The 71,171-nt window shown below is 37.3% G+C and overlaps 1 protein-coding gene across 2 annotated transcripts; it reads left to right on the forward strand.

The window, feature by feature from the left end:
• The first annotated feature begins 25,341 nt into the window (after nucleotides 1-25,341).
• On the forward strand, nucleotides 25,342-43,270 carry hnf4b (hepatic nuclear factor 4, beta). Of its 2 annotated transcripts, none has more exons than XM_081349832.1 (10): nucleotides 25,342-25,788; nucleotides 29,233-29,416; nucleotides 32,084-32,178; nucleotides 33,054-33,154; nucleotides 35,015-35,164; nucleotides 35,261-35,348; nucleotides 36,575-36,727; nucleotides 39,169-39,432; nucleotides 40,763-40,882; nucleotides 42,747-43,270. In XM_081349832.1, exons 1-10 carry the CDS (start codon nucleotides 25,674-25,676, stop codon nucleotides 42,845-42,847), a joined length of 1,371 nt encoding a protein of 456 aa, XP_081205958.1. In that variant the 5' UTR covers nucleotides 25,342-25,673; the 3' UTR covers nucleotides 42,848-43,270. The 2 variants fall into 2 exon arrangements, with proteins under 2 accessions (XP_081205958.1, XP_081205959.1); XM_081349833.1 differs by having other exon boundaries at nucleotides 25,353-25,788; nucleotides 42,750-43,270.
• The last annotated feature ends 27,901 nt before the right edge of the window (nucleotides 43,271-71,171 follow it).

The following is a 71,171-nucleotide window of genomic DNA, read 5'->3' on the forward strand; positions in this document are numbered from 1 at the left end:
AGCCTCCAACCAGGAGTAACGGGTGCAATAAAATTAGCAGATTGACTGAATTGCATCAATAAACTATTGTTTTAACAAACAGACTTTAATCCTTTAGACATGGTGTTGACATTTACACTTGTTTACATTTTAAGAGAGAGAACATTGTGAATAAATTATTTTCCCTGTTCACATGGATCCGAGAAAACGTATAAAAATGCTGTATTATGCATACTAGGCCAATTGTTGGCGATGTAACTATAAAGAAACACTACGTGCATTTAGACTGAACACGTATATGCATGTTTATACACAAGAGCTGATAACAGTTTGAAACCAGTTTTCAAAAGTTTGCATTTTCAGGCCCCCAAAACGCCATTGTCGTGTAAATGAACGGCCAAAATGCATGCATAGTTTTTCGTTTTAAGTTGAAAACGGTGTCATGCATTGCAAACCACCCATTAGTTAGAAACTAGCTAGTCATTAAGCTTCTAGTGTAACTTTACGTTAAACTCTACCTTGGAGACGAGCGATTTCTAACCATATTGTTATAAAATGTAAATTTATAAGACAAAAAAAAGTTAAAAGGCTACATTGTCTGTGGTTCTTGAAAAACAGTGATTAATCACATCAGATATTCAGAAAAGCTTCAAAATGCCTTTCACATTTGCTTGAATGATAATAATCCATAAATATTTCAAAGTATGAATCCAAGGAACTCAGGCAAGCATTAAGATAACATGTGTGGCACAGCACGCCAGAACCGCCTCTGAACTCGCTATAAAGACCGACGTATGCATATTAGTAAGATGTTGAAATATTGAGAGTGAAATGAACCGACAGTGAATGGTGTGCCATGCTTTTTTTAAATCTGATCAACGAGGTGTTTCGGTCTCTTGTGAAAGGCAGTATTTCGTTTCTTCAAGCAGTGGGGTTAAACAAAAAGCAAATGTTAAGCCCCGATCCTCTGAAGTTGTTCCTGGCTTTGAAAACCAATACCCAACTCCTCTCACCCAGACTAACCCACCATTTTACAAGTCAAATCAAATGCCTTCTCAAATCAGAACACATAATTTGTGACATTTATGCCAGTTTTTTCTTGTTGTAGCATCATGGATAAAGACAATCCATGAAGACAAAATAGTTCATCCACTGAAAATCTAATTCCACACCTGTGTCTTTTGAGTAAACGGGCAAAAAACACCAAATGTTTAGCTTTCCAAGTGCCAGTGCCTTAGGAACATGGTGAGAAACAGATAAAGCACGCCAGGAACTGCTTCTGACCGTTCAAACCCTCACTGTGAATTTTCCACATGTGTCATCCACATACCACTCTTCTTTGTGCAAGGCGATGTCAGGCATGAAAGAGCTTTGATAGATTTAAGACTTACTCACTGCTTAAACAGGGCATGAGCTACAGTTCTAACCAGGATTTAGACAGCAAACTTCTGCCTCTTAAAATCTTATTTTGAGCCAGCAATTCACATGAAAAATTGTCCTCAAAAATGTAGGGGGGAAAATTTCAAGACACATATTTAAAATAATAATAATAATAAAAAAATTGACTTTAAAATGAAATAATTCAGAGCATGTTATGCTTCAAAGCTACATTTGAAATTTATATTATTACTTAATATTAATTCATTTATACTATTATATATTAATACTGTCTCTCTCTCTATATTGACTTCTAAAACCACTTTTTGACTATTCAATGATATTCTCGCCTGGCACAATAATGTAATAATTTAATTATCTTTCTTGAATAATATATTCAAAACATATTTGGGGCTTTTCTCACCAAATGCAAATATGTGTGATTAATTGCAAGCAATTACTTGATTGCTAATTAGATAAAATATGTATCTTGTAAATAATAAACTGTTTTAAATATTCATTATTTATCTTATGTATATAAGTGCAAATTTGATATTTGTCAAAATATATAACAAATATAATTTATACACAAGTTCAAAATTCAGTGACACAAATGAAAGACAGATTTAAATTGAAAAATAATATCAATATAATGTTTTTTGCTATAATACGCTTTATGTACATGTCTACAGAGGCGAGCAGGATGCCCATTTAAGAGTTTTTTTTTTCTTCCCTGGCGGAATGTGAAGAGAACAGCGGAAAGGATGGATGTAAACCTGTGAGTGTTGACCCGGAACAGTCTTCTCTTGCCCTGAAAGCACGGCAAAGGTCCACCGTCAGAAGAATAAACTCTCAGTCCTGTTAGCCGCTCCGCTGCATGGATTTAATTTTCACCATCTGTTGCCTTCATGCCTCCATGCTTTCCATTTCTGCCGCACATTCTTCACAAATTCAGTAGCTTCCTTCTTCTACATTTGTAAATGTTGTTGACTGTGGAAAAGGTCCATGTTTACTTTGAATCCCTGGCCATTTCAAGGCCTCCTCTAATCACCCACAGCTGTTCACTTCTCCTTTGCTTTCCTTGGCCCATCTCTTCAAACACAGACTATATTTTCAATGTAAATTATAGATTTGTGACAGACTAAATAAAAAGTCAGATTGTTATTGGAAGCAACATGTCCTACAGTAATAATGATATTTCATGTTTTTCGGGACATTTTTTTCCCTGGCATCTGTCCAAAATACAATGGCAGCTTTATTTGAATGTTGTGCACCACTCTGAGAAGTATAGTGGTGAACACTCAGGGCAGATATATCTAGCAAAGATGTTATCTCTCTCTCTCTCTACTATAAAGCTATTGACCTCTGTTTGCCCCGCCCCTTTTCAGCACTGCGCTCGTTGTGTTCCATCTTCCAGTTTGTCTTTCCACAGCATGAAGATAAGATCTTATGGATTTATGAATGAACCGCTCATTTTAAAATTTGTTATGACATCCGCTTCAAACATTACAATGCGCGCACGTGATTAAATCCATTTTCATTAAATCCACTTCACGAGCTAATTACTCTTCGACAGCGATGACAGAAATATATAGAGCTAACGCAAAAACGGTGACTATAAAAGGAGATATTAAACAGTTACAGTGTCTTTTTCATAATTCAAAATGAGTTGATTATCTGTTCAACAATACACAGTAGGCCTATATGAAACGCTTTCCGGAGATTGTGGCAAAAGACTAAAAAAATGTATGGGTAAATGGTAACATAAATTTCTGACTTCACTTACAAAATGGCAAAGTTTTTTTCATAGTAAATTCCAAATAAAATTAGAGACCAGGCAATTGTATGATGAACTTTCCTGTGTTTCCACAAAAACAGTTTATCACCAAAACATCACTGACTTCCATTCTGTTAAATGCTCCAAAATGGCGACACTGTTGACATCCAAAACCAAATGTGGCAATAATCCAGACAGTTATGAGTCATCGAATCATTCAATTACGATTCAGATTTATTTTGGATATACATACATATACTCAGTATGTGTATATACTGTATGTATACTGTGTATATATATATATATATATATATATATATATATATATATATATATATATATATATATATATATATATATATATATACATACATACTCAGTACATATATACATACATATATACATACATACATACATACATACATACATACACACACACACACACACACACACACACACACACAGTACAGGCCAAAAGTTTGGAAACATGACTATTTTTAATATTTTTGAAAGAAGTTTCTTCTGCTCATCAAGCCTACATTTATTTGATCAAAAATATGATATATGAAAAATGTATATTGTTGTATATTATTACAATTTAAAATAATTGGTTTTCAATTTATTATACTTTAAATTATCATTTATTTCTGTGATGCAAAACTGAATTTTCAGGATCATTACTCCAGTCTATCACATGATCCTTTAGAAATCATTCTATTATGATGATTCATTATCAAAGTTGGAAACAGTTCTGCTGCTTAATATTGTTTCATAACCTGTGATACTTTTTTAGGATACTTTGATGAATAAAAAAAATAAAAAAATAAAAAAAGAAGCAAATGTTTTAAAAATAGAAATGTTTTGTAACAACAATATACACCACTGGTCAGTAATTTTTTTTCTTTCTTTTTTTGAAATAAATCAATACTTTTATTCAGCAAGGATGTGTTAAATTGATAAAAAAGTGATAGTAAAGAAGATTTATATTATTAGAAAATATTTATTTTATTTTGAATAAATGCAGTTCTTTTTATCCTTTTATTCATAAAAAAATATTAGGCAGCAGAACTGTTTCCAACACTCATAATAAATCAGAATATTAGAATGATTTCTAAAGGACCATGTGATAGACTGGATGTCACATGTGACACTGAAGACTGGAGTAATGATGCTGAAAATTCAGCTTTGCATGACAGAAATAAATGATAATTTAAAGTATAATAAATTGAAAACCAATTATTTTAAATTGTAATAATATATCACAATATTACATTTTTTTTCTGTATTTTTGATCAAATAAATGCAGGCTTGATGAGCAGAAGAAACTTCTTTCAAAAACATAAAAAATTGTAATTTTCCAAACTTTTGGCCTGTACTGTATATATATATACACAAAAAATTATTAGTGCTATCAAATGGATTAATTGTGATTAATCGGATCTACAGTAACACACACATATATATATATATATCTCCGATTAATCACGATTAATCGATTTGATACTGTAGCACTAATACTTTTTTTAATCAAATCTCCAGTATTCTGTTTTTGCTTGATTTGTATTTTAGACTTCTGCATAAGTTCAACCTTTCATATGTAGAAAGTTGTTAGAGAAGGACAGAGCAAACAGACCAAAGAAATGAGTAAGAGAGAGAGACAGAGATTGAAAAAACGAGAGTAAAACGTGTAAAGAATCGTCTGTTCTTCTTCCTGCCTGAGGACCTCATCTGCTCTCACCTGCTCTGTTTGGCAGCAAGTGGAAAAGCAAATTTTACACAGTCTGGGACACAAATTGGCATTCTGAACCACAGTGATTCCTTGAGTGTAATCTAATTAAAGCACACAGCCAGTGGGGTAGTGGCGAGAAAAAAATATCAGTGCATTAAAAAGTTCAATGGATAGAGAGACATAAAAGTGTCTGGCACTCTTCTCCAAAGCCATCGTCAAGTTCACTATCTGTAACTTTACAGCTCTTACCAGGAATGACAAGCAGTGGATAGTCAGGTACATCAAGGCAACAAGAAACCCAGACCAAAAATCATCAAGAATATAGAGGGTCAGTACAGTTATTGCATTGCGATTTCTGTAACCGTACACCCATTTACAGCACTGCTGGTTACAAATTCATCCAACATGAAACTTCCAGTGTTATTTAATTGCCTTTAAAAGTCACATAACACTTTAAACAAGCACAGGGTGCTTTGGTTTTCCATCATTCAAGAAAGGGGGATGCATACAATCCTTTCTCCAGCTTTGAGAGCCATTGAAACTCTATAACTTGATGCAACATCTTGAGTTGAGGGAGGATCAGTTGAGTTTCACGCTAATCCATGACATTATCCTCAGAGATCTGAAATATGAGCGCAACGTGTCTTTTTGAGAGAGGGGGAAGATGATCTCAGCTGCGCTAAGGTTTAATGTTATTAAACTTAAAATACTTTAGTTCATCCAGTGATAACGTTTACCACAGAAACAGATGAACAAAACACCCTCAGGTTGATTCATCCAAACCTGGGGACACTGAGCTGTGCAAAGAATACTTTAACATAATGTACTGAAGGTTAGTCAGTAAAAAGAGGTCATGAACAGATCAACGCTTTTCAACTGGTTTTGCTTCAGGACCCAGACTTTGCATTGAACATCAAGTGGCGTCACAAACACAATACAAACGCAATCTGAGATGTTGTGGTTTACGTTAGATTAGTTCAAGGATAAAGGCATGTCATGCAACCTGATTAAAGTTGATTTTTTTATTTTTTTATTTTCACAGTGCATGACATTATGGTTAGTTAAAAAAGAATAAAAGCCTAATTCATTATGTTCATCATATAAATCGATCGAGTCTCTTCAGAAAATTTGGACTAAACCACTCAATTCACATGGATTATTTTTACGATCTCTTTATGAATTTTTTGAAGCGTGAAAGTGGTAGTTGCTTGTGGAAAGTGGAAAACTCTCAGATTTCATCAAAAAGATCTTCATTTGTGTTCCGAAGATGAACGAAAGTCTCACAGATTTGGAACGACATGAGGTTGAGTATAATGACAGAATTTTCATTTTTGGGTGAACTATCCCTTTAAAGGAGTTCATAAAAACATAATTTAAAAAAAGGCCTTAAGTTCTGCAATGATCATCTAGTGCCTGTTTTTCCTCAATTGAATCTGTTTTAATTGCAGTTTATGTAGTCTAGGGCAAGACAGAACATGTATGAAACACACAGCCCAAGCAACACTAGTGGCCTATTATAGCCATTAGCCATGCTTAATTATTTATTGCTCTGGAAGGTTTAAATGTGCCTTTCAACCTGAGATAGCCTGAGAGGGCCTTCAGACCAGGTACTACACATCACAGCGGGGTGCTCTTAATTTTATACCGCCTGTAAACTAATTCAAAACAAAACCCCACTGCAGCCCGTATCCCAGTGAGAGAGAAATTGAGAACCAGTTGGCACACATCGTAAGCATACAGATGCCAGCCACATCCATTTGTGTATGTAACGTGTAACGCGTTGGCCTTCCAGCCCTAATCACCAGGGATGATGTGATCATGGGCAATAACACAAGATCCCCACAACATAATCAAAGCCCCTCTTGGGTTTTTCACTATTTCTCACCCATATAAGTTTCATCTAGGGGCATTAAATTTAACAACGCCCAGTTCTTGAAGCCCTATAGAATAGAATTCAACCAATGTCACATAGAGCTGCATGATTAATCGTTAAAAGATTGCGATCTCGATTCAAACACCCACGCAATCTCATTCTCACTCTCCTTCCGCAGAGCCAGAGAGAGCAGTTGTCATGTCACAGTAGGGTTTGAACGACTTCTATTTTAACTAGCAAGTCATCTAGAAAAATAATGGAATGTGGAATGTTTTCCTCAAAAACCTTCATTACTTTTTGACTGAAGAAAGAAAGACATGGGGGTGAGTAAATTAAGTGAACTAATCCTTTAAACGTGGTTGTTGGTATCTAATGGATGAACTTGTTTATTTTATTACGTGCTGTCAATCGTGGTAAAACTGCACAATTTTATGGATAACGCCATGCTCATAATTAAGCAGAGCTTTAATCCTCTGACTGACCAAAACATTTCAGGATTCACACTTGTAAGCAGTTGCTGCTGTAAACCCCAAAAATGTGACTGTGAACACTCAACGCAGCCAAAGTAAACACCTCTCCTAATTAGACCTACACTGCATAAACCTTATCTTTTGTGATAAATAACATAATTGGGTAAAAGTTCATCCATAGATTAGTTACGTTTATTATTAATTGGTAAATTCTTGGTTATTATTTATCGGTAAATGAACCAAAGGGTTAATTAACTATTCAGAAATAAAAGCACTAAATTAATGGGGAAGGGGAAAAAAAATCTTGAATTATTCGATTAATCGGAAAATAATCGATAGATTAATCGATTGAATCATTTGTTCCAGTCCTAGTTTGAACAGGACATTTCGAGACTCACACCTGCAATAAATGCAGTTGTCAATCCCAAAAACTGACAGTGTGAACATCGCTCTAGTTGTCCAGTCCAGGTCCGTTAATAGAGCGCGTGTTTTCCAAGAATGCGATTGTGAGTCCTGAAAATTTACGGGTGTGAGTTTGGTTATGGAATGCGGTGTCACTCCCGTAAATGACCGAACTGTGTGTGAACGTAACCATTTTAAGGACTCAAATACAGGACTTGCAACCGTATTATGTTGCTGTGGCCTATGTCAGAAAAGCCACACATATAGAGCTGGGGTCTCATTTATAAAGCGTGCGTACGCACAAAACGGGGCTGGAAACGTACGTACGCCAGTTCCCACGCAAAGGTTGTGATCTATAAAAAACAAACTTGACGGGAGAATGTGCGCACCTTTAAGCAAACTTTGAGCCGTGCGTACGCACATTCTGGAGACAAAGGGAATTGGCGACACCGATGGTGAGCTGGAGTTAAGTGTCTTTTTGGTCACTTTTAGACAGAAAATCTAAAGAAAATTTAACATATACAGAAAGATAATACAAATATAATTTCACTCACCAAGCCTGTCACTTGAAGCAAATATCCATCCCTTCTTAAATGTCCGCACCAGCGAGCGCATTGGGCCGTTTAGTGAAACTGACGCAAATAACAGTTTAAATAAATAAAATAATGATTTAAACTATGTTTTACTTCTGATATAAACACATTCAAATTAATGGAGTTAAGCACTTAAACATGAAATCATTACTGAGGAGTAACAACATTTTTATATTCAAATTCAGTCAATAGAAATATTTGTTGTGGATGCGATGTTTTTGAACACTTTTCCTCTGGCATGCTGTGTTTTAATGTTTTAACCACAGAGATAACTGCTTATCATGATAATACCAGATTGTCTGAGAAAATAGTTTCGTGCAAATAATGCCCAAGGCCTATCTGTTTCCATTAAAAATATCAATTAAAAATACAATTCGGCCAGTGGAAAAGATTGAGAAAAACTTTCTCTGAAATGTATTTTATACACTATTTGATTTATGTATTCAAAAACAAGGCAAGGATAGGCAACTACTTGATTTTTATTAATGTAATGTGTCTTGTACCGTTAAACTTTATCACGTGGATGAATAATCATATGCAAATGATATGCAGATGAGGATCTGCATAGTAAAACTAGGCGTTGTAAGCTCCATATATGGTTATTTCGGGGAGGAGACGCATGTGCGCACAATCTTCCGCTGACTGGGATTTATAAAGTGAATTCTGCGCAGGTTCTGGCGTACGAACGGTTTTATAAATCCGATTTTTTTTTGCGTACGCCATTTTTGGCTTTCGGGCGCACGTACACTTTTAGTAAGGTTCCTACGCACAGTTTTATAAATGAGACCCCTGGTTATGTGATGCAAACATCAAAATGTATTAGTATAGAAATCACACTTTATGGTATTAGCGTATTGAAGTCATAACACACTATTATGCAAAGAATTGTGCTGTAATAATACTTTCATAAATCATAACATTTATGTGAAAAGGAATAAAAGTTGTTGGTGTTTTGCTGCCACTAGTCTGTGTTTAAACCGTAACCTGCAGTGAACTGTATAGGAATGTTTTTGGTGTGGTAGAGGCACGTTTTTCCAATGAGCCTGTTTCCTAATTAAATGAAATTCAGGTTGACTATATGGTTTCAGGATTTATTTTATTTTTAGTTATGTTTCAGTTACTTAAATTTTCTTTTTTTATTATTATTAGTAGGCCTACATGAAGGACAGGATCTCACTAAAGTAAAAAAAAAATGCTTGCTTCATAAAGCGAGGCAAGGCCAATCTACTGCCATGCCAAAGAGGACAAAAAGAGGGCCTGTGGGACTTTTATAACAATAGCAATACATCACTGCTCCAATTAGCCCTATTACATGCTCAATTAAGCTGTTCACATGCATCATCTGTGCCAAATATCCATCAACACATGTACTTGGATAAAACAGCACATAATGACTTTTAAAACATTACATTAGCGCACATTATGGCAGCATTCAGTACGACAATATTTATGGTAGTGTCACAGTGCTTTTCAGTGACAATAAAAAGATCCAGAATTCTCTGCTTTGTTTTGCCTCAAGGCAACATTACAGGTCTTTGACATAAGTATACAATAATCAAGATTTCGAAAAATAAGATTGATAACCATTTAACATCTACCCAAGGATGTGATTCACGATGAAATCTTAGATATCAATACATCAGCCTTCCATTTGCATACTGTATAAAATCTAACCCTGATTTGCATAGGCGTACACATCGCTCACTCTTATGATGGAAAAAGTGACATATTCTTAATTCAAAAAGCATCCCCCACTCTGCTAATATGTCATGGTGCATTCCCAAGGACCCGAACGAGACAGAATGGATCTGAGCGTAGATATGGCCGCTGGGTTTCCCTCCTTCCCATTCTTTTTACTTCCCACTCGGCTTTGGGTTTTTATTAATTTTATTTAATTATCCTAAAAAAGCCCTTTTTACACCATAGCAGCGCCGCCACCACTCCACTCCCCAAGTATGAGCTATGTAATTTAATAAAGCTCCATTAAAGCGAGGATTTGATTAAAAAATTAAGCTGCCACGATCACCCCTTCCCCCCACCCCAACTTAGGATGAGATCCAATATTTCACATTATGAATATGTCGAGCAGAAATTATCACCGCAGGACAAATTAATAAATTTCACGGGACCTCTGCGATGACACGCGTCCCCATGCGGAGGAGACGAATGTATAGAAAGTTAAAGAAAAGGAAATCTAAGTGTGAACTACTTCCTTTATCTCAGGTGTTCCGCCTTTTTTCCGCTCTTGTCTTTCCCATCATGCTCCATGTTCAAATCTCCTCTCATAATTCCCCATTTTCCACTTCCTCCCTCACCATGGGACGACTGACTGAGTCCGAATCAAATTACTCAAATGGAAGTCAATTTTTACCTATTTGCCACGTATGACGACACTGCCCTGCAATTTCACGAGGACCTGAGTAAAGTCCGTGCTGCAACTTTTACGGCTCAGCTTTGGAAAAGCGTTCCTGTTGCCTATTGTTGATGCATAGTGTAGCGACCCTTTGAAATCTCATCTGCCCCGCTGTCCAGGCAGAACAAGCACGCTGTGTGTACGCACAAAGACTCGCTGATAAAGAAAACGTGCGAGCTGTCAATTGCCATCGGTCACGAGCGAGACAGTGGGATTTTGTAAGAGAGAGGGGAAAAAAAAGCATAAACACAGTGCAGTTTAAAGTTAAATGGCATTTTTGGCATTACAGTTTTGGAGGAGAAACATAATCTGTGCAATTAATGCCTGAAAATTATAGCCTGGATCTAGTAGTGGTTTGAAGCATAAGTTATTGATTTTGAAATGAAAACCTGTACTCTTCAAGGTTAAATTCAGTCTACCCTCATTACGGCTCTGTCCTTGAGAGGGCCCACATTAGGGGCCGCAGCGAGGAGGAGAGAGGGGCTGCTTTAATGAAGGTGAATTTAATGGGATTTAATGTAGCTGGGGGCAATGGAGCAGTAGAGATAGGGTTTTAACAAAGAGCCGGGGAGCAGGGGTACAACCCAGAGAGCAGCCATTTTCCATTCTTTTTATTTATTTCGCCATTCAGCCAGATGGGATGAAAGCACACCATGTCTTAGTTGTAAGTGGGTCCCGCGAGTCAGCACTTACTCTTTGCTCTGGAGTCAAGCCGGTAAAAAAGAAACCCGGCTTTTCCACCCCTGTCATCTACACAGCCTATTGTACAGACCAATATAACATAATACGATTTTTTTTTTTTTTTAAAGGATCCGAATCTGTTCCACACACCTAACCCCTTTACCCTGAGCCGAGTATCTAATGATACATTCCAAAATTCTTCTTGAAGAATGCATTTAAATAATTTACGAGTCACTGATGTGAATAGACACACTCATTTTGCAAACGCTCAGCATGCCTTGGCTCCATAAGAGCTGTGGAATAATTGTTTTTATTGTACGACCAAGTTTACTTTTCATTCCAGACGATCCATTGTCTGCTGCAGCATGGCGTAACCACTGCTTTCTTTCTTTCTTAATGTCAGACAGTGGTTATGTCGCTCATACAGAATCAACCAGTGTTGTTTTAGTATCATTGAAATATTATAGTTTCTTAATATTTTGAATTAGACATTATTTTAATATTTTCATATAAGTTAAAGTTTTTACAATTTTGTTGAGAGTTTTTTCTATTTTTTAAATTTTGTAATTATTATTATATTTCAGTTTATTTTTATATAAAAATAAATAAATAAAGTTTTTTTTTAAGTTTTTTTTGTAGCGATGCCATAGAAGAACCTTTCAGCCAACAATTCTTAAAAGAACCATTTTTTCTTATAAAGAACATCTTTATTGCTTTATAGTTGATTTATTAAATTAAGAACCTTTTGTGCATTAGAAAGATTCCATGAATGTTAAAAGTTTTTTTCTCATGCAACCATTGATGCCAATAAAGAACCTTTATTTTAAAGCTTTTTTTTTTTTATAGTTTCAGTTTTAGTTAACGATAATAACCCTGATTGTACTCGTGCCTCCTGCTGCCTTTCGCAAAAGAGACTCCAGACAAGCGGCGATTCAAGGAGTTGTCAACTTTCAAACCTGCTTCCATTATTAATTATGTGTAGCTTGCATAACAACTGTTGAGGCCCCATCGGATGAGTCAAGCTGCACACTATATCGCTGAGGTCACATCTCTCTCGGCCGTGCCCTCCGCTTCTCATGTGCTTGATGAAAACAATGTGTGCTCTCTGCAAATAACTTTAAACAGCCCGCTTCTACGGTAATGCCCCATAAATATGCCCAAATCTCGAAAAGCAAAAATAATTACTTTCATACCTTGTTCTGAGGCCGTTGCACAGATTCATTTCTCTTCCCAACAGCACACACTTTTCTTTTCTAGCCTCACAAATCAGCCTCCTCCGAATGCAGGGTTGGGGTGCTTTAAAGAGCACAAACAACACATTAATTAGAACTGTCAGCGCAATGAAATTGCTCATAGATTTCTCTGTAAGGTTTCTGTAAAGTTTCATAATAATAATAATAATAATAATACCAGGCTTACAAGTAACCCATTACACATCACTTGGATTTTTACTCATATGCCTGGCAGACAGTCTAGTCTAAAAATGAATTACAGCTCATCGCCAACTTATTTTACTCACTTTCCCTTTGAGGAAAAACTCCTGAGATGAGTTCATCCAACGTGCTTATGTTGAATAATACCTCTCCGCATTTTAATCAGCAAAACACACTGTTGATGCATCACTTCACGCGCGTTCTATGAATCTCAGAGGAGCCGCTCAAAAATTTTGAAGAAAACAAGTACTCTGTTGCTGAGAGGTCAAACTCCGGGTATATAATTAAAGACATACACCTAGCGCAGTGGTGGGTACGTGAAAGGCATAATTAATGTACAGGCATGCGCTTCCAACTCACTGATCCTCTGCCAAGTTCAGCATGTGTGGACATGATGCTCCAGCCAAGGGCACTGGCGTAATGATGGACGGAGCAAAGACATCCTCCAAGACTCACCTTGCCCTTTAAACATTTGCCGAGCAACAGGGATCTCCGCGCGACAGGGAAACCCCAAGTGTCAAAGGTCACCAAGCATCTCAAATGTGAATAGAGTAGGAATGGAATTCCAGCCTCTGCGCAATTCAAAACCATTTCCCTTCACTCTTAAAAATAAAGGTTCTTAATCGGCATCTACGGTTCCATAAAGAACCTTTAACATCCATGGAAGCTTTCCGATATTAGAGGTTCTTTATAGTGGGGGAAAAGTTATTTTGTTTATTAAAATGCTAGAGATTCTTCTATAGCATCACTGCAAAAAACTTTTGGAATCATTATTTTTAAGAGTATTGGACTGTGATTTATATTTATTAAATAATATTTCAATTTAATTAAAAACTGGAAAAAAAACTTACATAAAACAAGATAGAAGAGCTTTGTCTGACAAATAAAAACATCAAGAAATATTTTAATTTCAGTTAAAATCACAGCTATTAAGTTAAAGCAGGCCTATAAAATAACTGAATATATAAAATAAAAAGAAATAAGACATAACATGAAAGTACTTTTGACCCCGGGCCCCCTTCTCGCAAACCTGAGCAATCCCTTCAAAAAGCAAAGTCAACATTAATTGTAAGGAAATTAGGAAACCTTGTCAAACCCGGTTAATCTTTTATCCTTACTAAACGACGGTGATCACAATAAAACAAGCTGCATTGTTCGCACATCTGCATTTTCCATTTAATCCTTGACTTTCATTGGAGCTGTCTGTAATCCCTCAAACATGACTAATGGGAAACATTAAGTACAAGTTCAGGAACAAGTGGTTTTAATTAAAAGCTGCTTCATAGAGGCCTTGAATGGCTGGAGGTTTTTTTTTTTTTTTATAATTCTTCAGAGGGGCCAGCATGTGTTTTCCCTTTTATTAGCAGTTATGGACATACTCGGTCCACACAAGGTTTTGCACATTGTCTGCAGAAACTTAAAAGCCAAGCATTGCTATCTAAACCATATTTCCTTAGCGACTAAAAAGTGAAGAATGACTGAAGGGGAAAGCTGATGTAAATGCTGGTGCAAATGGAATGAAGATGGAGCCGAGTTCAAATAGCCATATTTAGAAAAGAGAACATCTTGTGGGTGAAGACTAAACAAATGGTTAAAACATGCTGAGTGGCACATCGGATGGATATGGGAGTAAAAAAGAAATAAAACAACAGCAAAAAAAAATATTTTACTGCTTCCGACAGAGGAAATAGTTAGATCTCTGCTGGAATCTTCATGGGAAACATTCATGACCTTGTGCTGACAGCAGTTTGTTCCACCCACATGTAGTGAACTCAAGTTTATAAGAGTTAATGAACACTACTGCCATAGCAGTCTTCAGTGTGAGTGTGTGACACTTTGACCCCACATTATAAAAGCATGGTAGTCTGCATATGGGTGTAATCACACAACCAGATCATGGCATATACTACGTGTCATGGCCTTAAAATCCCACAGACTGCATATGAAAGAGGATCGCCTTTAACTTTAATCACTGGGGATGCTGTTTGATTGGACTAGATTTGGCTATGAAACTATTTTAGTTGATAACAGCATTATATTTTGTGTTACAAATGTGATTCTACAAGCCATTTTTATTGTAAATACTTTATACATATACTTTAAGTAAGGAGATTTTGAATAGTAATACAAAACATAGGCTAAATAAAACAGGTAACATAATCAGATTACTTTTTTTTCAAGTAACTAGTAAAGTAATGCATTACTTTTAAAATGACGACAACATATCTGAGTTACTTTTTTAAATAAGTAATGCAAGCTTCTTTGTTTTCCCATTTATTGACTGACAGCTCTCTTGTCCCCATATTGAGAGAAATCGTGAGTAAGTTCAGAGGCGTTGTGTGCTGTGTGAACATGATGGTTATTGTAGTTCTAGACCATGGGCCAGATTTTGGGCCAGCGCAAACCCTCTTTTGGCGTTAAAAACTACTGTCAGGATTTATTAAAGACGCAGTGAAAAATTGGAGCTGAACAGGTGTGGACAGTTATTTTTGCGGCTGACCTTATTGCATATGCATTTGTAGGAGTTTCTCTTTCAGACCCAAAACTCACGGGAGGAGAGTATTTAAATGAATCACACGAGGTGATTTACTAAGGTATGCGACTTTGCGCCAATCAGTTTACCAGTATTTGCACCATTATTTAACGCCTATTTTATTATTCAAAATTATTAAAAAAAAAGCCTGTCTTAAACCACACGGTAATTTGCACTGCTCTTAGATTGCATTGGTCATTATGGAAATGATCCAGCTGCATCTGTGTAGGGTTTGTGCAATACACTGTGCGCGTCTTCAGTAGATAATGCACAGAATTTTCCACTCCCATTGGCGCTTTTTGGAATTGCGCTCTCGCGCTAATTTGCCGTTTAGTAAATCTGGCCCTAAATGTGAGCACAAAAACAGATTTAGTGCAGTATTCCTCAAAATGAAAGAAAAAAAAAAAAAAAAAAAAAACCTGTGAAATGCAAACTGTTGAATAAAACAAATGCATTTATGAACCAATGTTTTTTTCTGCTGACCAATGATCAAATTCAACCATACTAATGAGCAAAAATGAGTTTAGATAAACATCACATTTGTTCAATTATTATTTTTATTGCTGAAGTAAGAGTGTAGAACTTTTTTTCCACTGCTTCCTATTCCAGATTGGCAGCACAGCTGTAAGATTGGTTTGAGCTGCGCCCTCTACTGCACAGGCGTGAATTCACATTTCCTTCAGCCTGAGGCTTATTCATTTAACTTTTGGCGTCAAAATTTTCATTTTCCAAAAATTTTACTTTTTTTTTATTTGTCATAAATTTTCCAAACAAGAAAGCCAAGTCCAGGTGAGAAAAAGTAACAAAAAAGTAACGTAACGGATTACTTTCTAGTGGGGCTACATGATTAATCGAAATGAAACCGCATCCGATTTGGTCAAGGCTGTGATTATTTTATGTGCAGCTTCTCAGTGAAGAATGGCTCTGTTATCAGTAGTAAATGCTGCTCCATCTGAAACAAGAGGACACTCTCACGCAGAAACTCCAAATATGTCACACAAGTCATTCCAGGAAATCCCTATGGGCATCATACTATCTGTAGCTGAATAAACAGAATGCTTTGATTGATTAAACATGACTAATAAACAGACAACTGCGACAATATATGGTTTATCCAACCCAATCTCACGGCAATTCGTACATATTTTACGAGGTGGCTAATTCGTATGAATTCATACGACCTTATTTTTGATAAATCGTACATATTTTACGAGTTCCCCAATTTGTATGAATTCGCAAGAATAAACTACCCCTGACCCCGCCCCTAAACCTACCCATCACTAGGGTTTAGACAAATCATACAAATTTGTACGAATGAGGTCGTACTAATTAGCCACCTCGTACTCACCCGTACGAATTCGTACGAATTGGTTGTGATAGCGTTGGTTTATCTGAGTTGCTCAAGCCTTCTCGGGTATTTTCATGATATTGAAAGTATATTTAGACTTCAATGCTAATCGACATAGTATTCAATACTGTGATAAAGGCTATGAAAAAATGTTATTAAACGTTGTCTTTTGTTGGACAAGAGGTTTGTAAATGCTTCTCATGTTTGACGCATGTTGCTTTTTCAAATGCACGTTATAAGCGACTCAAGCTCGCAATGCTTTCAGATGGAGCACAGAGCCGTGCTTCACTGACAAGCTGCGCATTAAAAAAATAATAATAATTCGCAGCTTTTGTGATTTCATAATCGCACTAAGCCAAATTGGTTTAAGCGTGGTTTCATGTTAACTGCGATTTATCGTGCAGCCCTACTTTTTATAAAAAAGCAACTAAGTAATGCAATTAGTTATTTTTAGGGAGTAACGCAATACTGTACATTACTTTTAAAATTAACTTTCACTAACACTGAATAATATAATAACATTTTTGTTATATTAATTATATTATATACAATTAGTGTTTTAATACTTTTTTCTATTTACTTTTTATTACTACCTTTTGCAGTGAAAGTAGTGTAGTGAGAACAGAGTGGATATTTTCTGTCTCCATTTTCAGCAATTTAAAAACTAGATCCATGAACCTTCACTTTGCACTATACATCACATCATCTATGGCTGTACTTGTGGCTAATTCTACAAAATCACTTCTGAAAGTCTCACGTAATCAAATGTAATCACTTCGATCACATGTTATTTCTTCAAATTTCCAGTCATCACATCAATCCATTGATGTACACAGGGCCTTTTCTTCATGCAGGTCATGGCTTTGCACTGGAATACTGTCCATACTATGCTTTTGTCCATCTGCCCGGAATCTTCCCCTTGTGTCTGCTTAGAAATGGCGGACAGCGCTGAACGCTCAGCATGCTCGTCTGCATCTGAAGATGTCTGGAAAAGCCATTGGTCCGAGCCCATTTTTGGAGTGTGCGCTCTGAACTGCCTCCCGGACTTGGCGGTGTCCGTGACAGGTCCTCTCCTGGTGAGCTTGCTCCCATGATGAATGGCCACCTTTCTATTCTTTATTGCTCCACTAAATCATACAACTGCCATGTGTTTATAACCCATTTTTGCTGCTTTTTTTATCCCTCCTCCATTTTTTGGAATTAAACTACAGACGTCTCGGGTTTTTTTCTAACGAGGAACATGCATACTTTTTGCATGAAGTTTGCAGTCTTCTAATGCACTTATGCAGATTCTCTTCTACAAACATCCAGTAAGTATGTGCCCACATTCACTTTCATTGTAAGGTGCGGTCGGAATTGTCTGTGGATATTAGTGGGCCTCAAAACACGATCCGTATGAAAAATCTGCAACTTCATTACTGAAATGGTAGCAAATGGAACTCACAAAAACCATTAAGTCCCTTCAACTAAAAGTCTTGATGCTCTAACTAATAAAGTGAATATTTGGAGTGGTTCAATTTTGTTGATAATTCAATTGTCCAGAGCTTAATGACTAGATGGTGCAATGCATCATCGTCCTGTATACCACAAAGTAATTCACATTCTACACCTCCTGGTCATGTATTTTTATGCTCAGATTTTTTCCCATTAGCAAACTGCCTCAGTAATGATACAGTGCATTATTTCAGCTATTGCTTTTGCAGAATTAACTGAGGTCTGTATAAAATATGTAGCATGGATATGATGCATCTCCATAGAGGATGTAATCATACTCTCTACTGCCTTATTACCTAAAGTTCTGCTCATTCCAATTGTTTGCATGAACCTGAACTTTGTGAGTAATACATATACATAAATATAGAATTCTAAGCCTGTATTTACCTAAAAGCATAACTTCATTTGACTCCACCAAACAAACGATTTGAAAAAGTAAGAGTTTTTAGATGCTAGGCTGCTATATTAAGCACCAGAGATATAATTTATGTTTGGTTAATAGCCCTAGCCGCATTACAGGCAAGGTTGTGACAGCACTAAGCAACAGCCAAGTCCGATTTTGCTGCACTCTACACTTTACCTTTCCAAACTGCACAGGCACTGACTCTGAAATACAGCTGCTCTCGCACATCAATCATTCTTCAGTCCACACATGCAGACAGGTAGAGCTGCCTCGAGTGCACCTGTGAGGAGTAAATTCTGGTGCACTGACAGAGCCTTACACTGGCTGGACGCATTCAGATTTAAGACAGGTGAGCCACTTATTTTAGTCACTTAATGCATAGAAGAGAGCACTGCAATCTGAACCTTTTCTTGTAATAGTAAGACATGTTTTCATGCTGTTCCTTCATAAAAAGGTGCATGTGCTTTTAGGTCTGGCATTTGGTCTGTGAATGCTCTTCAAAAATCTAAGGTATTGATGTATACTCTGTACTTTGTCTCCACCTAGCGATGAAATGCAGAAACAATTTCTGGTCAGTGTTCATTACTTTTAAAAAATTTAAATTAAAATGAAATGCATGATTGTTCACAATTAAATAATTAAATAGCATAAATAAATAAAAATGTCAAGCCAATAACCTAGAATTCAAACTGTTCTGAAATCATTTTTAAGTGCGAAGCAGCGATAACTTGGGGACTATGGCACACTTCTCAGCTGTGCTGTGACTGACAGGTTTTTATGAGCTATCAATCATCTAAAGCGTGGTCTGTGTGTGTTGTTGTGTGCTGAGGGAGGTCTGACCCACGGCCTAGCGTGACATTTAGAGAAGGAGCGATGCTCACCATGGAAATCCTATTACAGCAAAGCATGATGGATCTTTCTATTTTTTTTTTTTTTTACTAAAAATGTAATGTGCAGCCTGACACATAATTTGTAATAATTTGTCAAAATAAAATGACTACTTTCTATCCTACTCCAATTTATTTTTATTTTATCATCTTTTCCGTTTTAAATAGCTCTTTTTGCTTATTGAGCTGAACAGTGTATTGTAGTGTAATACTGTACAAATTTCAGTAATAAATTATCTGTAAGCTATCATCAGTGGAGAATTATTATCATTTTGCGAAGGGATTTAATAGAAATATTGCTCTTAAAAAATATATTGTATAGAGCACAGTATTTAAAATACATAATTAAGGAAATTTAATAAGAATGTCTTGCAATTTTGGATAGCACAGACCACCACACCTTTCAGAAATCACTGCTTTATAACTCAAGAAAATTACCCATGGGACCTGCATTTTACTATGGTCATTAAGCCTTGACACGAATTTTTTTCAATTTGAACCAAGCTCGTTTATTTTTCAAAAATATTTTACACACACACACGCACATGCACACAAGTACCTTCCCTCTTTACTTAATATAGACATAAATTGTAAGATTATTACTAACACTGATGAATAAACAGAAGGCCTATAAGGTAAGGCAGTCCCAAACTAGTTTTTGTTAAGTTGGTATGAGCCACCAAAGTCATGAAAAATACAGAAAAAAAGCAAAGTGGTAATTTGGGTAAAGGTTACAGCAACTACAGTTACTTTTTTTTAAATGCACAATACTAACATGAACGGTTAAAACATATGGACTGATCCTGATGAACATAATGAACATCACCTGGATGCATGGTAATTCTTCCCAGCTAACACACAATGTACCAGTTACTTTTTGGTAATTTCGTAACTTACTAATTGACATGTAACTACAACGTTGCATGCTTGTCATTTCCTTTACTCTTTATATAAAGGCATGGGGCCTCATTTATAAAACTTTGCGTAGGATTTGCGTCAGAAGTGGCGTACGGATGAAACATAGGACGTGTGTACGTACAGAAATATTTGGATTTACAAAAATAATGTTAGAATAATGTCATTGGCATAGCCTGACAAAATCTAATTTGACAGCAGATACTGAATCAGGACTACACGTTATACTGCGTCTGACAGAAGAGTCAACAGCGTTCACGCATCAGCATCAGAAAAACATTTAGAATTACATTTGTTGTTGTTGTTTCTTTGACTGCACACTAATATAACTACTTTCCGGTTGTCAAATGTCTGTGGAACCTATTCATAATTAATGTGATGAACTACACCTCTGCTATGACACTTCACATATATGGGCAATGTGATCTACCAGCGTCAGCTGTGCCACTTCACTGCCTTTCACAAGAAGAAGAAAAGAACCAAACAATATAACAAGCAAACGTAATACTGCTGCAACATATCACAGAGCATGTACATTCGATGACCAATCATTCGACAGCTGCTTCATATTGATGAGATATTATCCAACATTACTATGGACGTGTGTAGCATTAGATGGGGAAAAAATAAAACAAAAGATTAACAAACCATTTCGATGTGAAGTGGCAGCAACCAGTGTTGCCAAGTCTGCTTATTATTAGTGATTTTGGGCTTGTTTCTTTTATTATTCTTTTTTCAAGAAGTCACAAAAAATTGCTGAAAATAAAGTGCCTAAATTTATGTCTTAAGAGTTTTGAGGACAATAAATTCACCATTTTTAATCCAGTGCATTTGTCATGATGAGATGGTCGCTTGGTTCTGAAATAACTTGCATTATGGTGTTGGAGGACTTTTTTGAAAGGAACAAAAACAATGTTTTTGGCAGAACATAGAAAACTGGAACACAATTCCTTTCAAAGGGGTGTGTATGGATTCCCTACACTCTTAAACATGTTTTTTATAAATATGGTTACACATAGAATATCCATGGAATCCACCACAAGAGGTTTTACACACCAGGAAAAAAGTTTTTTTTCTTTCAATAGTGTAGACCAGGGTTTCTCAAACTCAATCCTGGAGGGCCACTGTCCTGGGGTGCGTTTCCCGAACAACGACGTAACTCGCTGCTTAACTACCATAGTACGATGCATCGTTGGAGAAATCGACTAGCTAGTCACGACTGTTTCCCGAAACCGTATGTCGCAAAGTATCGTTCAACCACGTTGGTTTACGACGTCTCGCACATGGTGGACTAATAACTTATTTTAATTAATCTGTTTGAGATCGAATTAACGCTAGATTTTGTCATATAAGTTACAGACATGGCATCTGAAGATCATTTCTAATTTTTCTCAGTTATTTTGCTTTATTACCAGACTCAATATTTGGCTCGTTCTTACATAGTAGAGCACGTTCGCACATGCGCAGTCTTCAAAAACGGTGCTTTAAATCTCTCGACAAACTAAAAGACGTAAATTACATTTGTACGTATTCTAAATAAATAACACGGGTTGTACTGAATGTCAGCTTGCTTATTTTGCTAAAGATAAGGATTTATTCAGTCTAAATCTCATGTAAACTAGAAACTATGCTTCTAACCACAGCTCGAGAGCTGTCGTTCCAACCACACAAGTTTGCGATGCTGTTTGCGAACGTTTCTTGGAACAATGGTTTCGGGAAACACCAAATCGTATGCTGATAACGACGGAACTTGCAACCATAGTTGGCTAACGATGCTTTCGGGAAACGCACCCCTGCACAGTTTAGCTCCAACCGTGATCAAACACACATTGGGCCCTATCTTGCACCCAGCGCAATTGACTTTGTACACCGACGCATGTATCATTCCTATTTTGCACCCACGCAAAGCGGACTTTTCCCTCCAGAGACGCACGTCGGTAAGTTAGGAAATACACTTGCGCTCCCCAGGGCGGTTCAGCGCAAAGAGGAGGCAAACGTTCCTTCATGCTATTTTGCAGGTTTAGAAAACAATTGCGCCACTAACCAGGAAAAAATAGTTTAAAGTCAGTGGCGCATTGCCCATGTTATTCATATGCTATTTTAAGGGCGCATGCTTGGCCATAATCAATGTAGCGTGTGCACAACGCGCACTTTGATTCTCTCATCTACACAAAAGCAGCAGTAATCATTTTTGCAAATCATACATTATTACAATAGATAGATAGATAGATAGATAGATAGATAATTTATTATAAAAGCATACATCTAGCTTACACATTTACCCAAATTATCATACGCCTGTTTAACCAAAGTTAATTTGGGTGGGTTTCTCCATTTCAATGTAACTTCTCTCTCTTTTACGGCCGTGACGGGAGCGTTGCTCTCCTCGGCTGTGAACCGCTCCTGGCGCGCGCCTGGCAAATCCGCCGTTACAATAGCAATCCGCCATTGACAAGCGCGCCTGCTCTTAAAGGGAATGTGAGATGACTCTCTGATTGGTTTATTTCACGTTACGCCCAAACCACACCTATGAATAATGAAGCTACTTCAGACCAACCCCTTTTAGATTTGCGCCGGGCGCAAGAGTCATTTATCCCGCAGGGAAAATAGCAACAGCGCCCAAGACCCGCCCACAAAGTTACTTGCGCTTTGCGCTTGACACTTGCGTTTCAGATCGTTAAAATAGGGCCCATTGAGCATCAGCGTCAGTTCTGGCAGGCCAGGTAGTCAAGACGCTGCTAATGCAATTGCTAACAACACTGTCCCGTCAGCTGATCTGCTCCAGCTGAGCTGCATTAGCTGGTTAACTCCCCTCGCTGCTCAATGGCCAAGCTCAAACAAGGCGCCCTATTTAAAGCACATTCAGTTAGGCCTGTCACGATAACAAATTTTGCTGGACGATAAATTGTCCAAGAAATTATCGCGATAAACGATAATATTGTCGTACTGAGACCATTTTCATTTAATATAATTATAATGGCATAATAATGCAGGTACACCTTTTCAACGATCTATAAACTTTTATTTCTAAAGAATATTAAACATTGAAAACGGAAAACATTTTAAATATCCAAAAAAATGAACAAAACAACCAAAAACAATGAAAGCAATGGACTCTTAGTGTCTGTTAACAAAATAAATGTCTGTTAATAAAAAAAAAATGAAACAAAATTGCACTTCAAAAAATATTAAATATTAGGCTTTAGACATTATTAAATAGTGATACATTCCATAACAGGCAAAACTGACAGTTAGGACCTTTGTAAACAAATAAAAAAAGCCTCAACAAGCCATATCACCCAAATTTTGCACTGTTACTCCTGTTACTTTGTCAAGTGATTGTGTACTGTCGGGAAGACAGAGACGCACTTTATTGCGTGCATGCTACGCACTGAAAATACTTGGTTAGGATTAGGGGTGAGGAGTGCGTGCGTATTACACGCCATAAAGAGTGTATCATATGCACGCAAAAACTATTTTTGGCATATAAATGGCACGAGAAATAACATTTGTGGTATAGATATGCATTTTCATGTGATTGGGCTCGCTGTCGCAACTCACAACTAGCGTCTTCTCTCTCTCCCGGCAGTAGCCGCAAACAGTCCCGCGGCCGCCGGCGCTTTCCCATACAAAGACCATGTGACTGACAAGCGCCGCCTTCCCACACAAAGACCATGCAACTGACAACAAGAGGGTTCACTCCTCCTATACGCTAAAGAACCGAGCGAGAGTGGTCATCCAGTCTCTTTGGTAGAGAGAGAGAGACGAGGAAAACAAACAAGCATGCAAATGGAATTATCGCGGCCGGAAAAATTATCGAGCTCATTTTTTTTATCGTGCGATTAATCGACTTATCGACTATCGCGACAGGCCTACATTCAGTTTGCTCATACATGCTTGCTGCTCGCTTCTGCTGCCCGCCACCTCCCCAGCTCCTCCTTATGCATAACGTGGCATTTGCTTTATGTCATGTTGCCCGCTCTGTTTACAGGGGGGATATTTTAGCTCTCACAGTCCTAAACTGTGTGAGCGTTCCCTAATGCTGCTGCTGCTGTTTCAATTCAGGAACATCAACTTGTTTGCAATCTATTCAATCAAAATTCTTAAATTATTTTTATTGTCTGTGTGTTCTTGACTTAATGGACCTGACAGAACTAGCTGTGAGTTTCTAGTGATCCTGAAGACATTGATTAGCTTGCTCAGGTGTGTTTGATCAGGGTTGGAGCTAAACTGTGCAGGACAGTGCCCCTCCAGGACCGAGTTTGAGAAACCCTGGTGTAGACTATGTTATGTGTGTATGCCACAAACTTTCCCCACAAACTAGGGGTTGCTTATTTGGGGCTTTTTTCTTTTTCTTTTTTTTTTTCTCAGATCAGTTCACTTATTTTCTAGCAAAACCTGGCAACACTAGCAGCAACTATTAAACAAGACCAATAGGTGTCAGAATAAATCCAAAACCAATGGTCCCATTTAGAAGAATAAGAGATAAATATAAACAAAAAATTCCTGCACATTTAAATATCCAAATACTTTTGGAGGGCACTGAATAGTTTTCTTATTGATTTAGTTGATAGCTAGGCCTAATACAATTATGGTGAAAGAGCTCAAGTTGATCTTATTTTATCACCAGCAATGTGATCCAATTTTAATGTGGCACAAGAGAAGGAATGTAACTCAATAACATGTTATCATGCTGCCTTTGATCAATAGCACCATTGACCTGATAGCAAATGTACCAAAAGGGCAAAGTTTAAAAATAAAAGCTACTGGCTTCTTTTCTCTTGAAGAAAGAAGATGGGCATCGGGCCACCAAAACACTACGCGCACTTAACAAGTTCACACAACGCCTGCGATCCTGCTGTCGGCCTCTGTTCTACTCGTGGTAAGGTGCGTCTTTTAAACTCAAAGCAAATAAACCAACAACACTATGCTGATACATATGAGCTTGATATTATTTCCCACTGAAAAGTGAGTCATGTGTACTAAAACCCTCCCCTTTATGATTCCCTCTACACTGATAAGAGAATAGCAAACACATAGACATTTGGCAAAATCTCAGCCTGTCTATCAGTCTAGCTCTGATGAGTCTTGGACATTAATTACTGTTTCCTCAGTAAATCAAAGCGCTCCACTTCAGTCCCGGATGCGGGCAACGTATGGCTGAACAACGATCTCTGGAAGACATCTATGCGATTCCAACATTTGAAGTCCATTTACAAGGAAGGGCAAAGTAATAGAGCACTATGATATGCTGAGGCTGAAGTGCTTACAAGCTTGGATGGACTCAAAAAGCCGCTGAGTGAAACTTTAGTGAGCTTTACAGTGTGCTGTTGATTCTCAGATACAGGCCGAATCCAGACTTTACCATGAAGATCTCTGGGACTTCACTCGATCTGAGCGTAACCGACTATGGAATAACCCTGGACCCTACATTCACCATGCTAGAGTTTGACGGTCTTCGTGTTGTCCCTGTACAAACAGGTACGTCTAACCTTTGGTCTGCTGACTCATTACCCAGTTATTGACGCAAAATAACAGTGATGAATTCTGAAGACAAGCCTTGTTCTATGCTTGGAGACCCTGTTGAAAAGGCCATCTGGGCTAGTTAATGCTGGTTAGTGCTGGTGAACCAGCTTAACCATGTAAACCTGCATTGTCTTTCTAATGAATCAAGGAAGTCTAGCTGGTTAAGTTAGTTGGGTCACTGACTTACTGTTTAAGAGCGTCCATGACAAAGTAAAGGAAATATCTTTAGAACATTCTTTTTAAATGTATTTTTTGTATTTCTGTTGGTTTTAATGTGGTCTTGAAAAACCTTTGTACCAATTTTAATGTATTTTGAATTACATTTTTCAAGGTAAAATGTATTTATAACATAAATAGAGCATCATATCATCATATCAATAAAGCTTTTGGCCATCACATGACATTTTCATACCTGAACTAATCTTGCCTTGACATGTTAAAAAGTTCAAATATTGTATTCATATTTTATTAAAAGGCGTATTGACATTGACATACAGTCATGAGGGTCTTCAAGGGTTCTCTCTAGGATTCATCATTTTATGTATAATATAAAAAAAACTAGAATATAATTATTTTAATGAGGCATTTTCTTCATTATGATATCAGGACATTTGCCCTGACATTCTTGAAATTAAATTAACAAAAAAAAAAATTTATAGATAAAAAAAAAACACATAAGTGCCCTGTCATTGACCTATCCTGGTGCACCATATCCCATTCTCGCGACCAGCTTCCAAAACACAATTTATCCTGTTGACCAGCAAAGTTGGCCTTTTCAGCAGGGGAGACTTGTTTGAATATGATTGATATTGCATTTGAGTTGCATATACACTACATGCACGGCTGACTTAAAACATAAACACAAAGATAAATGTTTAAAAGCGGTCTGTCAGCAGTTTGCATGCATGTCTGCTGCCAATGAACATGGAGAACTGTAATGCAAGCCAAGTAGAGCATGTGTTTAACCATTCTCTTCTCATTTTTAAACTTCCATACTTGAGTGTTTAGGCCATTTGCTCACAGAGCTGGGCACTAAAAGTAACTTCACAATGACATTAGGCCCTATAGCATGAGATGCTGCTATTTCAATTACGATCTGGCCATAAGAGGCCTTTTCAAAAGCCTGTACACACACCACTTCAACCTGTTCCTGCTTTCCATTATAATCTCATTTTCTATAATCATTATAAGCACTGCTGATTCAGATATACTGGATCCATCTTACCAAAGCACACATGCGTGGGTGCCAGAAGCGTTGCAGACTCTTAATATAATATAACTGGCCTTTGAACCCAGAGGCGTTCTGTATGTTAGAGGATATTACCTCTCTGAGTGGGTTTAAAGTGCAGGTTATTATTTGCATACATTAGGCTTTATTCCTGCATCGCCTAAGTGAAGATGTGACGTTCACTGGCTTGGGATGCAAACTGGTGGCAATCAAATACAGAGCCCGATTTAATGCAACACATGAGGGAATTGAATTAAATTTTAGCTAACACTGCGAAATTACCTAGGAAATAGATGTAGACGGAGACTTTTCACTGACCCGTTTAATTAAATGGAGTTTCTCTTTCGCAAAGTAATAAGTACAGACACTCTGACTCGGAGCGGATGACCCACTGGGTTATTGGACACATTTCCTCCGCTGATTAAAAATTGCAATCATTTACATCAGGTGTCTGTACAAGGGGACTGCCAATTATCTCAATCTCAGTCTCAAATGTGGAAAAAAACTAAATGCAATATTGTTAACTTCAACCAAAAATATAGTTATGAAGCTAAAGTTCAGATAAGTTCAGTGTTATTGTCACTATGAAAATCACACAGGTTTTTTTTTTTTTTTTTTTTATCTCTTCTCTGATTATGTGTTTAATAGCACGAGTGCGGGACAACCTGTCACTCACATGAGATCCACCAATAGCAAACCACAAGCATCCAATCAATTTCCCATGGACCCACACATTTTTTCATGTTCGAGAAGCAATTTATCTCAGATATATGTCACAATAATACGCAAGACAAACACAACTTTGGTTTCATCAACTTTAAGTCAAATTAAAATAAAATGTGCATATACTGTATGTGACTGTACATCAATAATGAATATTTCATTTGCATATGAAGAAATACACAGACAAGATTAATCTGTATAGATTTGCCTTTGAGTAAAGAGCTCTAGGTGATAATTACTGATAATACACAGACAAACTCGATTAGACGGTCAAATTTAGACCACTGGATCCATTCAGTTTTCCACTTCACAGAAATTGCTACAGAAAGCCTCCAACAACCAGATTCACTATTTAGCCATTTAGCTGATAGAAAATGTGTGCAAAGTGTTTAAAATTATTAAATATATTAAAGGGATATTTTTCCCCAAAATGAAAATTCTGTCATTAATTACTCTCCCTCATGTCGTTCCAAACCCTGTTCTAAAGACTGTTGTTCATCTTCGAAGCACAAATGAAGATCTTTTTGATGAAATCTAAGAGCTTTCTGTCCCTCCGTTGACAACTGCGCAACTACCACTTCAAAAAGTTTATATAGAGATTGTAAAACTAATCCATGTTGTGAATGGAGTTCAGTCCACATTTTCTGAAGAGACTCAGTCGCTTACAATGAACAGCTTTAATTCAGCTTTAATTGAACTTTTATTCACATATAAACATTGATCAGCGAACATAAGCAGAAGCTCAACTGAACCTGCTTGACGCTTGAGAACAATCCTCATTGGTTCTTGCTGAAGCTCAAACGTGATGCGTAACACAAGAATAAACCTCATTGGTTCTCGCGTGTCAAGCGAGCATGCTTGAGCTTCTGTTTACCACAACTGATGTTTGACTTGATGAATGTTTATATGTGAATAAAAGCCAATCTGTTCATCATATAAAGCGATGGCATCTCTTCAGAAACTTTGGACTAAACCGCTCAATTCATTTGGATTAGTTTTACGATCTCTTTATGAACTTTTTGAAGCGTCAAAGTGGTAGTTGTGTAGCTGTCAATGGAGAGAAAGAAAGATCTCAATTTCATCAAAAAAGATCTTCATTTGTGTTCCGAAGATGAACGAAAGTCTTACGTGTTTGAAAAGATATGAGGGTGAGTATGACAGAATTGTCATTTTTGGGTGAACTATCTGGAGTAATGATGCTGAAAATTCAGCTTTACCATCACATTTTTGAATATAGGCCTATTAAAGTAGAAAACAGGTATTTTAAATTGTTATAATGTTTCACAATATTAGGCTACTGTTTTTTTCTCAAACAAATGCAGCCTCGGTAAGCTTCGACTTCTTTCAAAAAATGTACAGAACCCAAACTTTTGAACGATACTTTAAATGTAGTTAAGCTGATATTTCATACATCAAAATCTGTTTTCTCCACTCTTTTTCCAACTAAGATCCACTAATACCAGGCCATGCACCTCCATCAGTCGCAGTGCCTGCGCCGCAGCAGAGCAGCATGAATCTCTGTGCGATCTGTGCAGACAGAGCTACAGGAAAACATTATGGTGCTTCCAGCTGTGATGGCTGCAAGGGCTTCTTTAGAAGGAGTGTGCGCAAGAACCATGCCTACACATGCAGGTGAGAATTCACCTTCAGATTCATAACTGTCCGCTTTACACACTTACCATTCATTTTTAATTCATCTCTAAACCTGCTAGTGTAGTAACCAATAGAAGGGTTTGAAAATCCAATTTTGAGATGAATTAAGATTTCAGATACTGTTTGTTATCTGTTACTTATTGAGACCACAATGAAAGCCCGTGTGGATCACATAGACATTGGCTGTGACCCAGGCATTCACTGAATTTAAAGGGGCGGTTGAATATGATTTCACTTTTCTAACTCAAGTTAGTGTGTAATGTTGCTGTTTGAGCATAAACAACATCTGCAAAGTTACAATGCTCAAAGTTCAAAACAAAGGGAGATATTTTATTTTAAAGAAATTGCTTTTTAAGGACTACAACAAACTGCTGGTAGGGACTACACAACCGGGTGACATCATGAACCCTAAAATTTACATAAACCCCGCCCCCGGGAACACAATTTGTAGATTATCAAGACAGAATATGCTAATCAATGACTAGAAGATACTGTAACTACACATAAGCTACATAAATTCACCAACTAACCATTCAGAAATGTTGTCTACATGTTGTCACTTCTTCTTGAGACTCTCCATCTTTCTGACTTCGTTTTAAACATAAAAGGCTAAAAGTTTTTGAAATTTTCACTGCATGTCTGTGTGAGGTAAAAGGACACAAGCTGTTGTAGCTCCGCCCTCTGTGCCGGGAGCAGCAGCTCATTTGCATTTATAGAGACAGACACAAAAACGGTGTGTTTTTGCTCACCCTCAAAAAGTGACAACTTTAACATGCTATATAAAAATATCTGTGGGGTATTTTGAGCTAAAACTTCACACACACACACACACACTGGGGACATCAAACAGTTATTTTACATCTTGTGAAAAGGGCATTATACCACCCCTCTAAAGGTACACTATGGCCCTTTTTGCAGTTAAAAAAAAATGCATGCATTTTGAAGAAGAATGTTGTTTTGGTTGTGCTTCGGCTCTGCGTGACTGTGCGGATGAATATGGTTATCCTACTGCTCATTATTATTAAATGTTTACAAGTCCTAGCTTTAGATGGAAAGGATCTCAAGCTGACTAGCTGAAGATGTTACTGTACCATTAATAAACAACAAGGTTCTTACAAAAATACCAGTAACCTAGAATCATAATGATATGGCCCTTCACAATCATGCTTTACAACAAACTCTGTTTGAGAAAATGGCGTACTAACCTGTTGAGTAATAGAAATGTCATCTCCTCGTCGCTTTTACAACATTTCAAATCCCTCAGTTCTCGCCGAGCCATTGTTGATTCTCGTTTTATTGCGAGCTCTGTCGCGTTCTATCTTTGCCAGCAGACTATCCTCTGTTCGGCGTTTGTTTAAAACAGGTGATTTCCCGAAGGTTTAAGAATTAGCGTGCTTCATGTCAACCTTTCTCGCTGGTTGTGACAACTATGCAACTCCCACACAAGCGTCAAAGTAGCCTGAGCAACTTCTTTCTGACGAGACACACACGCGAATGAGGCATGTACGCAATTTCCCCACGAAAACCATCCCGTCAGGTCGATAAAATAAACACTTATAATAGGCTTAGCATAATGAATCAGAAAACACGATTAAAAAATTACTGATGATGTATTGACTCCTTATTTAAATGTTGTTAATTTTGAACAGAATCTGAAGTAACAGAATTCATAATTTAAGAAAGCAGAATTAAAATCAATCAAAAATATTATTAGCATTTTCTCATTCACAAAATATAATTTACAATAATACAGATTATACATAATATAGGCTATACATTAAATTAATTTTGAAATACAACCAATACAAATGGGGGTAACACTTACAATAAGGTTTCATTTGTTATTTTTTGTTAACTCCATTAGTAAACATGTACTGAACAATCCTTCAACAACATATATTACTATTAGTTTATTTTAATTTAAACATGTGCTAATATATTTTTAATATGTAAAAAAAAAAACTGTGGCCCAGTTTCACAGACAGGGCTTGGATTAAGTTTCCAGGATTAGGCCTTAGGTAAATTTTTTGGACATTTAAGTAGCTTTTATAAACATTTCTTAGAAACATTACTGTTGTGCATCTTGAGACCAAACAATACTTGTAATATTGTAATATTTACAATTGTAATACAATTACTTGTAATACTTTAATATTTTAAGATGTGTCAGTGCAAGTTGCTTTCAGTTAAAACAGCTCAATAATGCATTTTAGTCTGAGACTATCTTAAGTCTCATCTGTGAAACCGGGTGGATAATTTGTTAATATTAGTTACTGTGCACTACATGTACAAATGATCAATTGTATTTTTAACATTAACAAAGATTAATAAATTATTATTTTTTGTAAATACATTGCTCTCTGTTTAGCTCACAAATAAGACCTTGTTTTAACGTTACTGAAGTGTATATTATATACAATTTCTCTATATATGCAATCCTATACAACAGAAGTTGATGTCAGAGCTTATAACACAAATGTAATTTCACAGCTCCACAGGAGTTGACTGACACATATTGTCTATGTCTTATATTAAAAAAACACCTTCATCAGAAGCTGGAAGAGCATGACCTGAAGTGTTTCATTGGATCTCTTCAAATGTGAGAATTATAGTAGTCTATGTATTTCTGTCTTTCTTTGTTTGAAGGTTCAGCAGGCAGTGTGTGGTGGACAAAGACAAAAGAAACCAATGTCGATATTGCAGACTTCGAAAGTGTTTCAGAGCCGGCATGAGGAAAGAAGGTAAAAGTATGAGAAAAGTCCATTTCATTTTAGTTTATGATGCAGAGTTTAAAGGCTTTCTTCAAGGTCACAGATCTAGACTAGGCCTACATATAAACTAATTGAGTTTTTGGACTTATCCCAATACTTATGAATGTCTGCATACCTCTGTGAATTCAAGATATTGAACAATTGGGTGAGCTCAAACTATTACAATAAGGCAATTCCCAAAACCATCATATAAATTTTAATATACTGTCAAGGTGAAAAGCAAAGAAACAATATAAAAGTATCTGGGCCACTGATGAAAATCTTTAGAAAGGTATTGGTCTGCTCCATGCATGAGCCTAAGACATCTTGTTAAAGTTTCACAGTGATGGCTAATGTCCTTTGTCCTTTCCATTTATTGGAATAGAGAATGTACTGTCCGAAGGATGAAGTTGCATCCATTAAAAAAAAGTAACACAGCTCCAGAGATACAGTAACGTTGAGTGATCTTCCTGATCTAATAAATTGTACTTACTACTCTTTTTGTTTTGGGCAGAGCTGTTCTTCAGATTAATATTGAAAAAAGGTAGATAGTTAACTGTATAAACATAATACCTGCCCTTGTAAAAAGCCCTTGTCTCATAGTTTAAAAAAAAAGTAATTATTACAGAAATCACATACTTTAAAATAATATATTTAAGTGCAATCTGAATGTAAAATTTTCATACACTCAGTTGCATGTTAAGTGCAATAAAATGAAATGTATTAAATTATATTAAATGCAGTTTAATGATATTAAATGCAAAGTTCTTTTCCGGTGTTACACTGTGACAGTATCTGTTTTCTATAAGGAAACACTAATAAATTGCTATCATCATTTTTCACTGATCTTGGCTTGTGTCTCTTAGCTGTTCAGAATGAGCGCGATCGTATCAGCTGTCGTAGAGAAGGCCAAGCCATGGGCACTCTCACCATTGATGTGCTGATGCAGGCAGAGGCTTTCACTCAGGTGAGCTTTCTGATCAACTTACTTTCAAAACATTCACATTTGTGAACAATATTCCTTTCTTTCAAAACACACTTTAATACCTTACAATACCTTATATGTATTGAATAAAATGATCAAACCTAACCACAATTTAAGTGAGACAACGATTAGGAGGCCTCAACAACATTTCAAGGTGACCCCATGACTTGAAATGGACAAAACAAGCATGAAAATAAGCTGAAACTAATTTAAATTACTAATTTAAAAACTTATTTTATTTCACTTCTCAACAACTGTTTTCACTCTCAGAAAAAAAAGGTACAAAAGCTGTCACTGTGGCGGTACCTTTTCAAAAGGTACACCTTTGTACCTAAAGAGTGCATATTAGTCCCTCAAAGGTACATATTAATTTGGTACCAAAAGTGTACATATTAGTACCTAAAAGGTACATATTAGAACCCTTTTGAAGGGTACTGTCCCAGTGACAGCTTTTGTACCTTTTTTTCTGAGAGTGTTGATGTAACATTGGTTAAAAAGAGTATGAACACTGAAGACCATTCATCTCCTAAAAGTTTAATTATTTACATTTTTTAATTAATTTAATTTTAATTTACAGAAATGAGGAGTGTTCACAGATTAAAATAAGATTTGCAACCAAACCTAGAACTAGAGTGCCTGAGTTGAGGCAACTAGAGTTGAGTCAAAGGCCCTGTTTACACCTGGTATTAAAGCTACACTGTGTATGATTTTCTCCCATCTAGTGGTGAAATTGTTTATGACTACCAACTGAATATTACTTTCTAGCCCCTCCCATTCCGAGGGCGTTTTAACTCCTACGGTGGCCGTATTATTTCAAATCTGCCGGCAGTCTCGAGTAATCTCCCCCTCGCATTCGTCACGGTGCCACTGAGTGTAAAAACGCGAAAGGCGAATCTTGAATTTCCAGGTATGTCCCTCTTTGGCTAGTGTATTTTCAAGATGGATGCGCAACATGGCTGCCGCCATTCGAGCGACTCGCTCGTATATATTCTAAATGGCAGATTCTACGCTTATGAGAATACTTGATTAGTTGGTAGAAGTAATTACACATTAATGAGCACACATCATTTTGAAAGAACAAAGTGTTTTTTGCTAAGAATCAACTTAAAAAATTACACAGTGTAGCTTTAAGATGTGTTTTGGTCGATTGGATCACAAGTAGATGAAAAGACATACCTGGTGTTTCAATCCATCTCTTTTATCCACATTCAACCACTTCTGTCCTGATTTCTTCGAGGGGAGGGTCTATGTGCGGGTATGGGCTTTTTCAAATCTTTCAATCTAATGGACGAAATAAGCTCACGTAATTTACATATGAACACGACCAGAGACAACAGAAAAACACACGGAGAGCCTGCTCTGACAGCCGTAAGACCACACTGAGCGCTGTGAGTGTGTGTTAGAAATCAGGAATGGTGAGAGAACATTGTGTTTGATACGTTTTCCATCTTCAAACCAAACCAACAAAGTATAAATCCCATCTGGCTAGAGTGCTTCCCATAAGGTTTATGCATTAGGTCAGTAGGTGGAGAGTAGACGGTCTTTTGTGGCCATTTAACACATTCGACCACATGTCTACACTACAAAAGCAATTCGGTTGAATGCGTTTTCCACTACCTCTGGGAGTGGTCGAAAGTGGACAAGCTCAAAACGTTTTAGACCCCGTTTACACCTGTATTTATTTATCGTCCACTTGTGATCCGATCGACCAAAACGCATCTTAATACCAGGTGCCAAAAAGGTTGAGAACCACTTATTTACCTCATACATTTTGCTTCTTGAGTTGTTTCAGCTTCATTTTATGGTTTTATCCACTAACTGTACTTATTCTGCTGTCTACAGAACCCCTCCCAGAATCTCATGAGGGACATCAACAGCAAGAAGATCGCCTGCGTGGGTGATGTGTGTGAGTCCATGAAACAGCAGCTCCTCCTCCTAGTGGAGTGGGCCAAGCGTATCCCTGAATTCTGTGAGCTATCGGTGGATGACAGGGTAGGCCTGTTCCCAACTGTGTTTGTTTGATCATGAGCTATCACTTCTTGTATATGGCAGGCACCAAGTGTCTTGTATTTTGATGTGTGTGTGCAGGTGGCTCTGTTGAGGGCTCACTCCGCAGAGCACCTCATCTTAGGGGTGGCACGACGTTCACTTCCCTACAATGACATCATCCTGCTGGGTGAGTGAGTGTGTGTGTGTGTGTGTGTGTGTGTGTGTGTGTGTGTGTGTGTGTGTGTGTGTGTGTGTGTGTGTGTGTGTGTGTGTGTGTGTGTGTGTGTGTGTGTGTGTGTGTGTGTGTGTGTGTGTTTTTTGCTAGTTTCAGCCCGATGCAGTTATCATTTTCACATCCTGTGCCGTTGTTTAAATAGCAAATGTATTTGCACCCATTGATGTGCTGGTCTGAAAACGAGGTGTGATCGGGCGCATTGTTGGCGCGTTGCTATTTTGAGGCAACTGAAATAGACTGCGCAGTTGACCAACAAAATCCTGGTCTAAAGTCAATGGCACAGTATTTTTTGGGTATTGAAAGGGCACGTTAGTAATGTGCGCCTATAGGCGGGTCCACAACGCACGTACACTCTGCTTATTATGGCGCTTTTCCACTGCATGGTCCGAACCGTTCCGCGCCGAGTCGAACCATACCGAGCCGAACCGAGCCGTACCATGCAGTGGAAAAGCGCCATTACACACACAGGGAGGCACAGCAGCATATAAACATGCCAAATATTACAAAATAAAAGTATTACAATGTAAAAGATTAATATTGTGTGCATAAAGATATGGTGGAATCCGGCTTGTCCCGTAGATGGTCTGCTCGCGTGCTTTAACCTCGCACACAAGCAGATCCATTTCCTCGCTAGAGAATCGTTCAGTTTTTCCACTTTGCATTCTGCCATGTAAATAGCGAATCCGACAATGCGCGAGCGCAACTGGCTTTTAAAGGGAATTGGAGATGAGACTCTGATTGGTTTATTGCACATTACACCCAAAACACACTCATTACTCATTAAGAGAATAGGGAAAACCCTTTTAGACCATTTTTCCCGTCGTTAAACTAGCAAAAGTGGATTTGGGCACACCCTAAGTGCACTTGCGCCGTGCGCTTTATACCATACGCTTAGATCATTAAAATAGGGCCCTGTGTGTGTGTGTGTGGTCACTTGTAAATGTGCCATTCATATTGTGTATATTGGGAAAAGGGTTAGAAATAATTGATCAAGTTATAATCAACACATTTTCAGTACCAGAGCTATTTCTGAAATATACACCTATGTGCATTTAATGACAACATAGGAATATACATTTTTTAAAAGGTACAGAGCTCACAAGGTAATGCATCTGAATGACCCAAAAATGGCTACCTTGTACGTGAGCATGATTTGTCATTATACTGTGTTTGTACAGGAAACGACTTCATCATACCTTTTAGAGGCACCGAGCAGGAGATGTCCAAGGTAGCAGCTCGTATCTTGGAAGAGCTGGTGAGACCTCTGAAAGAGCTGAACATCACAGACACAGAATTTGTCTGTCTCAAAACCATTGTCTTCTTCGCCCCAGGTTAGTCAGGGATCAGCGCTTTGTTCCCAGTCAAACACACTGTCTGTGCCAGGAGCTTCTGTGCTTGTTCCTGGCACTGATTTGTTGTACTGACGTCTTTGGTTTCATGATGTTTTATGAGAATCTATTAATATCTGGGACATGCTGGTGTGGATTGTTGAGTTCTAGACTTTCCTGCCTGGAGGTCTGATTATAACAGTGGAGCCAGGTTGGTCAGTAAGAATTGCTTTGTTTAATTTACTTTGGTTTGAGCAGAGGTTGCCCATTTTTTATCTTCATGTGTTTAACATGAAAATCTAAAAACCTGAATTTTTAAAGTCACCCTGTAGTCAATCTTTTTACCCCTTAAAACTCATCTTTGATCACCAAAATGACATATTTAAGCATTTTTTCCTTCAAAACAAAATTCCTTTGTGCCTTAAAATAGCTTGAATGTAACTCTACACCCTTGCCTCATTTAGCATAAGCGGTTATATGAATATGCACATTTGCCCCGCCTCCACTCACTCACACCAGCTCAGAGATCCACTCGTTGAAGTTGATGTGATTGGTTACAAGGTAGTTTGTGAGCAGAAACACCAGCGATTTCAAACCATCTTTTTTTCACAGCAGTTTTAAGGAGAAAATATTTAGCAATGGTATTGACTTATGACTTTGCACATGGTCTGTCTTAAACCATATTAAAAACACCCTATAGGCATATAAACAACATTAAAAACTTGATTTTCACCACAGTGGGACTTTAAAGATATACTGTATTACAGGTATTTTCTCTTCTTTTTCTGGTCACACTTTATATTAGATGTCTTTACTCTGTACTTAAACATTTTTTTTTAGATACAGTGAACTTATTGTGTTCTTGTTGTATTGCAAAACACTTGTGCTGCTATTGAGGTGGGATACAGGTAAGGTTAGCGGTGGTATGGGTAGGTTTAAGAGTGGGTTACTGGGTAAGGGAAGGGTCAATAGTGTATTTATAGATTAACATACAGTAAATTATAGATGTAATTATGTTTTTAAATATAAGTACAATGTAAAAACATGTACACAATAAGTGCACTGTACCAAATGATTAATTTAAATGTTAGTACATAGTAGTTAAAGACACTTAATATAAAGTGGGGCCTGTTTTCCTTTCTCTACTCAAAAGTATTTTAAACAAAACACATTTTCTTAAAAAAAAAAAAAATGTAATAGGGTGTCTGTTTGCACTAAATGCAAATATCCAGCAAAGGCTATTTACACTAGCCTGGTTCTACCAGACTCTCGTACATTTCATTTGTACAGAGAGTCTGGCCTCGCTCCATTGAGAAACGTTTACTTCCTTGTAGGCGGGTTCTCTGTTAAAGTTCAAAACTATTGGATCTGCCCAGAGTCACTCAGGATCTGCCAAAGCCAATCGCTAACGTGTGGTCGTCTGAATGATCAGAGGATTATGTTTAGAATAAGATGTCTGTCTTTTATAAAGTTTATAAAGCGCCGAGAATACTTTTTGTGCGCAAAAACAAACAAAAAAAACGACTTTATTCCACTATTCATTTCCTTCTCTCTGTTCCTCGAGTCTTGATAAAGCAGCGCGTCTGTGTGTTGTACGTCACACGTAGGCTCACTATTGGCCGACGCTAGTCATGTGTGTGATCACATCAACGTCATCGTTCTCAGCCACTCCCTCTATTCGCTGATTGGTCCTACAAAAAATTTGTTTCTGGAAACCTAAGAATATACAGCAGTCCCAGACGTAGTACTGAAGGAAAATGAAATTGAGCGGAAGTACGTAGGAGGGCGGAGCCAGGCTAATATTTACACTAGCTCTGCCCACCATAAGCATCCATTTATGATTTTAATAAATATAATCATATTCACTGAATATGTTGTTATTGCATACTCTTTCGCAATGTACTACAATATGCTGAGGTGCAAATAGCATTTGCTACTGTATATAAATAGAATCTAACAATATTTACACTTAGTGCAAAGAAAATACTGCTATTTTGAACGATGTAAAGTTTTTGTGCCAATATTTTTAGAACATTATTAAAGACCAGAAAACTCTGAACGGATGTTCTATTAGCATTACTGGAAGAACATTTGTTCATAACTTTGAGAGAACCTTGCCAGATCGATCTGAGAACATTCCCTGTTAGCTAGGAAACAACTGCATAAAAGAGTTGGACAGAATTCAGAACAGAAGTTTTGGCTTCCTTTCAGTTCATGAGTTGGAATGCATGATTTTCCCACCTTAAACCAGTTCCAGCCATTTGTCCAAAGACTTTAACAATCTGTCTGAGTTTGTTGCTCATAACAAAAGAAATTTTCACAGAAATACCAACACTGCACAATAAAAAAAACTGTCATCCATTCCATGCTCTAAACATTTTGTTTAACACAAAACACAAAACATCTCTCAATGAGCTTTGTTTTGCAACCGATCTGTGTTTCAGATTGCCCTGGACTGCAGTGCGCTCAGGCAGTGCGCCGACTGCGATTCCAGGCCCAGGTGCTGCTGGATGAGTCCACTAGTGAGCAGCGAGGGCGGTTTGGGGAGCTGTTGTTGTTGCTGACCACACTTCAGAGCGTGGCCTGGCAGATGGTGGAGCAGCTGCAGCTCATGCGTCTCTTGGGCAAAGCCAGTGTGGACAGCCTGTTGATGGAGATGCTCCTGGGAGAAGAAGCAACCAGAGGACCTGAAGCACTGCCGGCCTCAGGTACAAAACCAATGGGCTTTGTCCGGAAGGAAAGAACAATCATAAGTGAGATCTCTTTAATATCTAAATTATATCTTCTAGCCAGCAGTGAGAATAAATGGAGAGCAAATTAAGACACTTGCTGAAGTCTCAAGCGTACACCAGAAATCTCAGATTTGTCTCCATTAAGAGATTATCATGATATCAAATACTGCAGTTACAAATCGAAGATCTCATTTCTCATCAAATTTTTGTGCTTAATTGTATTGAATGCACTGTATGTAGTGTTCTTCAAATCTTAAATGTCTATTTTTTCAAACTTATTGTACTTGCATATAATGTAATGTTAATGAAATAAAAGGCCACTTAAGTGTACTTAGAGTAGACCTGCCTGACTGTTTCTTAACACACTTAAGTACACTTTTAAGTGCATTTTTTAATAATGGCAATTTAAGTTTTACTTTGAAGTACATTTTAAATCATTAAGTTTCAATCTTTTGTCATGCTTTTTGAGTTATTCAATAGTACATTTAAAGTTAATATATTTAAAATGTACTAAGTTCATGATTGCAAATGTGTAAATACAAATATATTTAAAAAGTCACCTACAAGTTTCAATGGAAATGACATTCAATTATATTTTAGTTTACTATACATACATTCCACATTTCCAAGACAATAGAATTACGAAATTCCATATAAAGATTTAGCACACTAAATTTCAGCTAACTGCATTTAATATAAATTGAAACTACTATAATACATGTTCATTTGATTGCAGTTAACATGCAATTAAGTGTCCGAAAACTTTAGCCTGTTCACACTTAAATATATTCATTTAAGAATATGTATTATTTCCATATTAAGTACTCTTTTTGAAAATATGCCACTTCTAGCTCTATACTCATATTCTATGTCAGAAATGGTCCTAAACCTAAATGTTTATTTCTCCCATGGAATTTTAGGAGAAACATATGAGACAAAGTTCAATCAAAAGTCTAAGATATCTGAGAATTTCATAAACTCTCCTCTAGTCTAGGGTTGCCATACTTCTGATTTGGGATCTGTATATAATCTCTTGGATTTAGGTGAGCAGAGTTGGTCCTGAGACATTATGGAGAGAGTTACTGTAAACTTTTTCCAGCATAAACTTCATTGAACTCAGAGCTGGTTAAGATTCCATAGGAGATCTCAGTCCAGAGTCCATCTGTCTCAGTCTAAGCTCTCGAGCTAAAGATAAGACTCACCATTAGCGCTCTGAGGGAGTTGAGGCTCTTTCTGACTTACCTGCAGTTAAAGTATGAATGTGTTGGAAATGGAATAAAACAGTAACTTTTCTGTCTTTCTGTAGAGTCGAATCCTGAGCCACTTATATTCAGCACAGCTACAGAGTCTGTCCTCTCCAGAGGAATACTGACGGAGCATATCCCAATGCATAACTTCACATCGGTGATCCTTCCTGTACCCTCTTGTGAGTATTGCAAGCTCGAGTAGTCCAGCTGTCAATCTTATACAGTTTAAAGGGATAGTTCACCCTAAAATCTAAAGTCTGAGATCACTTAGCATCTCAGCATCATGTCATTCCAAACCTGGATGGATTTTTATACCTCTGGAACACAAAAGAACATATTTTGTACAATGTCCATGCTGCACTTTTCCATACAATAACAGCAGTGATGAGGAGCTGCTTACTGTAAAAATATATAATTTCTTTCTACTTTAAAAATTCATGTTTAATTCAATGTGTTTCAAGCTGGGTTTTTATATATATATATATATATATATATATAATTGTGAAATTCACAAAGTTAGATTTATTTACTATATTTGCCAATATATGGGGCCAGTATCCTGTTAATATGAAGGAATTATCCATATGGGCTTTTTATAGGCATTTTAGCTGTATTTTGATTGTGTTTTAGTTAAAGCAGGGGTCACCAAACTCAGTCCTGCAGGGCCGCTAAACTCTGCAGGACAGGAACCCTGAGGAACCCTGAGTTAAAGGAAATGTCTGTAAATCTAATGGATAATGTCATAGTGGAAAATTACCAGTGCAGGGCCAAAAAAAAAAAACTAACTTTTTTGCCAAGAACATTTACCGGTCATAAATATTTTTTTACCAGTTTTGTTTTTGAAAAAACAGGCAGCATAATACCAAAATATTCTCCAAAATATATAATACCTCTATTCCAATTGCCATAAAACTACTTGCCGAACTAATATATAATTTAAAGACAAATGAACAGTAATACAATAACAGAAAAACAAGTTAATAAGTAAATACAATAGAATACAAATGAAATATTTTTCTGTACTGTAGTAAGTACTGTCGGTCTAACAGTAGTTTTCAGGTATATTTCTGTATACAGAAATTAAATAAAGAAATCAAATGTAAAATAATACTGCATATGTCTGGAAGTAGAAGCATATTCAGTAACGAGTTAAAAGACTGTTTATTGAGCAATAACAACAGTGGTGAATGAATGGGTCAGAATCCGAGGAGATGGCAGGTAACAGAGGCACAAGGCAGCGCAGGGACGCAATGGCCAAATCCGATCCTCCGTGGGTCACCACAGGAACGACCAGGCAGCCAGGGACACAACTCCAAACAGGAAAACAGGGGACCGGGACCAGGGCGGAGGGCGGGTTCCGGGACCGGGGTGGGGACCGGGACCAGGACTCGACCACAAGAGAAACCAAACAATCTGACAACACAGGACGGAATGCACAGATATTAAATAACTAAGCTGACGAGCCGCAGCTGGCACTAATGAGCTGATCAGCACAATCAGCAGACACACCCACAAGGACACACACACACACACACACACACACACACACAGGGAGAATGAGTCAATGAATCCATGAACAATGACAGCAAAGTCTTCACTGTATAAATGAAACAATATACAATATCTTTCACATACATTTTAGGCCTTGTACCTTTTCCATTTTTCTACTGACTTTTTCTTACAGTGCATAAACATAGAGAATATAACTTGTGAGCAACATTACAAGTATTTTGAAGTCATTCTGTATAATAGCTCTGTGCGATCACAGAATCTTTGTTTTCAGAAAAGTATAAGACTTGAACAGCTGGAATCTGGCACTGTATAATTTCCCATAAATAAATCTAGTCTCTGATCAAAATAAGTGATGGAACGTTGATTTATAGGCATCTTCTTGTTAGTTATTCACTTTAATTCAGTTCAAGCTTATTTGTATAGTGTTTTTCACAATACATATAGTTTTTAAAGCAGCTTCACAGAAAATGCATGTTTTAATGTTACTTCATTACTTATAAATTGCATTATTAATGTGACTTTTGTCTGCAGCAGGTCTGTCTGAAGATCCCCTGATACCCACACACACTGGACCTGAGGTCTTCACACATGGACAAGCAGCAGACATGCCAACTGTACACACATGCCTTTAACCACATGTATAAAGGTTATCCAGACATGACTAACTTTATACACTTAAAGGGATAGTTCACCAAAAATGAAAATTCTGTCATCATTTACTCTCCCTCAAGTTGTGAGTTTCTTTCTTCTGCTGAACACAAAATAAGATATGTTGAAGAATATGGGTAACTAAACTATGGAAGTCAATGGGGACCAGAAACTGTAAATGATGACAAAATGTAAAATTTTTGGGTGAATCATCCCTTTAAGACCTTCACCTCTGATACACATGTGCATTGCACACAGAAACTAAAATTGGGGACGAGGAGTCATTGTATTTTACATATAAAGAGAACTGCTTTATAATTGTGTTAAAATCTAACAGTGTTAACTTTTTAATGTGAGTGAAAAATTAACAGACAATAAAAAGCCTCCAAGCTGTATTTTGTATTGAGATCACTGGTAAATGATTGTCTAATTTATTGGAAGGTGACATGGCAGGGCGCACATAAACATCACAATTCAACAACTCTCATGGGTTCATGGTTCAATCAGATACCAGATGTCAAACACATGAGAGTTGGTCTGTGCGGTTGGTTTCCACTTCAAAATATCACTTTTTTTTCTAGACCTAAACATCTATGTTGTGTTATAATATCATGTCCATTTCTCTCATTTGTTTTAAAAATTAGCAGGAAAAAAAAGTTTTGCACTTTTGCTTAGACTTACGTTTAGTGAATATCAAGACTATTTTTATCATATAATTTACTATTTGTAGTAATGACACTGAATTGAAATTTGAACTTACATTTTTAAACTGGAACTATAACGACGAAGTTAGAAAAACAGCAAGCTTAAAAATATCCAACTTAAAAATATTCACCAGAGGGCGCCAAATGCTTACTATTTTCAAAAGTTTTTCCCATGACAAGAAGGGTGATTGTTATGCTTTCATGTTTAATTATTTTTAAAATATTTTTAAAATTGTATTATTTGTTATTTTTTTCCACAAATATACAAGTAGTCACAATTTAACAAATTATTAGTTGAGTTTAACCCATACAAAAAAAAAAAACTTTACTTACAAAAACTGTACAAGGAGGATGAAACTAATCTGAACATGTGAATACATTTAAGTAGTTTTAGATAAGTAATTTCAGATCATCACAGAGAAGGTGCCTTTTACCATAATTTTTACCATCACTCCACTTCTTAAATTGCCTGTGTATGAAGTTACAGGTTATTTAAGAGCAAATCTCTGGATTTCTCCGTTCCTCAGTAGGTTAGAAACAAGTTAAAGTTGTGTTGGTCAGGATTTCAGGTGGGATAATCTGACTCATCAGCAGTAGAAGGACTTAGTGGGCGGCTATACATCCATAAAGAGATGGAACAAGAAATATTTGCCCCCCTGGCAACAGTAGCCACAACGTGAGGATCTGTCCAAATAAGTAAGAACTACACTTGTTAACAGTTATTCAATAGGGCCTTCTTTGTCAAACGAATGATTTTATAAACGCACAGACACACACTTGCAAAACTAATCATAGCTAATGGATTAGTAATTCTTTCATTGTGCCAAGTTTAATAAAAAAAAGAATGTCCTTACCTGTGAAGACACTCCCCATGCAGCTATTAAAAAAAAAACTGCCACTGTTTTACTATGGTGTTTCCATAGGCATTGTGAATTAGATGCATTTATGCAATAATAGAATGATAAATCATGACAGGAAAACACGTCCGTGAATTCCCTGAAAACACATTTTATCACAGCAGTAAGTAGGTCACATATTTTGTCAGTGAGCAGTAATAACCTGTTGAGGGCATGTTTGTAATCCAGTTCGGATTCAGATATAATTATTAATTTCATGCTTTTAAGAGCCCTCTAAAAAAAATCATATCTACAATAAGATAAAAAAACATTTGCTTTTAACACAAAAAAATATAACGTAATTAGGTAGCACTGTCCAAGACAGCAACATAGTGTCGGCCCAGATTCGGCTCACATCTGGTACGGGTGGAATCCTCATGTTCCAGATGCGGCCCGGATCTGGCCCGACACTATTACCCCTTTTCCACCAAGGCAGAGCTGGTGCTGGTTCGGAGCCAGAGCCTAGTTTCAAATCGGTTCTTTGTTTTTCCACCGCCAAAGCACCAGCTCCGAACCAGTAAAACTGGTTCTTAAGTAGCACCAAATCATTGCAGGGTCTAAAACGGAGCCAAGAAAGAACCGCTTGCGTCAGGGGCTGGGGGCGGGGTTACCGTGACCAACAAGACGAATAGAAACTTGTGACCGCCATTTTTAAATAGCAGCTAGTCGAGCTAATAGCAGCTCGATTATAATATCCGTCTATGTAAGTTACGGCGAGCTGCACGAACGCGTTGGATTCCGATGTATTTTTGCAAATCCATGAGCATCCATAGTATTACAACGTCCGTTATTGTTGATGGCTTGTTCGAGATGCATCGGAGCGGCAGGGACCGATCGGAGTTGCAGGGTGTTTGAAGAGCACACGACTCCTTGTGCTTTTAGATCGCTATCGCAGTGCTTTGATGTCACGCGGCGATCGATCTGCGAGAAGCCGATGCATCTCGAACAAGCCTGGCGTGTTTGTGTTTGGCGCTACCGCACTAGCGGTTGCTGGGCAACATGAGACGTATACAGTGACGTAAGATCTGGCTCTGTTGTGGCTACTAGTAAGCTCGTCAGTCGAACCAACTCTGAACCAGCTCTGGCTCTGGCTCTGAACCAGCACCCGGTTCTTGTTGGTGGAAAAGGGGTATATGTTGCTGTCTGGGGTTCCATCATTAAAGGGGTGGTATAATAGCCCGGAAATCCAGAGCTAAATCTAAAAGATTAATGGTGTGGCGTCGACTAATGAAAATCGTCCAGCTCGAGGGGCGGCACAAAGCGTGCATTTGAAAATCTCGCTGCATGCAATTGGACAACACTATGACCAATCACAACAATAAACCCCATACGCTTAGCTACCAGCGGAGCTAACCCATAGACAGTAAAAGAAATGGACACAGCGACACCATTGGAACTCAATTGAGACAAGTGAAGCCCGTTTTCAGCGATTTCTTAGCACTTCCTTTCCTGACGCGCAGACTCAAACCGAGCAAAGCGTTACACGGACCACGTGAGCAACCCGTCTGTCTTCTAGTAGCTGTGCCAAGAGAAATCTGAATCATTCCCTTCCGAATCTTGCAGAGACGGAGAGTGTGATTAGGAGCTGTCCATGAGCTTGGAGCAGGAGAAACTTTTGCTAAGTATTCTGATTAATTATATTGTCATTTTGCCTCCACGTCTCCCCGATTGCCCGCGAGCTTCTCCTCCCGTCCATACGGTAATCTCTCTAGTGTGCGACAGAGAGTCGCGTGGTTATGACGCAATCGTTAGCCTACTTTTACAAAAACTGCTTCTACGGGGCCATAACATAAGCTACAAGGTAATGGAGCATTTTATACATTGTCGTGTTTCTTTAGAAATAAAAAATGGACAAATGGAGTCTTCAAACGCCTCAGATGTAAAGTTATTCACTGTCAAAGTGACGCCAAAATGAATGGAAGTCAATGGGATTGCTAACGCAAGTGAAGTTCTGCTACAAGATGGCGGCACCCGGTCGACTTCAACTTCCGGTCGACTTCCTTCCCGCTTGAGCTAACCTTATTAGACATTCTCTGATTAGACTCTTACCGTATCCGGTCGGCGAAACAGCAAAAACGTCCTTCTTGCAAAGGAACGATTCGAGTGGCGTCTTCTGTTCCTGTTTTAGATAAAAAGCGAAGTCTAACTCGTTCATTGTAGCGGCCAAAGCCATTTCAAACAACTGGTATTCATCCATAGCCGTCTTGCAATGTTTACTAATGACTTCGACGTCACAGCGCTGTCGTCTTCTGTTTAGCTCGCCTCTGGCCCGCCTATATCAGATAACCCGATGTGATTGGTGCAGCTCAGATCGAGGGGCATATTTAATGAGCATCATTATTCGACACCAGAGTAACTCGCTGAGCAAAATCAACTTGTGCTCTCGCGAGAACTCTGGATTACCAGGGTAGTGGTATAATGCCCCTTTTTACAATATGTAAAATAAGTCTCTGTTGCCCCCAGAGTGTGTATGCGAAGTTATAGCTCAAAATACCCCAAAGATAATTTTGTACAGCATGTTTTTGTCCCTTTTTAAGTGTCAGTAAAAAGTGTGCCTTTAAATGCAAATGAGCTGCTGCTCCCGGCACAGAGGGCGGAGCTTCAAGAGCTTGTGCGTGTTAGCAGCTCTGATTACTTCTAGTGATGGGAAGTCCGGTTCTTTTCCGCGAACCGGTTCTTTCGGACAGTTCGTTTCAATGAACCGGTTCAAAAAACCGGTTCACCAGTTCTTTTACGTCATCACGTAATGACGTCAATTCTATCATCCCGGCGTATAAATATACATTCAAATAAAGGCATTTGTAATCATAACTTCAGTTAAATAATAGTACTCATCGTCATAATCATCTTGGATAGGTTTCTTACATTTACGTTTTGAAAATGAACCCAGTAGGCCCAAGGCAATGCGCAAACGCGGATGTTTTACATGTCTTAAAGTGAATAAACTGGTCTTCATCATTTTTATTTTATTTGTAATTAAATAAACTTACATTTCGCCGCTTAAACTTACATTCGGCCCCTCATTCAAGTCCTTGGTTCACCCGTGCTCATGTAACAGCACAGCACGCAGTATATAAACACAGCATCAGTTGGCCAAAAGAAAGTTCGGTTCAGAGACGGTGCGATCACGCATGCGCAGTCTCTCCAGCTCATCGGTTCTCCGTATCGAACGTGTCCGAAAGAAACAGTTCTCGGTTCTGTGGTGATCCGAGAACTGCTGCAACAACCAGTTCTTGACTCGAGAACCGTAGCATATGCCTGTGTGTGAGCTGAAAACTACTGAAACCTTACTAGGCTAATTCAGTCGACAAAACTAAAAACTCGATGCATGTCTGACTCCAGTAGGCTATGTTTAATACGTTATGTTTTGATTAACACATTATAAACATTTAATTTGCACCCTTTAAAACCTTGGAAAGAGTTTACGTCAAAAATGTATATCAACTTACTTAGAAATTAAATGATCTGTTCCTGAAAATAATGTTTTAGTATAATAATAAATGTTTAGTTTTATAATCCATTCATTGTTTCCAATCTTTAAAATAATACAGTGAAAAGGTAGTAGCCTATGTGATAAACATGTTTCTAACATGTTTTATTTTGTTACACTTATTGATGTTCAATAAAATACTTAAGAAACATGCATTTCGTCCCTCTGAAAAAATTGCACGCATGCTCAGCTCATCAGCTCATCGGTTCTCCGTATCGAACGTGTCCGAAAGAAACAGTTCTCAGTTCTGTACTGGTGATCCGAGAACCGCTGTATACCTGTACGTTCGGTAGTGCGCGCATGCTCAGTATCAACTGCTCGTGCTCATCACTTCTCTCAGCACAACATGTCTCAGTTCAGTGAACTGTTGGATTTACTAGAGTAACATATATGCCTATTTCGGGATATTGGTTTATTTTGAGTCGAAGGGACTGTCAGGACTCAGGCATGTCCGAAAGTGAGTAACTTAACTTGTGGATCAGCGCTGACGCAAGACGCGAACTGTTTCGAACGATTCAGTCCGATTTAGTGTACTGGTTCGACCAGTTCACTAAAAAGAACCGGTTCAAAAGAACGATTCGTTCACGAACCGGCCATCACTAATTACTTCACCCAGACACACACTAAAATGTCAGAAACTGTTCTGCCTTTTATGTTTAAACTGGAGTCGGACAATGATGGAGAGACACAAGAAGAAGTGACAACATGTAGAATGCAACAGGAGGTTTCTGAATGGTTCGTTGATACATTTATGTTGCTGATGTGGAGTTAACTATCTTCAAGTCATTGATTAGCATATTCTGTCATAATAATCTATAAATCGCTCGTGTGGGAACTGTTGTAAGATGCATAGAGTGACATGCTATTGCATTTGTGTTAGGTACTGTATTGCATGTGGTAAGACAGATGCGACTGCTTGAACAGACTCATAAATGTGCTCTACTACAACAACTCTTCCTCTTCTCAACATGGACCGCGTGTTCCCGGGGGCGGGGTTTATGTAAATTTTAAGGTTGGTGATGTCACTAACCCGGGAGGAATGTCGGGGGAGTCCCTACCAGCTGTAGTCCTTAAAAACAATATAAAACTATAGTGGATTTAACATTCAAATTTAACATCTAATGTTAAAATGTAACCTTCTCCCTTTAAATACTTTGGTCAGTTCAAGAATTATGCAATTATATATTTATTTTAAAGAATTAAAAGAGCAGTTTCATGTCTATCCTTGTATTTTTGTTTGAACTGGTCAAGGTTGATATGGGATTTAGAGTAACTTACCCAACACTGGTCAGAATGCATAACTTGAATGGCTGTGAAGACTAATTTTTAGGCCATGATTTTTCCATTGGCTTTTGGGTTACTGTAGAAAATACTGTACAACTGTGACAAACAAAAGTGTATGCTTCTTACAAATTTTGTTCATCATAACATTTTGAAACCTAAATACAATTGCCAGAATAAAAAGCTCAACAGTCTTTAAATAAACTACACGGCATGGTCACATAACTTCAACATCACCACCATTAAGCTTCTGACTACTCTAACAACCCTTACTTTCTGTGAAAGTTTGAGTTAGAATAGTTTGCAAGAGCACCATTATAAACTCAACAATGCTGTAAAAGCCGACTAGTGAGTGATGAGTTTAATGTCCCCGACAACCTCTGTAGTCCTATTTAGCCACTTGTTAGCAACAGACTTTTACAAGACAAGTAAAAGCTTTACATAACCACAATGGGGTATTACTAATAAATGTAATGTTTTAGAATAAAAAAGTCAAAATATCTTGAGCTTGTTTCAACCGCAGACCTTATTTCAGGCATTTAACCAAAAGCCCATTAAAAACAAAAAACATTGACTTCAGGATGATGGAACAGGAAGTGTTAAAATGCTTACTCGTTTCTGGGTTTTGACTTACAAACATATGCCATCTCTGCAGCGCTCATTGGAGAGAGAAACTTTTTTAACCCAAGTGACGTAGTTACAGCATATATAAGCAGGGGATAACTTGACCATGCTAACTTGCCAAATCTTGACCCATTAGTTTTTACCAATTTCTTCAACAAATCAAGAGTAAATATTCCTATTTTTTGCTTTAACAATCCAAACTATCTAATATGACACCTTATATCACCCAGCATCACTCTCTCCACGACCTGCCATCACTTTTGAGTACAACAGCAAAATAAAAAGTGTTTCTTCGTTTACTGTAAAGGTTTATTCTGTTTTTTGCTAAGAATGAACCACAGGTTTCATTCAAGGAGATAGAGACCTCTTTCTTCAAGGCTGTACAGGGCTGCTGACTGGTGTTGAAGAGACGTTCAACATTCTCCAAGAACTTTGGGAGCTCCACTTATTTCCAGCTGGCTGCCTTTCACAACCCCTTCTCTGGGCTTTTCCATGCTGCTTCAGTCCTGACTTTGCTGTCGTCAGAAAACAGGGTGAATAAATGACAAGCCGCACACTCTCCATTAGCACAGACCGGGTCTTTCAGCATGCTGTTGGACTTATTGACCCGAAGTCTTGCTTCTGTTAAACCTGTAAAACCAGGTTTCTTGTTTTTCGGATGTTGCTGTAACTATTGGAAGAGCCTGTGAGTTTCTGCTGGAAGGATAACTTGATTTTGCCACTACTTTTGGCAAGTCAGTGACATTATTTATTAGTTTTAATATGAATTTAATGTAGATATCTAAAAGTAAAAAAGAAGTACACTTTTCTTAAAACACACATAGGTGCACTTTTAAAATGAAAAGTTTCATTCAATTACATTTAAAATCATTGTTTTAATTAAATGTCAGGGTTATGTTCTGTTTTGTCTCACTGTGACCCAGCTTCTCAGCGGGTTTGTTAATTAGCTCATTAGTTCCCCTAGTTGCTCTTCTTTGTCCCGTCTCCGTCAATGTTAAAGGAGAACTCCGGTCAATTTTAACATTGAGCTCATTTTTTTGTAAATTTGGAGTGCTGTCAATACAGAGAACAACGACAAAAAATCGGTGTTGCCTACACCGTGTTATCCTCTTTTTAAAATCTGCACCCTGTTGACTTCAATGGGGCAAGTTTTAAACCTGCTTTTAGCCTCTTAACATCCTTGATGTGTCATTACAAGTGCACAGCCATTGTGAGTGATTCCTTTAGAGTTAACTCGGGTGAATCTGACTGCAGTAGATGTGAAAGATATGAATAAAAATGATGTTATTTCAGCCAGCGCACATACCTGTATTTACATCCTGTTTTCGGTCGGAGTCCATAGTAATCGATTGTCGAGTTCACGCGCATAGGTTTAGTTACCTATGATCACGCGCGTGAACTCGACAATCGATTACTATGGACTTCGACCGAAAGTCGGCACTGACACATTGAAGTCAACAGGGTGCACATTTTAAAAAGAGGATAACATGGTGTAGGCAACACCGATTTTTGTCGTTGTTCTCTGTACTGACAGCACTCCAAATTTTTAAAAAAATGAGCTCAATGTTAAAATTGACCGGAGTTCTCGTTTAAGGTGTGTTATGTCTGTTTACCAGTGAGTTTTGTAGATTAAAGACTGTTTCTGTGAATTACTCGTCTGTGCGCTTAATAACCACATATAACATTGATCTTTTTTGTCATGCTTTGAAGTACACTTATTTTTTCACTTACAAAATCTCAACAATTGCCATGTGTCTTATACATTTTCATGTAATATCATGTTTTCATATGATGGCAATGACCATAATGATGATGACACAGTCAGAAATTAGTCAGTAGTGGGAACTGGATTCAGTGCCTTAAAAAAAGGTGTGAGTAGATTGATAAGAGTTTGAGTGGTTTCCCATTATATCAGCTAAATTGTTTATGTTTTAATATTCCTTGACAATTAGCTGTAAAAAAAAAAAAAAATCCATTTTTGCTATAGCTTTAGGGAACGTAAATAACAGTTCGACTAACCCTGTGATTCATTACATTCCAGTCACTGTAGCTCAATCTGAGTGTATTAAAAGCCAGTTTCCATAAGTTTGTCTAAGCGTGCAATTCCAGCACAGTAGCCAAAAACTGTTGGAGAATAAATATGCTCATATGCTTCAGATAAACAAAAGGGCAGAAAACAGCTGTACACGTTTAAGAACAACAAGAGGCAATGATGAATCAAAATGAACAAAAGCAAACTGATGCATAGACTGTAATCCAAATTATCTCATTTCTCAATAAATAAAGCATGTGGAAAACTTCAAACCACAACCTCATCTTCAAAATCGTACTGCTATCCAGAACAGATGTTATCCATATCTGGATTCAGTGATCTGTCCTGGATTTTGCAGTACTGTACAGGTGTCTGCAGTTGGATCATGACATAAAGATTTACAGTAGCTTAAATCCAGTGACTGTTTTCAGAGATATGAGAATAAAAAAAAAGAAAAATCACTTTTGCCTCAAATCCCTCCTATAATCTTTTCCAGTGAAATGCAGCAGAATACATGTGGTGGTTCATGAGTAGTTGTTGAGCACATTGTTTTTACGTGTAATAGGTGTTATATGTTATATATATATATATATATATATATATATATATATAGAATTATATATACAATTTTTATACAATATAAAAATATATACAATATATAAAAAAAATGTATATATATACAATTTCTTCCGAATGTTTCTCTGGAAACAAACTTTGTTACATTATTTTCCTGTTATTTCTGTAAAGCTGCTTTGAAACAATCTGTATTGTAAAAAGCGCTGTATAAATAAAGGTGACTTGACTTGACATGTGACTAGAATACTCTAAATTCATTAACATTAGAACGAGGTTAAGAACAAATTCATGTGCATACTATTGTTATGAAATTGGCTACTATTGTTGGAAATTTATTTATTTTTTCTTCTCCCATACAAATATTAAATCATGCAATTATACTTGAACGAGACCCAATGTTTATCAGCTTTTTCATCATGCATTACCTTTCTAAAATGTGACAAAATCCATATTGTTCTCCAGAATTGAGGTTTGGCCATATTTTTCTTCAGAAACGACTGCTGGCACTTGTGATGTGTTTGCACTTACTTTAGCCAAAACCAAAAAGCTTAACATCACTACCCACTGCAAAGCCTGCTTTCGGTTGAATACGTCTAAGAATAGTGTTTTGGTGCTATACAGACTTTATGTGAGGGCATCAAAACTAGAGCCCAAATGTCAAGACAACACTGTGGTTGAGCACAGTGGGGAAATGATTGTGTCTCTGTCTGTAATTCTTTAATCAAAGAAAAGCTGTTGGTTAAAAGCTCAAAATATCAACGCAAATATGACGACACAACCTTGAAAATATAGTGATCACAGATGGGAGGAGATGCTGATTTACTAGCCAAGAACGAGAGAAGTAAAGTGCAGACCTGTCACTTGAAGCCAAGCATCTCAAAACCTCAGAAGCCATGGTGGAATTGGCGCCTGTCATAAGCATTCCCAGGTGCCATGGAAAGACAAGGACCAGAGCACACAGACAAAGACAGAACGGTCAGCCTGTAGCCTGGCCTGATTTTCATTAAACTCTGCTGATCCGTGTCATAAACAGCTCTGCTCTGGAGATATTCTCCACACAGACACTGTGCCCACAATAACACAACCATCACGTTCTGAAAGTCAGCTTTCGAGTCTTCAAAAATAAAATACAGTTCCCTGTCTCCATCTAATTAATGTAGCTGCAATTACCCAACAGCAATGGAATGTGATGACAAGCAAAAGGACCAGCAGAGCAGTACATTTAAACCACACAGTTATTCCTAATTTTTTCGCCCACTTAAGATATGCCACTTTAAAAACAGCAGCGAGAGCACAAAACAAAAGCACCTCCCATCTGCCCATATGTTTATAATGGAGTTGCAAGCTGTCAGCTGTTTTTGCTCTGTCATAAATTACAGCAGTCTCCACTGTGCAAATTAATTTATGAATTTGTGACAGGAAACCAGGCTCCTTAAATTAAGCATTTGCACAGACGCTAAAGCTATTGGCCTCAAACTTCTTAAAAGGTCATTGCTACTCTTAATAATAGATAAAAAAATAACGATCAAGCCAAAAATGGGTTGAAATAAGCAAACATATTAGTGCTAATTAGTACTAACTCAGCCTGTGCCGGTTTCTGTGATGTGTTTGCAGATTAATGTTGCATTCTGTAGATTTTAAGCAAGCATTAGCAACTTGGGCATCACTTTTCTTTCAGCAAATCTTTCCATCTTGTGTACCCTTGTGAAAAAGAAGAACACTTTAGCATACTTTTAAAAAGAGCAGAAATAATATAATTTAAAAGAATATACTTAAAATGCGAACTGAAATTAAGTAGGACTTAAAGCAACACTAAGGAACTTTTCCTCTGCGGTCCCCCTACAGATTGGAAGCGGAATTGTCCATTACCGCTGTCGTAAATCATTTAGCCTACCGCAGCCTACTGTCGCACGCACGCCCACTGTTTATCCAGCACCGGCTTTGGAATGAACGATGTCCACAGACAGGGTAGAGTATGATGCATGATTTTATGAAAGTATGATGTATTGCGACATCAGAAACGAAGAAAAACAAAAAAATGACTATTGTAACGCTTGCCGTAAAGCAAGTCAAATTTGTTGTTTTCTTATGTCTCATAAGAACTACAGAAATGCGACCCGATCTGGCAATCTTACATAGTGTGGTTATAGCAGATAAAGGACTGCAAAGCAGAGGCACAAGTGCCTTTCACCCTGTTACGACTTGATGAACCACTGAAACAATTTTGGAAACATTATTTTAAGGTAAAAAAATGTACATAGTGTTGCTTTAAGTACATCTTTATGTGTTATTTCATAAGTCTTTGAAATAAGGTTAAAGGTGACATATTATGCCCCTTTTCACAAGATGTATTATAAATCTTTGGTGTTCCCAGAATGTGTCTGTGAAATTTCAGCTCAAAATACCATCCAGATAATTTATTATAGGTTGTCAAAGTTGCCCCTTTTTGGGTGTGAGCAAAAACGCGCCGTTTTTGTGTGTGTCCCTTTAAATGCAAATGAGCTGCTTTTCACCACCTCAGTTCAGAAGACGGCCGATCCTTTTACACGAGCTACGGAATGGATTACTCATCTAAAATCTCACAAATAACCAGTAGCGGAGTGCAGGAGAGACTCAGGAAGAGGCTGCAACTTTTAGACACACCTGGACGTTTCTGAATGGTTAGTGGATACATTTATGTAGTTGTTGTGGAGTTACATTCATTCATCTCATGGACTTGCATGTAGGCTACCTCATGTTTAACTTTTACACAAGTTGACACAGTTCCCTGAGGTCTTTATAAGACAGCTGTTATTATAACAAGATCCGCTTCCTACTTCAGAACTGGAGCGAAATCTGATTGGCTTATTTTTTTAAATGCTTGCAGAGAAAGACTTACCAAAACAGAGTTACTGGGTTGTCACTTTTCATTTTTTCTTTGTTGGTCGATGCACTGGGAACCCAATTATAGCACTTAAAAACGGAAAAAGTCAGATTTTCATGATATGTCCCCTTTCTAAAATAAAACTTAATATATTATGATTGTATATTGTATTATGATACATATACGCATATAATAATTTGATATATCCTTTAATATAATACTTTAATGTAATGGATCTACAAGTCATGTATTTAAATATATTTGTAATTGCACATTTGTCATGATAAAGTTGCAATTTTAAAATATATGGACTTTAAATGTAAAACTAAAAACCGTTTACACGATACCGGTTTCAGCTAAAAACGGACATTTAAAATTTATTTGTATGTGTTTTGACCATATTGGGGGCCTGAAAACGCAAACATTTGAGAACGCATTTCAACGTTTTTGAAAACGATACTGTTATCGTCTCCGCGAATTTGTGAAAATGGTGACGTCATGCACATGCCTGTTACTGTACGTGTTCAGTCTATAGGTGCATAGTTTTTCTTTACAGAGTAACATTATACAGCATTTTTACTCGTTTTCACAGATTCGGGTGAACAGGAATCATTTTGAACTTTTCCATTTTTAGTACATCATTGTCGTGTAAACGTACACTTGTCAACACATCAAAATTAGAGTTCTTCTTTAAGGCACAACAAAAGATTATTAAAAATACAAAGATTTAAAATGTACTCTGAAGTAAGGCCCACATTAAAACACTTTTTATAGAAAATAATAGTAGTTTTCATCTCATGATGTGAGTGTACACCATTCAGATGACTCTTCACAAAAAAAACATAAGTCATTTCTTAAAGTGTAAAACTTTTTAAATTAGCACCAAACTGCTGAATGCACCTTTGAATTTGGTGATGAAAAGACAAGGCAGATTCATCAAAGCCTATGTTTAAAACTGGATTTAAACAAAGCCCATTTCTGTTTGCAGTCTTTATAATAAGATGTATAACAACAAAGCACAATAGTATCCTGAGCCAGCGATTAGTCATGAAAACAAAGTCTGACATCTTGATGTACGTTAGGCCTCTCAGTAGTGTTTCAACAGTAAAGTCTTAGAAGCCTTTGTATAATAACAATCTATTGTTAACCAAATATGGTTATGACATTATGAATCAGAGACTGAAAGTCTGTGTGATTAACTTGTAATGCATAATGACTTTCAGTTGTGGTCACAGTTTATCATCTTAATTAAATCCCTTGTCATCCCATTCCCTTAATGTACAGTACATCACACATCATTATCAGTTTTTGTATATGATAGCTACAAGTGGCTTTATCTAATTATATAGGTGTGATATTCTTACTTTATTGTTTGCCTTCTATCCATACTATGAATCACCCTCAATTAAGGGTTTTTTATTGGTATCTGTAGCTCTATGAAGAATCTTTAAAGCAATCCTATTAGCCTATGCTTTTTTACATGTTGTGCAACTTTTACATGTTCAACAAGCTGGAAAAACCAAACTCTAGTCAGGCCAATCACATCGTGTATAGAGTCGGTGGGCGGGCTTAACATAATGACGGCAGAGTTGTGACGGTTCCGCGTGAATTCCCTGCTACTTGAAAACAAAGAAGAGATGCTGCTGCTGGCGAACAGCGGTCTTTCGAATCGGCTTTGGCCGAGACTCTGGAAGACTTGGAGTTCAGCTTTTCTTTGAGAATAGAACAAAGAATGGCACTGAAGTCATTCTTAAAAAAGGAAGACGTGTTCGGAGTTTTGCCGACCAGATACGGCAAAAGTTTAATCTATCAACTAGCTCCGATGGTGGGAAAACACTCTGGTTGTAGCGCTATCCTATTGAGTGCAGAGGGAATTTGAAAGACAACCCCTTTTGTTTATCCCGCCTCTCGGATTGAGCACTACCAATGGTGTGTTCCCACACCAATGCTTGTCAGGCTACATTCCCGCCCAAGGTACACGCAAAATAAATGTACGAGGTCTGATTGAGTTGCATTAGTAGTGTGTTGAAACTCGTGGTTATGGTAAGGGGTGTTACATTTCCCAAACATTTAAAGTGGTTGACCAATCACAACGCACACTCGTCCAGCCGACCAATCGGAGCAGATTGCGCTTTTCGGAAAGATGGGCTTCATAGAGATCGGAGTTTCTTCTTGAAACCATTGATGTCTTTATTTTTAATCGTGAATTCTTTATATTATAAAATGTTCTTCAAAATCGGTTCTTTTAAGAACTGTTTACTGAAAGGTTCTATAGGGAACCCAAAATGGTTCTTCTGTGGCATCACTGTAAAAACCTCTTTTAGAGAAGTGTTTTTGTGCAATGAAACTGGCAATACCGGCATTATAGCACATAACTCCAAATTTCACAGGGTCTGGGCAACTATCACAGCCTCCTCAGAATGCCTCGAGTTGTCATTGTCAATGTTGTTTTACAGGAGAAGCTCTTTAGACTTCCCTTTTGACTATGTTTATGGATGGCTCCCTGAATTAGTAGTACTGTATGTCTTTCTGCCGATGTTTGTCCAGAGGAAATCTAGGATCTGGGGCACTATAAATTACAAAAATGGAGCAGGGTTATTTAGGGCGCATGGGCAGCTGTGTTTGATTTGACAGAGCCAGAATGTGTGTCCAGCCTTGTCTTTATTGTCTAGTAAGATCATTCACAATACCAATATTTGCATGGCATGAATCTCTCTTATAATGACCGATGGAGCATCCCAGTACAATGCCAAATCTGTGTAGCTTTCTCTCATGCTTATTGTACAATTCGGACACGGATATTTCAGTGTAGAAAATCTGAAGATGAATAACCTCCCTGCAACCCCCAGCTCACATTTTCACCCTGAACCACACACTCACACATGGAGCCTGGCTCTCAAGGCTGAGATTTGATTGAAAATAAGGAGCAAACGGGCAAGTCTTGGCAGCCCTTGTACTTTGGCTTGAATTGAGGCCTCTAGCGCACCTGATTACATACAGAGCGACCCCAGAGGGAGAAATGTGCACAAGCAGTGAGGCCACAGGCAGGAGAGTACTTTTCCACTCATCTGATATAACTGTGTCTGCTTGATTCTGAAAGACCACTTCTAATATTAAGCAATAGCATTACATAATGTAGAATAATCCAGTTAAATACAGAAGCTTTTTTCTCTCAAATGGCATTTGCAAAGTACATAAAATCTGTCATTTCTATCTCTCGTCACATTTGTATTGCTGCCTCTGCCCAGCAGCTCATGAAAGCTTGTTTTAGAGTTCATACAGTGAATTGTAAGCCAGTTTCGGAGGGTTACATTTTAGATGTATTCTAGTACAGAATTACCTGTTTCCATTATTTTTACATCATCCGGAACTGGAAAGAAAATCTGAAAGTCTTATTTAACATTATTATTGATATTAATAAATGCTCTAAAAATTGTCTAAAAGAAGTCATAACAGACAGTATTGGCTGGCATCTGTGACAGATGAGCCAAAACACTGTGACCACCTGCCTAACATTCTGTTGGTCCTCCGCGTGCTGCCAAAACAGCACCGACCCGTCAAGGCATGGACTCTTCAAGACCCCTGAAGATGTCCTGTGGTCTCTGACACCAAGACAGCACATCCTTCAAGTCCTCTATGCTGCGAGGTGGAGCCGCCGTAGATCAAACTTGTTGGTCCAGCACATCCCACAGATGCTCAGTTGGATTGAGATCTGGGGAATTCGGAGGCCAGGCCAACACCTTGAACTCTTCATCATATTCCTCAAACCATTCTTGAACAATGTGTGCAGTGTGCATTATCCTGCTTAAAGAGACCACTTTCACCAGGGAACATCATTGTCATGAAGGGGTGTACCTGGTCTGCATCAATGTTTAGATAGGGGCATGTGTCAAATTTACATCCACATGAATGGCCGGACCCAGGGTTTCCCAGCAGAACATTGCCCAGAGTATCACACTCCCTCCGCCGGCTTGTCGGTGACATCACTTCCCCTGGCAAATGACACGCATACACGGCCATCCACGTCATGTAAAAGAAAATGAGACTCATCAGACCAGGCATCCTTCTTCCTACGCAGCTACACAGCAAAGTTTTGTGGCACATTCCTCCCATTGCCATTATTAAAAAAAAAATGTACATGTACCACAGTAACCTTCTGTTGGCTCGGACCAGATGGGATAGCCTTCATCGATGAGCCTTTGCTCCACAACGGAGACAAGATGGTGCCAGATGTGTTTATGCAACACGAGAGTCTTTGGTGTGTGATCCTAAAGTAGCACCGGTTCAATTATCCGGATGAGCGGACTTATAAATGGCACTAATTGACCAATAAGAATAAAGTATTTCAGAGATCTGGGATCAGTGATAATAAGTGATGTAAACACATCCACCATTTTTTCTCATGATGAAGTTTATTTAACAAAGTTTGTGAGGAGCACGTTCAGGTCGACTCGCTCTTGACTGGTTCCTATCCCAGTCAAAGGGGGGTAGTCTGTTACGGACTTTGGAGCCCTCCCCCGGACAGCATGCCAAATAAGCCTAATTTACTATATCTGATTTAATGAACGTGTAAACTCGGGAACTATAAGAGCGGGCGCCTGGCCATTTGTAAATGTAATGTGTCTGGCTACAGGTGTCATTCGCTTCCTCGTTATGCTGCTTGATCCTGCAAACCGGTATTTCTTACCGTATTATTTGAATGTATTGTCTTAATTATAAACACAATGTTAATAAAACGTTTAAAACAAGCAACTTAACACAGGAGGAATATACCTTACCTCATTATGGATTGATTTTAAATATTGTGTTGGACAATTGTGGCTCTTCAAATCATAAAAGTAGTGAACCAGTGGTTTAGAGGAATAAAAACTGCAGTGTAGCCTTGTGGTTAAAGCTCAATTTGTACTTTCTAAAGTACAGTTAATGTAAAGGACCCAATTTGTTCTTTATAAGTATACCCTAATGTTTTGTAGCGCACATGAGTTGAACTCTCATGTACTGGTCTGGAGTGTGTTGGTACTCATTCAAGTTTCAGAAAAATACTTGCTGTTGTTGAGCAAGAAGAAAAATCTCACAGTACATTCTGAGACTAAACAAGAGTGACATCATCTGTCATCTAGCACAACAGCTCAGTGTGTAGCTGTCAATCTGAGTACAGAAGCTGTCGACCGATGATCCCTGTTCTGTAAATAACCATTAACAAATACTACAACTCACATCAGCGCACATTTATTTATGTCTTCAATACTGTGCAGTGGTTGATATACGCTAAGTCAGTAGCTAAAGTGACTAACGGATTGGGACTTTCTTAGTCAATACTACATTAGCTGTGTGGTTCATTGTGTTTCAGTTAAGGGGTTGCAAAGATTTGGCAGCATTTGTTGGAACTTCCTAAGAATGATTTTGATTTAAAAGAGGAAGAACAAAACACAGTTAAAAAAAAAAAGAAAAAAAAGAAGAACATGTCTTGTCTCTCCACTCTTGTCCTTCTCTCTTAGAGGAACGTGTTTACAACAGAACCTTGCCAGATGAGTCTGTACACACTGATGTGAAACCCAAAGTCCTTGAGACTTTTGTGAACAGGTATTGGCTCTTTTACCAAAGGAGAAAAATGTACAATATGTGAAAAGTATCTCTTTTGCTTTTGTCAAACTTTCAAAATGACATTGAAACTGTAGGTCAGTATACTGCATGAAAAAAGTAAAAGACAACAGTAATGTGTCCGGATACTATAAGATGCTCTGTACTAGAGCCAGGAAAAAGGCTTAAACTGCAGGATTCTTCCGAGTAAAATGCTCTCTTCAGAGGACCAGAGGAGATAACCATGACTTACTGTTGTGGAAAAACAAGGCAGTCAGGAGAAACATGTGTAAATCAAAATAACTCTGCAAGAACAAAATGGTCAGGGTGATACAGGGGCAAAACTGTAGTTGAAAACATTTCCCCCCCATTTACTGTAGTTGAGCGCTTTCTTACCTCTTTCAAACTAAAATCTTCATGAACGCACAAAATAGGCCTCTGCTTTATTTCTTATTCAGAAGATTATTTTTATAGATATTTGTATAGTTATTTTTAATATCCTTTGTTATAGGCATTGGTTCTGAAATAAAGTAACATCCAAATAATTATAACATAAAAAAATAAATAAATAAATAAATTACTAATTAATACAAAATAATTTGAGATTTTGGTTATCATTCATTTTTATTTATAGACTAATAGCTGGACTTAAATTGTTTACTGGAATGGAAATACTGATTTAGAATCTTTTTATATTTTATTTTATTATTTTTTATTTTATTTTATTTATAAACAATAAATTATTTCTCCTTACTAAACATGATAGTTCTCTGTTTAAATTAATATTTCAGAGAGACTATGTTAAATTCATCATGAAAGGAGTAATTGATTTACACATTTAACATTTAAAATAAATCAATAAAATAATACAAAATCTTTCTAAATTTTGGTTGTTTATCATTTTCTTAACTAACTTTATTTTTATTTTTATTTTTTATTTTTGTTGCAAAAAGGTAAAACTAAGATTATAACCGTATGTAGTAAAACACCATAAGTTCAAACCTGCAACATTTTGGTGACCAGCTTGGGTTCATTTTCATCAAAATGAATATCAACACATAAAAAGTGCCAAAAGAATAGAATAGAATAGAATAGAATAGAATAGAATAGAATAGAATAGAATAGAAGCTTTTTTGGTCATGTGATATGACACTTATAATCAAGCGTAGCGTCAGTTCCATCAGGTCACATTAGTCAACTCGCATCAGCCGACTCTTAACTGATCCACGCCTATCTATAGGAATACGACGCCTATCACTGTATACATATATAAACTCCTTCAGTATTATCAGCAGCTATCGCGTTTCTCAGGAGCTAATTCCCTCCTCCATCCCCAACTCCTCCTCCTCGTCCAGTCAGGATTTGGCATTCTGATTCCCCTTGAATCTGAATAAATTCTTGAAATTCGTGATTAAAGATATCTGCAATACATTCATGTTGGTTTTGTTCTGTTTACCCTAAGGGGGGTTATTGCTGCTTGCCCTGCTCTTATCCATGCTAGACTGTATTGGTGCGCAGGGAGTTCTTGCCCAGAACAGAACAGAACCATACCGCCAATCCAAACTGTATGCTAATTGTCAATCATGTTTGACGATAGTGGTCCTGACAGAAATGTAGATGGCAGCATTCAATATTTACATTTTGGGTGACCAACAACAAAGAAACCTCAGAGAAAAGTGACATCTATTGGAATGGATGCTGTGTCTAAACGAGTAAGAGAGACGTGAGGGATGTGGGACCTCTGGAGAACTGTTTCTCTGTAAGTCGCTTCTTTGCAGCTGAACATGCCAGTTCCAAGAATGGGGATTTTGGCTGGAACTGGAGCTGCTTCCCCCTCCTCTTTCAGCATACGTCAGCGGCTGGCCTCAATGACTCGCTGCCCATGTCAGACTGGTGTTTTTCCTCCTGGGAAATAAAAATATAAATCAACAAAGTTGGGCCACTTGAACTCTTTAAAGAGCCAGACCCTGCGACGACCAACATGTGTGCACAGACGTCACAACAAACCAGCTATATAGTTTATAATTTATAGTTCAGTGGAACAACAAACAGCTCAAGTTGTACCTCTTATAGTCATCTGTTTCTTGTAGTCTTCTAACTATAGGCTGTTGAACAAATACAGCCATTCACGTCCTACATGGTTAGAATAAGTCAATTACAGCTTAAGGGAATATAAAACCCTTTGACTGAATTTGATTAAAAACATTCCACGTATGGAGTTGAGTTAAACTGACATTGGAAGACAACTTGTTATAGTCTCAGTTGGGGGAAAGCAAAATGGAAACAAGCGAGTATCATGTCGTGGGCTAGTCTTTGTTCCTTAATTCCAGCACAAAAGGCCTGGAGAGACTGAGCCTCTTGTGGGGTGAGTAAACTTGCCTCACTACCAGTCTTGTCCTTTCAGTCTGGGAGAGAAACCTTTCCCAGAACCTTTCCGATCAGACTCAGGGGACACTGTAATACGCATGTGCTAAAGTTGTACAACTCAACCGTACATTGTAAGCTTATCAAAAATATAACAGGGACTCATTACCTAAACCGACTGGCATTTGTGTTGGCAAGATCGGCCACCCTATACAAAGACTACGTCACAACTGCACAATCAGTGTTATGAGAAAGTTTCCCTATGATTCCGGTTTAAGGACGATCATAATTGTTCTTGGAATACGATGATAAGAGGGTATTTCCAATGAGTCACACTTTGATGTGTACATAGAAGTGTTGTTGTAACATCATATATTAAGGGAGAGAAATATTAGTAGACATGTTGTGGTTTCTGTGTCTGGGTTATATATTAGTCAAGTGTCTTACCGTTTTTTTTTTAATTAAGAAAATGGGTTTTTAATGTACTGTGCTGTGATAATGAGATGTTTAATTAATGTTTGACCAACCGATCAATCAATCAATCAATCAATCAACGAAACAATCGATCAGTGAATGAATGAATGAATAAATTATTATTAAACAATGAAAATGATAAAAAAAAAATTATTCCTTCTAATATTTTATCAAAAACTAGTATTTTGAAAGTTCAAATGTGTTGTGGAAAAATGCTTCCAAGCTCAAAGTTCAGAGAAAGAAGAAGCTGTTAAAATGTACACGGGTGATTTTTCCCACCAGTTATTTTAACTTTAAATTTATATATACAGTATGTGTCAATTGTGTTCAAATGTTTAATGTTTGTGCAAAGATTTTTAAATTGATGGTATAATGCATTGGATTTTTTTTAAAGGAGACATATCATGCTTTTCAATCGTTCCTTTTTACATATAAATCATACATTTGTGGTCTATATAAAGCAGAACTGCAATGCGTGGGTCTGAATTCCTCATTATTATAGCTCCACAGGCCCCTTTTCTACCCCTTTTCTGATGTGCGTCTGAGAGCAACTCGTTTTGGTGCGGTCTCTTTAAATACAATTGAGACACTTCATACCCCGCCCCCTCTCCAGGATGCAGAGGTGACACTCGGTTCAACTCCACCCCGTTCGGACATTTTTGTAGTTTGATAGCAGAGATACGATTATCTAGCGGCACAGAAACTTTTTATTCACACATTATTAACAAAATGTCAACAACGGAAGACTTGTCCATCCAGCCTTACATGTTCGAGCCAGAGTCGGAGCCGGAGCGAGATGAAAATGAAGACGACAAACCTGCAGAACAACGTCTTCATATGGATGTATAGCAATGGTGTGTTACTGTATTTACACATGAAACTTTGGTCTTCCGATCTTTTACCACCGTGTCGATTTATTTTGATTAATATGTGCGAGGGAGAGAGAGCAAGACAGCGTCTAGTTTGGAGATGGTGAAGTCTTGTTTACACTTTCGCCTGCGCACGACCGGGTCTCTCTGCTCGTTCTTTCAGTTAAACATTCGCCCTGTCACAAGCGCGGCAGTTCATCTACATTAGACGGTGTAATGAAGCGTGTGGGTTACTACATCCAACAACCGAACATTTTTACTTACCCTCTCGTAACTTCTGCATCCTTTAGCTTGGACTACAAAATTGCAGCGAGAAATAAAAATGGCGGATTGCTCGAAGTGTTGGGCCGGAAGTCAATTTCCTTATTTGGCAGTTCCGCTGCAAATACTGTGACGTAATAGTTCAAAAAACGTAATAGAGAATAGAAAAATTGGAACAGGTTGAAAAATATGACCAAAACAGAATATAAAGATATCAACGAAGCACCTGAAAAGAATAATTTCAACTTTTCTGTACTTCTAAACACTCCAAATATACAACAAAATGCATTTAAGGGCTAAAAAAGTGGATTTAGCATGATACGTCCCCTTTAAATAAATGTAGTAGTGTGTGTGTTTTTAGACACATAAAATGTATCTTTTATGAGATTTGCAGTACTGCAGTAAATCAGACATTTTGCTCAAACCACATTTTTACCGTAAACATTTTAACAGTAAACATAACACAAAACACAAAGTTAAAGTGGGTCCTGTTGGTACTGAGAACCATCTCCATCAAACAGTTCAGTGTTAAATCATCTCAAAGTCTTTCTGCAGAGTCGTTCTGGGTTATGCAATATCCATTAAATGAAATTTGTAAGGATGTGATGCTCTCTGAAAGGACATTTATATGGTTTTCTCTGTTTAATGGACGAACTTTATTTTGTACACTGACAGCAACGTTCCTTCAAACACTGCAGTGGGCCTGAAAAGAGGCTGTGCTCTGGAGGGAAGAGGTGGTATCAGAGCCTTTCAGAGCCCATCCTGCAGACGCCAACATAATCTTCTGAGACTCTCATGAGCATATGGTGGCAATAAAAGACTTGACATCCATCAAACAGCACCTCACAATAAGCCACCACACCATCAATGGTCCAAAACGTCGCTGAGATTCAGCTTGTTGTTTTAAAAATGTGTATATCAGCATTACTGTGGGACTCTGTGCATTAGCAACGTGGTAAAATGCTATACAGGAATAGAAATCTTAAACTGTAACATATGTCGTGTCTTCCCACCATGAAAGTGTGTCATTTTGGGAAGAAAATGAGCACATTAAACTGTAAACCAAAAAACAGCATTGTGGTTAAATTGGTCCTGACCTGAACCATGATTTGACTCGTATTCCATATCCATCAGTCTTTGCATCATAAACGGTTTCTCCTCACTAAACAATTAAAAGCATTAAATGCATAATTTATTTACACATGAGGAATTTGATATAACCATATTTATCTTAATTATCTTTTGATATTATTCATCTGGGAATAGGGAATAGAAACATTTTGTTCATTTATTAGTTCGGTGTGTATTAATCTGAATGCAATCTTTGCATAGTTTGGGGAAATTACATTAAATTAGTTCAAAACATTGAATGTTGTGTTCATTAAAGCTATTTCATGCTATTCTAAAGATTCCAAAAAATCTTCTACAATAGGTTTACATGCATCCAACGTAAAAAAAAAAACACCTTAATTTTCTCATGATATACATTGCAGCAATGCCTCTTTTCTCACAGTGTCTGAAACGGTTTGATAAAGGATTCAGTCTCTCTAAACCCTAAATCTAAACTCTAAAGCCTACTCTCCAGTGATTGGTCAGATGGCTCAGTCTATTGTAATTGGTCTACCGCTTACAACGTGAGCCATGAGCATGTTTATATACTGATTATATAATGTATGTGGAACATGTGTGCATATTTTTTATTTTAACAGTGTGAACAAATATGTGTATATTAGTGATGGTGTTCCCAGATATCAGGTGATTTACTGCAGCTCTTCTACACACCAGATACACACCATTTCCTTTGCTTCTGTTATTGGAGGGCCCTGTGTGTCTCTAAGGCCCCTCACCTTTGACCGCTGTTATAGCATGATCCTTAAATCCTGTCTGTATGACATGCAGAAACACAAGGATGTACCTTAACCTTTCTGTACTTTAGAGGTGGCATCTGGATATCATGATGGTTCAAAGACTGTTAATGACCACCAGGCCTAGGTAGTTTTTCTGCATCTTATTTTGAGGAAGAATCAGTGCAATTCTGTAAAACGTGTTAAGAAGAGCTGAAGTTCCCACACATTTCCCTGTGGATATCAGAGACAAAGAACTGTGTATAGCAGATTTTTTTTCTTTATAGTCCTTGAGGAAACTGAATGTAACAGATAATATTGTATTATTTGGACTAGGTTACTGACTCTTTTATTTTTGGTCATGGAAAACCTGTAAATAAAACTTTTTTTTTTTTTTTTCAAATGGAATATGGAGTGTGCTCAGCTCTCAAATATTTGATCAGCACATTGTACTCTTTGCTATTGTAACGGTCACCAGCTGGAGTGCCCTTGAGAGCCACCAGAGGGCACTCCACACCAGACTATTATCACTCCCTCACAAACTACATTTCCCATAACTCACTGAACGGACTCATCATCACTGATTGCACTCACCTGTGTCTCATTACCCTGTTAGTCTCAGCCTATGTATACCATGTTCACTCATTCACTCACTGCAAAGTTTTGAATGTTGTTGCACTCCATTTCCGAGCGTTTTCCCTGGTTTCATGTCTCTTGGTTTTTGGAATTTTTGCCTTTTCCGTGAATTACTCTTTTGCCTCTGACCCCTGTTTGTTTGTTTGTTTGTTTGTTTGTTTGTTTGTTTGTTTGTTTGTTTGTTTGTTTGTTTGTTTGTTTGTTTGTTTGTTTGTACGGCCTACCTGTGTTTTGACCTATTGCCTGTATATTGGATTACGTGTCTGGATTGCCCCTTAATTAAAGCTGCATTTGGATCTCAACCTTCGTGTCTCGGAGCAGTTCGTAACAGTTATGTTCCAAGTAGCCTGACATGTATTTAATGTATTTTTCTTTGAGCTTGCTTGACGCAATAAACCTTTGTCCTTTTCTTTTTCTTATCTTACACATTAGAAGCTTTTTGCATAATCCTATGAATTAACTTAAAAAATACTGAATCAAATCATCTAATTTAAATGAATTGAATCGAAACTCATTCTGAATCAGATTGAATCAAATCATTCTGAATGTGCAAAAATCACTTCTGAATCGAATTTAAAATTGATTTGTGAATCAAATAGATTCACTGTTTACCCAAACACTCAATTTCTGCACTTGCATGAATGCTTTCATCATGACTAACACAGTGCAAACACAATATAAATAAGAGATTCGTTGTGGAGTATAGACAGCACCCTTGATTATTACATTACTTCAAGTAACTTTTTGTAACTTTCCGAATAGCTGGCATTGTGCAATAACGCCATGGCCTAATTTGCACTAGAAAGAATGATTCAGAAAGGAGGAAAGATTCTCAGTTTCCACAAACACTCCTCCAGTTGTCTGTTCTCCAGCATCACCAGACCTTATCCCCTCCTTTCTCTCATTCTCCAGAGTTCATTCTGATCAAAGAACTCATCGTTTCTGTTGAGTTCTACTTAAATCCTGTGTCCTCCTCCATGACAGTCCTGGTCTATCCTACTTCTGCCAAATCATCAATCCAGCTTAAAATCGTTTTTTAAAATCAGACCAAAACAAAGACCAGACTTCTGGGATAAATGAATATAGCAAATATAGTACTGCAGTTCCCCTCATAGTTTTGAAAGTATGCCTTGGCTTTGCTCATCCTATTTTCCCTTTCCAAGAATCCTCACAAATACTAATGCAAATCCTGCAATAATTCAATCTCTCTTGCATGCAGAACAACAAACCTCCCTGGAGTTTTTGGGTTGTATATTCTCTTCATGTCAAATGTCTGTACTGAAATTAGTAACCCTGTGAACCTATGGTGACTGAGCTAAAAAGTTGAAAACGGTTTTGTTCTATGATTCAGTCTGCCGTTTAAGACTGCTGACTGCTGCCTTCGGCTAGATTGTTTCCATCATGCACAGCAGAGGGTTTATAACCAAAGCATGTGAATTAATGTCTCTGAGTCATCCCAAATGACATTTTCCAATGCTGAAGTGTCAAAAACTCAAGTCGCAAACTCAATCAAACAATCTTAGAAGTAGGGCATTGCAGCTGCAGTAACACATTTGGAAAAATGTGGGACTGTTAAAGATTTTAATATATAATTTGATAACCTAACATAATAATCTCATGATCCTATAGATATATGGATGATTAAGTTTGCATTCACCATTAAAGATGATGTGCATCACACGAATCACCATTTTTGCATTTTCCAATTCATTTCACATAGCAAAAAATTTCCCATTTCGAATTGCGCGCCGCCCCGGAACAGGCTCATATTATTAACAAATGTTAATAATGTCATATCCTAGATCTTCTAGCTTTAAAACACGTGTTGATGATGAAGCACAAGCAACCGTGAAATGCCAGGGTAAGAACAGCTCTCTTTAATCATAGCTGAAAGATTTATGTTGTCCAAAGTAAAAGATTTCAGACCCTGATTATAACCCATTACAGGTAATCATTAAAGTCATTCAAAACAATAATACATTCCCCTTTATCCACAAGACATTGACATGCGGTTTGACAGTAGATTAGCCCTGTAGACTCTGGCAGAGCTTGGGTGTCTTAGGACAAAACTTTAAAATAAAGATAATAATAATATTTGGTGGAAGAAAATAGAGAAGTATAAATCTGAAAAGCAGGAAAATGTGGCAAATGTTTCAATTTGCTCTCGTTGCTGTTTAGAAGGAGTTTTCTGTCCTATTAATGTCATCATAAAATCATCACCTCAGCAGACATGAGGTTTCTATATACACCCAACACTGTTCTTGCGCTTGTCGGTTATGTTCCAGAGAGTATCCGACCCTTTAAACAGCAAGCACTTTCAACAACAGATGTTCAATAAACACAGGTCTGAAGTGTCAGCATGTCTTAAGCATTCGGAGATGCTATTATGGTAAACCTGACAAATTCCTTCTTGTCTCCGTCATGAGGAAGACCAAATTAAAGGGCTGAACAGAATCATGTAACTAATGAAAACCCCCTGTCTACCATAATAAAAAGTTAACAAAATGTCCTCAAAACAATATATGCAGTTTTTCGTTTAGTTTTTTTTTTTTTTTACAGATGAGGGCATGCCATGCAAACTGTCCATGCCTAATATAGCTTTCTTTCATCAAGTGGCAGAAGTTGTGTATAGATTTTGACTCTCATTTTAAGAGGTTGCTAAGCCAGTTTATTCTTGATAGCTACCCTTGTGAAAAAGAAATGCGCTTACTTGTATTAAATGTGCAGTTCAATTCTCCCAGCTAAAGAAAAATATGTTCTTCGAATGTTTTGCTGACATTCCCATTATGTTATGAAAATGTTATTTCTGAATGTTTTTTAAACATTCAAAGTGTCCAGTTTTTTAATGTATTAGGAACTTTTTTTTTTCTTGGTTAATGTGAATGTTAGAGGAACATTCCATTCTATCATTTTTGAAAATGTTATTTCTGAATGTTTTCTGAACATTCAAAATGTCCAGTTTTTTAAATGATTTAAGAATGTTTTTTCTCAACATTAAGAGAACATATATTAACTATTAATAACATTATAAGAACGTTCCATAAACATTATTCTAAGAACGTTTTGTCCTTATATTTACATAACTTTTAAAGGATGTTAGTGAAAGTTATGGGAATGTTCCCTGTTAGCTGGGATGTTTATTAACACACTTAAGTACTCTTTTTAAAAAGTGCTTTTAAGTAAATTTTAAATCTTTATGTTTTAATAACCTTTTATAATAAGATGTACACTTATTTTGAAGTCATGTCTAACATATTATTACAAATTGCACATGTTATTTGATATTACATTTAAAGTTAATATATTTTAAATATACTAAATTGCAACTTTATAATTATAAATGTGTATAAAACGGATATATTTAAATATATATAAAAGTTTTCATAGAAAATATATTTTAGTTTACTATAAATGCTTCAGTACATTCAGCAGTAGCCTAAACTTTAACAATATTTCAAAGACAATAGAAGTATTATAAAATGACAAAGATATCCTTAAGTCCTACTTAAGTGGGTCAAAATATACCCTTAAATTCAAACAGTTGTATTTAACATAAATTTTAACTATATTGTCATGGATTATCAAGGATTATCTGTTTGTTTCGGTTATGGATGGTTTTATCACATGTTCTAGTTTTCAGTTACTCATCATTTGATTATGTCACACATGATGTTCATTTAGTTAATGAGTCTGCTCTTGTGTTTAAGCCCTGTGTTTCTTTCAGTTCATTGCCTTTCCTCGTCAAGCTTATGTTGGTTGTTCTGTTCGCGCTTCATCTAGTTCAAATATCCAAACTCAAAAGAGTATTTTGTTT

This window comes from Scardinius erythrophthalmus (genome assembly GCF_964197995.2).
Source record: "Scardinius erythrophthalmus genome assembly, chromosome: 2".
Lineage (NCBI taxonomy): Eukaryota > Metazoa > Chordata > Actinopteri > Cypriniformes > Leuciscidae > Scardinius > Scardinius erythrophthalmus.

Excerpts from the sequence above, each read along its gene's own strand:
- hnf4b (XM_081349832.1), top strand. The coding sequence starts at position 25,674 with ATGAAGATCTCTGGGACTTCACTCGATCTGAGCGTAACCGACTATGGA. Across the intron at positions 33,155-35,014 it reads AGGCAGAGGCTTTCACTCAG|AACCCCTCCCAGAATCTCAT; the intron begins GTGAGCTTTCTG and ends TGCTGTCTACAG. Across the intron at positions 36,728-39,168 it reads CATTGTCTTCTTCGCCCCAG|ATTGCCCTGGACTGCAGTGC; the intron begins GTTAGTCAGGGA and ends TCTGTGTTTCAG.